The sequence below is a fragment of the Glandiceps talaboti genome, chromosome 19 (assembly GCF_964340395.1).
Source record: "Glandiceps talaboti chromosome 19, keGlaTala1.1, whole genome shotgun sequence".
NCBI lineage: Eukaryota > Metazoa > Hemichordata > Enteropneusta > Spengelidae > Glandiceps > Glandiceps talaboti.
In genome coordinates this window covers 8,843,496-8,915,584 of record NC_135567.1, presented here as the reverse complement: position 1 = coordinate 8,915,584, position 72,089 = coordinate 8,843,496, and the positions used below count along the sequence as shown (strand labels likewise).

Sequence of the window (72,089 nt, the reverse complement as noted above, 5' to 3'; positions counted from 1 at the left end):
CCTCCAGCGCCTAACGACAGGGTTATTATTTTTTACTCAAATTTTCATATAGATTAAACTCTTTATTTTAAGTAAAAAGGGTGAAAAAGGGGGTTGTCGAAGAGTGGCCCAGAAACCCTATGTTATATACTACTCCTGGTTACATTTCAAGTTGAAGTACATTGTCACCTGGGCTAATTAGAATAATTCTGTCTATTTTGCGCCACTGTCCATATCATTATCACTATGCCAAAATGCAATGACTGTGATAAAACCAAAGGTGTGAGTTTCACTCAAGGCGATCTGTATTTATGCAAAAAATGCAAACACGAATGTTTTCCACCAATTTCCCCGCCAATTTCAACTAAAAGACGACACCGATCACAGCTGCCTGAACCTGCACTTCAACCTGTTGCTTCAATTGAACAACGCCTAGCTGAAATTAGTTCCCAAGTAAACTTCATCCCAACACTCCTGCAAAATCTGAACGAGATAAAAGAATGGCAGAATACCACTATTACATCTCTTTAATTCTTCAATGCTCTCATCGAAGACTATAGAGGTAGAATAACTGATCTTGTAAAAGAAAACGAAGAAATGAATCGCTGGAAGTCTACGAAAATACAGACGACGTCGCGATCAAGGTTTTGCAGAAAATAAAACCAGGCATTACTGCAAACGACATCGAAGTTACACACAGGATTGGGCGGAAATTCACCATGGAGAGGAACAACTTAGACATAACGGAGCAAAGACAGGTACGGCGACCAAGACCAATCACGATCAAGTTCACCCATAGAAAAGATCGTGACTTTACCATGAAAAATAAGAAGAAATTCTCAAATACAACTACCAACACTTTTGGATACTCCAATAGAAACAAAATTTACATCAACGAAAATCTGACCGCTAAAACACGAAAGTTAATGAAGTTGGTGAATGACAAAAGAAAGTCTGAACACTAAATATTTATGGACACGTAACAAACAAATATATGTGAAGAAATCGGACCAATCTGTTGCTACTGCCATAACCAATGAACTTGAACTATGTAGAATTACATAGATCCAGCTACATTTTATTCCTGGTATGTATTTTCAATCCACCGCCACACCCTTGTTTCCACCTAACACTTCCACTTGAATGTAAATCTAAAAGTAGTCTATGGCTGTCAATGTAGAGAATTTTGAACAAACGTTTGATGTACAATGTAAATTGTGCAGCTTATTCCCTGAGCCAATTTAACAAAGCACTGTCTGGCAGTCATGACATGTTTGCAATTTCCCATATTAATGTTAGGTCGATAAACAAAAAATACCCACAAATTAGCCTTTTTTTATGAACATTGTTTACGTAAACAGTTTGACATAATTGCATTAACAGAAATATGGCAAATTCACAATAGTAAGTTGTACAATATGCCAAATTACTCTTCTGAAGTAAAATATAGAAGCCAAGGTAGAGGCGATGGAGCTGGTATTTATATTCACGAGTCTCTCTCCTATAACATTCTCCATAATATCAGTGTCTCGAGTGCAAAATCAATTTGACTAGAAGTTGAAGAGGGCAAGAAAGTGTTTTAATCGGTAACATCTATAGACCACCTGATAGTAATGTGTAGTAATGTGATTGATTTTATAGACAGTTTAGAAGAGGTCCGCTGTGCACATATGAAAGAAAATATAATGGCTGTTTTCTTGTCGGGGATTTTTGTTAAGATGTTACCAGAAATTCCAACTCATGTTACCATTTTGAACAATTAATTACCACACCAACACGAAAAACGAGTACTTCCCGTCCCGTTCTACTATTGATCACTTATATACAAACGTGTCAAATGGCCCAATCGATTCGAGTACAATTATAACTGATATCTCAGACCATTTTCCTATATTTGCATGTTTTCATTCAAGTCAGACACAACAGGCTGTCGATCATGCATATTTTAGGGACTTTTCTACATTCCATGCGCAGGCATTCAAAACCGATCTAAAAGCTGAAACATTGGCCCAGGTGTTAACGCGTGACGATTTCCAAGTAGCGCTACAAAATTTCACCCCAAAGTTTCTTGACATAATTTTTTTTTAAATTAGTAATTTTCTAGTTTAACGATTTTCAATAATTAAGCCATATCTTAAGAATACACACTTTAAATTTCATACAATTTGGTACATATACCATTGCACACATATACTGTAACATTACCAATGATTTAGACATGTTGCTGTCTTATCGCCAGAGATTGTAATGCAGATCCATGGAGACGCCAATACGAAAATGGACTACAATGAAACTTCACTAGGGACAATAACTTTGTTTATGCAGACATCATTCGTATTCCAACCAGCACCTACACATATCAGATCAAATATTGTGTCACAGATTACATATTATTCGTTTAGTTTCTGTTATATTCTAAAAGATGACAACATAACATTTTCATCCTAACGTTTGTTGTTGGCAATTTGTGCTGAATGAAACTAGATATGATATGACAAAGGGCATTGCAATTTTGTTATCATTGTTACCTTGTACCCATGGTGATTTTACTAGTATGGTTATTTAGGGTCTTAATATGTTTCATTTTTTGTGTTTTGTTTGCAGGATTGTCTGCATAATGGCTACAACTAAACTGAGTAACCTGGAACAAAACAAGAGGACATTTAATTTAGTTTTTATTTTTTTTCTTAATTTAATAGTAAACAATGTTTTATATTATCAATACAATAAATTAAATGCGGTCTATTGTGAAATTAGTGAAAACAAGTTATGATTGACAGAGCAAAGGTGATCGATAAAAGAATTATGATATCGCTACGCTAAAATGATGTAGGCTTAGTGTTTAGTTCATGGGACAAAACATGTGTACACACACTCCGACAATTTCAAATGCAAAGTAAACAACAACAGACGTTGTACATTGACATACCACATAATTTTTATAAGCACAATTGATAATTGAGTAAACTGATAAATAGATCACTGATGCTGTATACATTCTCACTTTATTGTGTATGTAATTATAGTCACTAAGTAATAAGAGTCACATACGATGTCCTATTTCACGAGTACTTTTAGTGGAACCTAGGCTTACACTCTACCTAGATAAAACAAATGTCCCATGATTTGAAATAAAATAAATACGTGTAACTGTGCAGGGAAAAACGCCATTTGTACATTTACACTTGCACGTACCTACACAATCTTCAAAAACTACAAATTCAAGTAACCAACTTTTCGATAAAAGGCATGACAAGCATGAGCGGTAATATCCATAACTTAACAAAGAACAGCATACTCTTTATTCTGCTCAGCAATCTCCTTATAAGCTGTTTTTTTTATAATTGTTTTTAAACTTTAGAAGGCATATTCTGCCGGATTGAAATCCGGAGAATATGTTGGAGTGAAAATATATTGAATACCCATGTGATATAAAAATTGTTCTAAGAGTTCTCCTTCCCAATATTGGTGCATTCGACAATTGTCCAACAACTACGACATCTCCAGCCATTAGTGAAGGCATTTCATCACCCATTACTGAATTTGCTGTTTCGTTGAAAAAGTTCAAATATGAATCTGTATCTGAGATACCATTTAAAGCATTTGTATGACAAACTCTGTGTTCACGTATGAATAAGTTTAGAGTTAAGTTCTGCCGTTTGACATATCTTTGAATTTTTTACAGCCGGAGAACTACTTGAATTATGTCCATATTTCTTGTTAAAAACACCGGGGGGAACTAAGGGATCTTTCAGTATTTACAAGGGGGAGGGCCGGAGGAATCGGGGGTGGGTCACATTTTACAAACCTGTTTGATTTGTGTGTTTTGAGATGTAAAAATGATATGAGCATTCAACATTTCTTTTTACGAGTACTTTACATGCCAAAATACAAAAATAAAAATAATTATATTGTACGAAAATTGTTTAATAAAACGATGCATTATGTTGAGTGTACCATCTCACCTTATCACTCACAATTTCCATGAATGCTGTTGTTAAAATATGATGGTGATGGTAGCAGTGAAGATGATGATGATGATGATGATGATGATGATGATGATGATGATGATGATGATGACGACGACGACGACGACGACGACGACGATGTTGATTTAGTTTTGAATGTCATGATTTAGTTTTGAATGTCATGGAGAACACGGACAGTGATACATGTACTGATTCAAGTAGTACCAATGAGTCAGATTAGAGTGGCACTGATAATGGCAGTACTGAAGGTGAAGGTGATGATCATAACATTGATATCAGGGAACTTTTGCAAGTGACCAGATCAGGCAGAGTATGCACAACATTTTCGAGCACGTTTTAGATACTAACTAGATTGTGTATGATTATAAGCGAAAGGTAATTAGCCAGTCTAGACCTTGTACTGTTTGTCACTTTATATGTACAACAATTGCTTTATAATACAGAGTCAAAATCATTTAATTTGTATGTATATGAAATATAATGGGAATATTGATTTACGTTCAGTATATGCAATTGTCATGGGGAGAGTCATGTTTTAGAAAATGGGACATATGGGAGGTTCACTTTTTACAAATGGAGAATGGGGGAGGGGTCATGTTTTACTAAACAGACCATGTGTGATTTCCTCCGGCCCTCCCCTCGTACTGAATGCTCCCTAATCCCGGATTCATCCATAAACTTGATCTATTTCATGGAGCGCATCTAAATAACCTTATGTATAAATTAAATTAGCATCAGAGAATCTTCCAGCTGTCAGTGACGTCATATTCCATGTCCATTTCACATCAAGTCTTTTTCTAATGATTCCCCGATGGTTGTGATTGACATGTCGACGGTTCGAAAACTAATACAATGTGAATTCCTGTTGGATCTCAAAATAAGAAATTGACAGAGACTCCGTCTTCGATATTTGGATATAATGGACTTCTTGTTCATCCAGTTTTCGAGGGGTCCATGAACTTGTTTTCTTCTTTGGTAACACAGTGGCGCTTTCACAGAATCTTATACATATATTTGCACAGGTAGCAGTTGATACTCTGAATTTCTTTCCTTGCTGTGATGGCAATACTGCCTTGTGGTAGTTGTCTAGTTTCTACATTTGCATCATATTCTTCGAGTTCTTGGATAATAAGTCTTCGTAAGTCGACATCCACCGGCTTACCATTATCGTATTCTCGTCCATTCTTATTGATCATAGTGTTATTTTGCATCTTAAAAGTAGACTTAGCATTACAGTGTACTCTTTCTGTAGTTATAGCTTGTACGGTTGTACACCGCACGTTCGAATGTTTAACTTTATACATAATCAATCAATCAATCAATCAGCAAAGTTTATATAGCGCCAAAATCCAAAAAAAAACATTGTTTTGCTCTATGACGCTGAATGGCTAAACCGCACTGTATGCTTTGGAGAATAAGTGCGTTTTCAGTTTTCTTTTGAAAGTTTCCAAGTTTGGAGATTCTCTGATGTCGAGTGGTAGTACGTTCCATAGTTTAGGCGCAGCATATGAAAATGCACGGCCACCATATGTGATGGTTTTGTAGGTTGTAGATGTTAAAGGTTGCTTGGTGGATGAACGGAGTGTACGAGTTGGAATATAGGGCTGGAGCAGATCACTGATGTACGCAGGAGTCTGGTTGAGAATAGCCTTGAAAGTTAACAGCAACATTTTGTAGTCAATCCTGAGACGAACTGGTAACCAATGGAGATGGGTGAGAACTGGAGTGATCGGTGCAAATTTCCTGGTGCGTGTGATTATTCTTGCTGCAGTATTTTGAGCTCGTTGTAACAGGCCTATTGTGTTGTCTGGGAGTCCATAGAGTAGTGAATTACAATAGTCAAGTTTGGCTGTCAAAGTTGCATGTATTAATGTTTGGAATGTTTCATTAGTGAGGTAGCGTCGTATAAATCCAATCCGGCAGAGATGGTTGTAGATTGATTTGCAAGTGTACGTAATGTGCTGACTGAACATGTGATTGTCATCAAAGATCATGCCGATATTGCGAGCAGATGAAACGGGTATAGTGGAAGAAGAACCAATGTTGACACTGTTGAGTGGAGCACATTTAGATGATCTGACTAGAGGATTTACCTGTAAGGTGACCGCCAGCATCGGATGTGAAACTGTCAACAGTAAGGCATAATATTGTAGGCGTGGTATGTGACCACTTGAACTTTGCCCCGACCAACACCATACACAGAACACACGTGTGGCCAATGACTGTTCATAATGGCATTGCCTAACCAATTAATATGTCCCCATCAGAGGCGATGGACATCAAAGTGCATTAAGGTTATCATAACAGGCAGCGATGGACTGTCATCAAATTAAGTTATAGAGACTTGTGTCTGATGAATTACAATTCATTTTGTAAGTACCTGGGTTGTGAAATACCACACATAGCACGCCTAAGTGTGATGCGAGTAAGCTACAAAGATGTTGAAGGGGCATTTACTGATCTTACCCCATAAAGTTACCCAGTGTCCTTTCATGGATAATATGCCGACAGTTAATGTTAGAATCGAAGAAGGAACTTCCCCTGCGTGCACTTCCCCAAAAAGAAGACGCGTGAATGAACCAGGTATTTTAGACAAAAACGCGAAAAGGGTGTTTGCTTATAACCCGGATGAAGACAAATTCGTGTACAAGAATCCCATTGAACTTGAACTCGAACAAAAACGTTCTGATGTGGCAAGGAAAGCGGAAGTAGTAGATTATATCAAATATAAATATGAAGAAATGATACAAATAGAAAACTATGCCGAAACTGTCACAAGCGAAGTGATCACCTTAAAGCCAAATGCCCTCATGATAACAACATTCTCGTGTGCGGCAAAATCAAACTCCATGCCGAAAGCAAGAAGGAGTTGGTGGGACTTGCTAACCTAAAGCAGACAGCTGAATGTGAATTGGAGAAAGTTAAAACATGATTAGAGATAAAACAAAGGGTTTAAAATTAATTGTCAAATAGCTTTGGGAGTAAAATCCATTCACATCTAGTGAATAGTGACCCAGAAAAATACATGGACAACAATAGAGTTCGTCAAGTGATCGTTAATGCTTACACAACAATTCTCCGTCGTTACGATAGTGGTAAAGTGCCAAGTGATCTAGACATGGGAAGTCGTAAATGGCAGTTCATAATAGCATCTATGACGACCAAATATGAAGCCAAACAAAGAACCACCAACACCATAAATCCTGTAAAAAGACAATTTGAACAGATAGGTATACATTTTCCCTCATCAGCGACCACGTCCATGATGTCAACTGCTGCTGCTCCAGTTATGAGTATTCGGATACATGTATGAATCTCCAAATATGCCACCTATACAAGACAATTACGAGAACCGGCAAAGCCACTTCATTAGTATGACACATTATGGTCAATTCTACTCGCCATATGTGTAATGTCCGCATTATCCTGCTGTATCATCGCCATGCACTGATAGGTTTTACCAACTGGACCCGTTCCAGGGTAATCACGGTCATCCAACGACGTCTAGTATATATACCAATTTCACTTCAATGTCGACTTCAAGTAGTGTTTCGTTTACACTACCCTTTCCTCCTGGTTCCCCGGCATTGAACCCAACGTTTCCTCCGATGTCAGAAAATCCATCAAGACACAATTGAAAATTACGCTGTATCCACTTGTCGGACATTCATCTGGATTAGTCATTCATTTGGTGTCTACTTCGTTCTGTGATTTGTAATTGACTTTTCCAGTATGTATACTAAAACACAGACAAGTTTGTCTGTTAATAAACATTGTTCTGTTCACTAGTATGGTTGTGTATTTCGCAGTTTACGTTTATACTTCGAATTTATTTTTTGATTTCGACGATTATATATACCATTTAGTTGGTGTGCTTATATACTAGTACTATTACGGTATTATTTATGGACTACGACGTACTACTGTGATCATCTTTGAGATTTCCTTTCTTTTTTGTTGTAGTAGTTGGCCTGTTTAATGCATGCGCTGTTCAGATACATCAGTAGCTTGTACGAAGAGCTAACCATGCATCTCAAGAGCACAATATTTTACAGGCTAAAATGTGTCAAACTATATATATAGTTCGGTTGTATACTACGCAGCTTGAGTTTCTAATTGAACTAAATTCAGCTCTCGCCATTCATTTTTGTACGTGTTAAACGTTCAGTTGGTTGGTTAATGATCACTGTTATATATTATGCAGTTTGCTTTCTACTGCATTCAGTGATCATTATTGAGTTTTCTAGCAACCTTACATGTTAAAGTTTATACCGTTCAGTTCTTTGGTTGTTTATTCGTTAATTTTCATTCAAACATAATTTCTTGGGTGACTTTGTTGAAACATGTACAGTTATGGAACTTCCAAAGAGTCAGCTCCACGTAATGGTTGGAGTATACACACGCTGCTAGTATTAATTAAACAAGTATAAAACACTTCATGGACTTCCGTGTGAAATGGAGCCGCGGATAAGTTGTAATAATCTAAAGGATTTTGGGATGTCTATTTTACCATTTATATAAAGTACAGATAGTTATAGAAACTATAGATATATAAACTATAGATAATTATAGAAACTATAGATAGTTATAGAAACTATAGATAATTATAGAAACTATAGATAGATATAGAAACTATAGATAGTTATAGAAACTATAGATAGATATAAAAACTATAGATAGTTATAGGAACTATAGATATATATATAAACTATAGAGTTATAGAAACTATAGATCTATATAAATTATAGATAGTTATAGGAACTATAGATAGATATATAAACTATAGAGTTATAGAAACTATAGATCTATATAAATTATAGATAGTTATAGAAACTATCGATAAAATATTCTATGATGATGACAAGAGTCCCATTAAAGTGTATGTAAATAGGTTTCCAAAGTTTCCGACTTTTTGCCTGCAAATAACGTAGTTTTCATAGGTGATTAAAGATTTGTATGACATTTTTGACAACAGTACGATATTAATAGTGAAAAATTGATTTTTTGGGGAAATCTGCGATGAGCATTTTGCTTCGGGAGTCTTCGGTAAATTGCGCCACTGCCGGAACACGATCGCGGCGTCCATTTTTTTTTCTTCCTTAAGAAAGAGATGTATTTAATGGGTGGAAGTCGAAATTTCGAAGATGTCTTTTGTAGGGTAATGGCAAGACTTGATGAGGTTTTGGTAAAAATCCTGTGAATATTAATGAACAATTTACGTAATTAATGGTTTTCGGGAATTAGGCTATATCTCAAGAATGTACTCTTTAAATTCATTATACCTGGGTACACACATTTGCGATACCTAAGCGCACCTGTCCTGAAAATATTACGAATATAGCTTTTAGTTTTATTAAGTCATTGGCATATTTTTGTACGCCACTGAAAAGGTGTAAATAGTTTCTCGTTAGGAAATATTGTCTAAAGTGGTGCGACAATGCGCTTATTTTCTGGTAATGATGATTTCACAAAATCCTTTAAAGATTGACAACCGATCAGACCTTCAATTACATAGACGTTCTCATGAAATAGATGAATGGCGGTTCAAACACAGTTAGCATACGTACACACACTGTGTAGTCAGGTAGTCAGTAAGTTGATATAACCCCACTAAATAGTACTACTGTTACGGTGTTATGATCTCAATGGGACAATTACTTTCGAAATTTCGACACAATTTTTTCATTCATCTGTTAATTTAAAATATCTACTTATTATTATGATAACTTACTGGTCAGTATTATTTAGTCTGTCGACAATAACATCGTCAATATATGACCATCTGCAGGAGGGGATTGTTGTTTGGCTGTAGTCGTGGTTGTGGTAGTGGTTCATACATATATGGTACAATACAAGCATCCCCCCCCACTACCACATCTCTAGTACTGCATGTATTATTGTCATTGTCAATTTCGACTTTCAAAAGGGTATCAACGGCTGAAACCAGTGATTGGCAGTGACCCAAATAAAAATGATGGTATGTTACAGGTTGTTGACTCGCGCCCTACAGCATGTGTGTTTGTAAGCAGGCTACAACCTCACACTTCAAGTCAGACAGTCGTGAATTTTATCAGATCTAAAACAAATATAGAGTCAAAATGGGAAAGACTAAAATCTAAGTATGAAAGTTATGCTTCGTTTGTTATTATATTGAAGTGCCACATGCTCAATTGCCAGAATTGATGAATGCCTCTGTATGGCCCGAGGGAGCATTGGTGAGAAGGTACTACCAATCTAAATCGAACTAGATGGCTCTACGTATAGCAACCTATAATTGTCGTGGTGTGAAGTCGGCAACCGAAGCAGTAAAGTGGTTGTGTAACGAGCATGACATTGTCCTATTACAGGAACATTGGCTGAGTAAAGGTGACCTTCCGTTGCTCTCAAATATTCACAATCAATTTTATGCAACCGGTACCACTTCCATGAATGATGATAGCGGCATTAGAGTTGGTAGACCCTACGGTGGTGTGGGTATTATATTATCTCTAACATCAACCATGAAGCCAAAGGTCTGTTACTGTGACGATGACCGAATTATTGGACTTCAACTACAATATAAAGACAGATCGCTTCTTATTATTTGTGTATATATGCCAACTGACTGTGACAATAACTACCATATATTCCTAAATTATCTTTCTAAAATAAATAATATCATACAGGACAGCAGAATTAATAGTGTGTTTGTCTTGGGTGACTGGAATACTGATCCGACTAAACCTTTCGGTAAAGAACAGAATTCATTTTGCTCAGAAAACAATTACAGTTTGTCAGATGGTGTCTTTGTTAACTCGACCATTTAACGATTTACATATGTAAGTGTTGCTCACCACACAACATGATGGTTGAATCACTGTGTGTTGACCCCGTCAGCCCATGCTAGTATTGAGTCGATTAAGGTCCTGTTTGATGTCATTGCATCCGATCACCTACCACTATCTATTAAACTTTCTACGAATGGTATCCCACCACTGGACATACTGCAGTGAGACTAACTTGTTTACTCATACTAATCCTCGAGTGCAATGGAGCCGTGTTAAAGACAATGACATCCATTTGTATAAAACTGTCTCGGACCACCTTCCTAAACAAATAAGAATACCAGTTGGAACACTGTTGTGTACTGCTAGGAGATGTAAATCAGAAGGAGAGTATTTCGACCTTTTACCAGGACATCATCCAAGCTCTATGTAAGTCATCGTTACAATGTTTTAACCAGATTTAAACTGAATGCCTCCCGTAAGGGAATCACTAATTATGCAAATAACTCATTAAACTAAAAAAACTATGGTAACAGGTTTTGTTTTGTTTTTTGGACAAGCGTGATTTCTTAGGTTAATGTATGTAAGAGTGTATGATACTGCTTAATTACTGAATATCGTTCATATTTGAAATACTCATTAAAGGAAAAAGTTATAGCAACAAACTTCAAAGGACAGGTGCGTATTACTATGGTTGATGTACGTATCATATTATACGAAATTTGAAGCTTGCCCTTTTAAGATACAACCTAGTTACCTAAAATCATTAATTATGCAATTTTTTCTTAAAGCTAAGCTATATAAAAGATTTTATAGGACACTACACATCCGCTTTGTTATGGTTAACGTGTATACTAAATTGTATTGAAATTGAAGTATGCAGTCTTAATATATAGCCTAATTACCGAAAGTCATTAATTATGCAAATTATTCATTAACACTGTAAGGTAGATCAACTAACTTTATAGGACATACACAATTTGTTATGGTTAATGTATGTACTGAATTGTATTGAAATTGAAGTATGCAGTCGTAAGATATAGCCTAATTACCAAGAATCATGAATTATGCAAATTGTTCATTAACACTGAAAGGTACATCAACAAGCTTTGCAGGACATATGTGATTGTTGTGGTTAACGTGTGTACTGAATTATATTGGAATTGAAGTATGTATTCTTAAGATATAGCGTAATTACCAAAAATCATTAATTATGCAAATAATTCATTAACACTGTACATCAACACACTTGATAGGATATATGTGTTTTCTTATGGTTAACGTAGGTACTAAATTATGTTGAATTTGAAGTATGTATTCTTAAGATACAGCCTAATTACCAAAAATAATTAATTGTGCAAATTATTCATTAACGCTGTAAGATACATCAACGAATTTTATAGGACAAATGTATGTTGTTATGTTTAACGAATATGCTAAATTACATTGAAATTGAAGGATGCAGTCTTAATATATTGCATAATTAGTTGATTTCATTAATATGCAAATTTCTGTAATTGAACATAAACAGATCTGGCTCAAGTTATTACCCAAAAGATTATATATCCCAAATTTCATTACAATTGAGCCAGCCAATTTTTAGAAAATGATGACACAGACAGACAGACAGACAGACAGACAGACAGACAGACAGACAGACAGACACACATTCCCCTTTTAAAACCTTCCATACCCTTACGGGAGGTAAAAATGGTAGCAGAAATGTTCATCCTATTCCGGGTTGGCATGAATACGTGAAAGAAGTCCACGATCAAGCAAGGGATGCCTTCAAACTTTGGAATTCATGTACAAACCTAGACTTGGGCCACTTTACAATATAATGAGCTCTGCACGTGCCAGGTTTAAAAACACGTTATGTGTATGTCAACGAAACGAGCATATATCACGAGCTGATGGCCTTGCAACTTCTTTGAGTCAAAATAACTGCAACAGCTGCTGGTAAAACGTTCGTCTCATAAGCAGTAAAACACCACTTCTCTCATCAACTATTGATGGTAGATCTGGTCAGGGCAATATTGCGGAGATGTGGAGTGATCACTACGCCACATTACTGAACTCTGTTACAAACAATTCAAATGAGGATTACGTTAAGTCTTGGCTGAACACACAAGACAATTTTGATGACTTTACTCAAATTAAAAGTATTGAAATTTTGACTGCAACTAACAGTCTTTCCACTGGAAAGGCTGCCGGTTCAGATACCCTTTCAAGTGAACACTTCAAACATGCGAGTATTCGTATTCATTTCTTATTAGCTTTGTCTTTTTCTGCTATGATTCACCATGCATTTCTATGATTGTGCCACTTGTCAAGGATAAAACAGGAGATATTGCCAGCAAAGGCAATTATAGACCGATTGCACTTTCAATGATGTCTTCAAAAATACTTGAACTTATAATTTTAAAACGTTGCAAAGCTATAATTCGGATTTAAGCAGAACCATTCTACAGACCTGTGCATTTATGTCATGAAAGAAGTTATTAACGATTATCAGTCATATAATAGTCCTATATATGTTTGTTTCCTTGATGCAACTAAAGCATTTGACAGTGTAAATCATTGAACACTTTTCAGAAAATTAATCGCCAGAGGTGTACCTAGTCACATTAACCGTTTACTTATGGTCTGGTACAGTACCCAGACCTTTTGTGTACGGTGGGATCAGGCAAGGTCATCTCTCTTTTCTGTCACAAATGGGGTTCGCCAGGGTAGTGTTTTATCACCTCTGCTCTTCAACGTGTACATGGATGGGTGCATGGGCTGAGTACTCGTTTGATGACGAATAAAAGGGGTTGTAATATAGGTGGAGTAACTATTAATCATCTAATGTTTGCTGATGACCTGGCATTAATGTGTCCTTCAGTAAGAGTTCTCTGTGAGCTTATTTCAATACGTGAAAGCTATGGCATAAATCATGACATAATGTATCACCCAAATAAATCAAAATGTATATACTTCATACCCTGCAAGAGTCCTCTTAAGATAGACTACTTACCTCGGGTGAGTTTAGACGGAAAAATACTTGAGGTGGCACATAGGCATTCTTACCTTGGCTATGCTATGTCAGATAATTGTTTTGATGATGAAGCAATTAAGAGTCAAATGAGGCACTTCTATATTCATGCTATATACACTTCTTCGAAAGTTTCCACTCTGTTCGACTCATGTGAAATTTTATTTGTTCAGAAGTTTCTGTACAAATATGTATTGTTTACAATTATGGTCTTTGTACAGTAACACAAGTTTAAACGATCTCAGAGTTGCTTATAACAATTCCTTCTGAATCATTATGGGCTATGCACGTGATTGCAGTGCAAGTGCTATGTTCGTGTCAAATATACTGTTCCAACTTTTGAAGCTCTTAGAAGAAAATTAATCTTCAGATTTTTTGACAGGGTGAAGAGTAGCTCGAACTTATTAATTTCGGCGGTATTCTCCTCCGACTGTTTTTTACGCTCGAAGATAAATTCAAGATATGAATTTAATGTATTTTTAAAATATCTTTTGTTTGTCTATTTTATAGAGTGCTTTTTTAAAGTTTGTCTTGTGTACTATGTAAATGTTGTGGTTTTTTATAGTATATGGGAGTGTATCCTGCAATAAAGTTATAATAACAATAATGATAGAACGTGATTCCACTAGAATCATATCGCTTGTTATGTAATCGAAGTTCGTCCCGGTTGTGACGTCATGAAATACATAAACAACTTCGGCAATTTCCGGAATTTTTCCAAAACAATCAATTTTTCGAAATTAATATCGTACTGTTGTCACACAAATCTGTAATCACCTATGAAAACTATGTCATTTCCAGGCAAAAAGTCAGAAACTTTTGAAACCTATTTACATACACTTTAAAGCATGCAATCCCAACTCAGGTACTCCTAACCTCTATTACAGTTTGTGGTTTAGTTGGCCAAATAAAATAAACAGTGTGTTTCCTATAATCCAACCGACCGTACTTTAAATCACTGACTCAACATTTTGTGTGTGTGCAAGAAGGTAAGATGATAACAATCTACTACTTCTATTTCCGTGCATGCCCCTATGACTTTGCCTCATCTGTCGTAACTTTTTAAAAATATAATATTCCAGAGAGAACCCAGATCTTGTTAGACTATAACAGTACAGTCTGCATAAGTGTTCGTACTTAACTTATAACTGTATGTCTTCATTTACACCCCTCAAACTCTCCTACCTTATTTTCCTAAGCCATGTTATTGGAAACAACATTTTTATTTCATTTTGCCTTATACATATAATTGTACCTGTACTAAGAACTCACATGCAGAAGAAGTTCAGAGCCATTTCTAGTGACCGCGAGATATCTGGTGTCCAGACGAGTCATCATACATTTCACTTACAGTGTTGCTGTTCCTTAATTTAAAAACACTAGTATTTTAAATAACGACTTACCTAGGGGGGGGGGGGGCGATTCACTTCCATTTTGGCAATTGCACTGCAGCTTCCTCCACTCTCACTATTAATATTGCTAGCAGGGGGTGGATTCACTGTGAGAATACTCATCTTCCTCCCTGCAAATAAATGGAATCAACTAATTCCCACCAGATGTTCAAAATTATAACTTGATGCCATAAGTCACATGATATTTTCATTAATATAATAATCTTACCCCGGTTACATAACTCTCAGTTATCTCGACGCTTGTCGTTGGGGCTCTCACTTTATAATGAAATGAACATGTTTATGTTAACATGTGTGGGACGATACAATGATAGAACTGTGTACTTGTTTCACAAACAATGAATACCATTTACCTCCACTAATACACACTGTACTAATCAATTTGACTGCAGTGTACTTACTTTGTAATGCATTTGTACAACGTGTTTTTTAATGACAATTTAAAAAAATTGTTACATGCAAGGTTTAACATTTGATCGATATATTATGTTATTATTTGTTCTCAACATATGACGTCGAAAGATGGAACAAACTCACCACAACTGTACAGTTTTGTAAGCTTGGAAATGATTAGAACATTTCCAAACAAAATGTATCTTCAGATTTTAACATAGACAAGGACTTTCTCTAGAGGTCGCCAGATTCACTGTTCTTTGACGATCTGGTATGGCCAAAACTACCTTTGGGATTAACAGTTTCGCCTTAAAGTAAGCTGTGCAGGACAAGAATAACACAACTTTTGTATAGCGTACATGTATAAATTACCTAACCCTTGTCCAAACTTCAGAGGGATGCAATTGTGGATAGATATTACTATGTTGTTGTGTTCGACGACCGTGGTTTGATATGTTTGTACCTATTTCACAGTACAATATTCAATCCCAAGGTGTCAATTTTGTATACTTGACAATATCGATGCCTGGAGTGGTTTAACATGATAACAAAAGGAATTCACTTCTTTCATGAAATTGCTAGAACTGTAAAATGTTGTTCACTCTCATTGTGCATGGGGAGAACAGTGGGATGTGCAACCATACATTCCCACTGCAAATATCACTTTACTTCAATGAAATGATGAATGAACGAATGAACAGCCATTCAACTGAGCAGGCTGACAGTTACAGACGGACGGACGGAAGGACAGACGGATAGATGGATAGATAGGTGAATGGATAGATGGAAGGATGGACGGAGTGACATGCATACATACATACATATATACATACATACATACATACATACATATAGACAGACAGATGGACAGACATACACATATATAGACAGACAGACTGACAGACTGACAGACAGACAGACAGACAGACATACATACATACATACATACATACATACATACATACATACATACATAAACACATACATACATGTACATACATACATACATACATACATACATACATACATACATACATACATACATACATACATACAGACAGACAGACAGACATACGGACAGACATACACACATATAGACAGACAGACAGACAGACAGACAGACAGACAGACAGACAGACAGACATACATACATAAACACATACATACATACATGTACATACATACATACATACATACATACATACATACATACATACATACATACATACATACATACATACATACAGACAGACAGACAGACAGACAGACAGACATACGGACAGACATACACACATATAGACAGACAGACAGACAGACAGACAGACAGACACACACACATAAACACACACATACATACATACACATACTGTCACAAACAGGGTGATTAAACATAATTAGATTAATAAACTCGACACAGCATGCTTGAGATACATAAACTGTTATTACATTGTATCATTCGATAACAACAGTTGTATGGCCAGTTTATGGAGCCATGAAGGGCGAATGGTTAGAATGCCATTTGTTTCTGAGTGGCTAAAGTCATTGGGCAAGATTTGAACCATCACTGTGCGTTAATCAACCCAGCTGGGGTCCTGGTAGGATAGAGGTTGCAATGTGAATGTTTTAATCATATGCGCTGCCAAATGCTGCAATGAATTGTATGCTCCCCAGGGAGTTGAGGGAAAATATAGGGCCACTGTTCCGCCATAGATCTGAGTCAGGGGAAATAATTGTAAAGCGCTTTGAGCACCTACACTGGATGTGAAAACGTTATATAAGAATAAACATTAGTATCATTTATGTAAGAGTTTACATTCACAAACAAAGTCCCAGTTCCCCTGACATTTCATGTACATACAAAAAGGCCATGACATTGTTCTTATCAAACCATGGTGTGTAATACAAATTTCTTCTGTTCTAACATGCTGAGCCAAGTGTTATTAATCCGACTGATTTGTTTACTTTCCCTGTTTGCAAAATGTGTGTTCGTCCATGGTCTTTTCTCTGCAGTTGTAATGAATTCTGACCAATCGAATAACAAAGGTGGTGTTCTCTTTCAAAGTGATGTATGTCGCTCATGGTCAAATCATGCCGCATATATAAATATTTCACAATCAACACCATCCAACAGTGTTAACTCGAACTGTGTTATTAATTTGCTTCATTGCTCACAGGTTCACAAGAACATCGTTCGATGGAGACATACTTCGAAGTATTCGCTGCATTGCAATGTGCGGCTTCCTTTCCTGAAGTTTTACCACCATTTTATTTTGAGAAACTATGTCAAATTATCCAGCCGCCGTCCCCAACTCGGGAACCTGCAATATGGCACATTGTTGGGTTACTGGCATATTACAAAGTTCAAACATTTATGTTTAAGTTAACATTGACTGTAGCTGTGAGCAGTATTAATATACGTTACGTGCAGTTTGGTTGGTTTAAGTGTAAATTCAGTATTGATGGAATTCATTGGATATACGGTTACAACAGTGAGGACGAACATATGGTAAGTGCAACATCCTCGATTTAGGCTTCACCCCATTAATTATTGATGTGGACCAGATGTAAACCGAATACATTTCATTCAGGGTAACTCATTTTATTTGTTATGTTTGTCAATACTCGACCAATCCAATGCTAGTAAGTACTCAATCCAGCAAAATAGTCTTAGGCAATCGTTACCTTAATCGTCTGAATTAAATCTCAAAGTCTCTAAATGGTAAGATAGCAATTCAACAATCTTCTATCTGGTCTCAAATCATCATTTATCTCTGAAATACGGACCGCTTATGGTACTTTTAATTAAATAAATGGGTCGTAGTTGCCGTCTGACTTTAATTGTCATTTCTAAGGCATCCGACCTATTAAAGATGTTACGATCCAGAAATGTCATATTTGGAAGTTTGGTATATTTTACCAAAATTAACATATAATTTACCCTTGGACTACTTGATTACACTAAGGAGCTAACAACAGTGTGGTTTACTAATAATAGTGCAGTTTCTACTATTGCACTTATCTCTTGTAAATAACAGATATCATGTGTTTTTATAACATAGATTAATACTTGTAAACAAGATAACTTGTTAATTATCGAATTCAGATTAATACATAATTTCCAGTAACGTGATCGACACTTCTCTTAGGCATGGACAATTTAAATATAACATAATCTTAAATCTCAGTCTTAAATATTCTGGCGGTAAGTTCACACTGTCTTCTAGAACAATGAATCTAGGTTAGAGATTATTTATTAATGGCAAATTATATTTGGAATAGTGACATTACCATAATTTCAAGGTGACAACTAGAACTTATATGTTAGGGATTACTCCTAGATTTTGATTTACAATGCAAGTGTTGCAAGTGTTGATGTGCTCTGTCTGTCTGTCTGTCTGTCTGTCTGTCTGTCTGTCTGTCTGTATGTCTGTCTGACTGACTGTCGGTTTGTCTGTCTGTCTGTCTGTCTGTCTGTCTGTCTGTCTGTCTGTCTGTCTTCCTCTCTCTCATGAGACAATGCCTGTGTTAATTTCTAACTTAACCAAATCCTAGCACCATATAAAGATAGTTAGAGTTGAGAATCATTTACGTCCAGCGTCTACTCTCAGATTTATTTTTTTTCCCACTGGAACTTTCTAAATTTCATGCCTGGAATAAGTATCAGACAAAATACTTCCACCAAGAGAAAGATCCTTTCAAAGTATAAAACTGTATCAACACTAGACGACTGACATGAACGATATCTTGATATTCATCTCTGTTACTGAAAGTTTTAAGTAGGCATCAGTATTTTATTAGTCATTATTTTAAGAGCACACAAGCGACCTATCGGTCAGAATAGCTCCGCTGTTTTTTTTTATTTCATTTTTTTTATTTTGGTGACATGTAGAAGTGGTTCAGTTCTTCAGCTCTTCACTATGCAGTTTTGGTTTAGCGATGCAATAAAGTGGTTAGTGGTTTCATGTGATGTCTCACTATAAAAACATTTTACACAGAAGTTGGTAATGTATTGTACTTTTATATCATAGTCACCATTTTATAACAAAAATCTACTGTTATGAAAAATTGCACTAAATCTCAGAAAAAAATGACTGGGAAATGCACACAAGAAAAAGAAAAAAAAAGAGGATTTTGAGGTTGGCTGTAAATAATTCCAGTGTCTTACGGCTTTAACCCTGGAAAATTTTAATGATGAATGAAATAAACTAGGGATCTACAATAATTTTGAGGCAATTTCAATTTCAATTTTCTAACAAATTTACCAAGTCAACAACATTCAACTTGTACTAGTTGTAATAGATATATATAGGGAAGAAATGTATTATTCGCCATCTTAGTTTCCGTAAGGCGACAATCCCAAGTACCCGAAAGAGAGTCATTCTCAGCCATTGACAGGGTTCGACACTGGAGTAAAAAAGTCATTATCCCACAGGACTAGTAAAATTGATAATGTAGTAGTCCTGCAAAAAAAAATGGTGGTCCTATCTTTAAGTGCTTTCGCTTGTTCACTTAGGCTCTTCATCTCTCTTAGTTTTTGCTCTACTTCTAATTCATTTTTCCAAACCCCATATTCATTTCAAATCCTGTGTTGTAATTGAACTGTCTATTTCTTTGTAGTTGTTTGTGCATCATCAACTCCTTACTGTAATTCTCTTTTTTTATGTTTTGAAGCTTCTTCTCTTTTTTTTTTTGCTTTCTGTGAGTAGTTCGTCTTAATTGGGGGGGGGGGGGAATAAGATATTATGTGGTCTTATTTCTAGCTTAAATACTACATAACATTTCTGGTACACATTGATCTAACTATTGCATTTTTAAAAGACAAAAAATTACCTTCCCATAGAACAAGTATTTATAGTGTTGTCCTTAGTGCATATTAAAATGTATTTACAACATAAAAATAAATAAATTTGAAGGTTACCAGCAGTTACAGCAAAATTTTGTTACTAATTACATGTAAAAGTCACTTTGTCTATTATTGTGTCTATGTACTTCCGGGTTGACATAAACGTTAAACGTGATACAGTCGGCCCTATAATTACTAAGAAATGACAAAACCGTTCGCAAAATAAAGTTAAGGATTTTAATTTTTCAAACTGAATATCAATATCCACTACACATTCAATAACTGGTTTCGTGTATTTAGAAATGTGCCCCAAAACATTAACACGGAACACGGAATCGTGTCAGTGTTACTAGCCAAGTTAGCAGTTTCATTGTAGGCTGTAATTTGTACCGGTAAAAAACGGATCATCACATCATGTAGGAAGTACAAAAACATAGAACACGTTGTTTTCTTGCTGAATAAACTCACTGAAATAATAACACGGTCAAATTGCGTCTTCGATTTTGACAGCCACCTTTCTTATGATTGAGCTTCACTTAGTTCTGTTGAACGTGGCCGGGCCCGGGTGAACGCTGACATCCAATTTGTACAGCGTGTTTACAAAGGGAGTTCGTCAATAACCTACCGAATAATTAACTCGGAAACGTAGTTTAAATACTAACTGATCTAAAAATTACTGTTTAGAAAGACTACGCATCCGTATATAAATACTAAATCATGCGACAAAGATTTCAACTTTACTAATTTACTTGTTACAGTGTAGAGGCCAGCCTTACCCTTATTATACACATATCATCGTACAACTAATTTTATTGGCTATAATATTAGCTACATTTGAAAGGTCTCACTTGATTGGCTCACCCTTCGCTATTCCTGATTTCAAGAGACACCCAACCAGAATAAAGTGCCACGTAGTACAGCAATGGCGCGAGGTCGCCTGTTGGGCGACTTTCCCACCGGGTGTTCTTTTCAAAAACTTCACAACACATGATAAGCTTTTATGACACGGAAACATAGAAAATCTACCCCGTTTCCAAACTAATCGCAATTTTATCGCGAATAGACAACCGTAGTTGGTCAAAATAGCAAATTAAAAATCAAATGAATTTTACTATGACCGTGAATTCATATAGCCGGTAGTTTGAATTCTGAGCACCCTAATATACATATCGAAAAGTCACTATCCCGTCGGACTACCTGCAATGGGCATTTTAGTAACCTTTACTGGTCCTTACAGAAAGTTACTAGACTCGGGATAGCGGACCAGCGTGTATGTCGAACCCTTGCCATACATTACAGCATAGACCCTCCTGGTTACAGCGGTAACACTCGTTCATGTTCGATTACCTTTCATAAAGAAAACACAACGAAATTGTTGAAGTGATCTTTTTTTAAATTTCTTTTCATCACAACAACAAAATCTGCATGATCAAAAGTGTTGTAAACTAAACCAGAAAGAATTATCGGACTGGCTAAACTTCATGATGAACTGGAGTAAGGTCCAAGTCCAAGTAAGCCCTGACAGTACATGAGAAAATCGTCTCAAACTAGCGATACAACTTTCAAAATATAACTTGACATGTCTTCATTTGTTATAGTTATACAATTCAAGACGGGTTTTCACTCGAAAACAACAATTCTGTGAATAATGACACTCTGAACGCAGCGATTTCTCGGACGATGTTACCACTGCACTGTAATGACTTGCTTCTGGGTTAGTCACTCATATGCATCTGGGTACTTGAGATTGTCGTGCATTACCACATCGGCAAGTTTGATGCTGTAATTTTGCCACCAATATTGATCGTACAGAAATAAAACTCCATAAATGAACCACAAAGTACTTTCTCTTTCAAAATGTGGTAATTTTAGAAAGAGTATTATCGTTTTTATTGACGACTGATTCTGTCAAAAATCGTCCCATACACTTCAGTTCTAGCATGCACGACTTCTCACTTGATCATGAGGTGCGTATACTGGAATGAACCATTCTGTAGGAGGGGTGGAGAATTTGGGATTGAAGTTTACAACCATGTTTCGAACAAATATTTTTCATTTGGGCACACAATGCGTAGTATTAAGACTACAGCACATATTACATTGCTTGTTTGACGTCAATAGTGTCTTTTGAAAAGTTGCAGTTTACCTAAAGTCTCGCGGACTGATTTCCAATATGGCGTCGGTCATAATGCTCATTAACATATTCATTTTTTTTTTAAATTACAAAAAAAAAATCATAAAAAATAGAAATGAAGACGGGCTGACTTGAAATTAACAAATCTAAGTAAGCTACCCCCTGCGCATCAACACACCAGATATCAAAGCAATCTGACAAGTAGTTTTCAAGGAGATGATGAAAATGTCATTTTATGAAAAAAAATCATAAAAAATTGAAAATGGCACAGATAAACTTGGCATGAACAAATCTGAATAGCCTCCCCCCAGGGAACATGCACACCAAATATCGAAAAATTCTGACTGTCACTTTCGTAGAAGATAATGAAAATATAAAAGTTTTACGGACACCTATGATTCACTCTACTCTCTATACTCTATATAGCCTATACCTAAAGCTACGCTTACAGCTTTCACTGACAGCGGTGCTAATAAAAAACAGGAGAATTCATAAATTGTGTTTTCATCGTCTAGAATCCATCCATCACCATAAGTATAAAATGATGGGATTTAGTTTATTGAAGGGAATGCAAAAATGGTTGGCAGTCTTATCGTTTGGCAGTGTTATTCCTGTCTGCTTCCACGTACTGTCTCTTGTTGAACTTGCCGCTGACAATTCTCTCGGTATGCTGTATGCCTTGGCCAATAAGGTCTTTCAGCTGACTCTCAAACTTCAGGATCTAAGCCACCTTATCAGTTAAAATATCTGAAATACGACAATGTTTTCTCATCAAGCAATGCGTACATCTGGTGAAATATTTCCTAACATCTTTATTCATGGCATCCCAGGAATACCGTTTTCGCATAACTGGGAGATTTTGCATTTTTCCTAAATGACCATTTACTATGGCATCATGCATTCTGGTTAACAAGAAAACTTGAATTCTTTTTGGTATGACTAGTTGTAGCATAGATTTGCATTCTTTCCATTTTGCCAGAGGTTGATAATAATGATACAAAACATTGTTTATAATAGTATTATCCTAACTAATACTTGCTGTACACCTCACATGCTGTTGATTGTTTGACAAACTTCCAGATTCAATATATGTAATTAATGGACTTAAATGACTATCTTGTTGTTGAAAACGTGAGATACACGCAGCCTGTTTGTCAATACGAAGATTATCATCTGATATTGTCGCTGAAACCATGTTTTTTGTGTACACACAGCCATCAGTGAACACACACAAGTTATGTACATAATGCAGGATGTATAGCTAACGAATACTATTAAACCACACTATTACACCTGACGATCCTTCGGGTGAAACGGTCCGTAGTGTAATTCCACTATGTAATATCAGACTCGTCTTCTTTCATTTTTATGTATGATAGCTCTCCAAGGTGATCGAGCACTCTACTTGGCGAAAGAAGAATGAAATTATATATATATATATATATATATATATATATATATATATATATATATATATATATATATATATATATATATATATATATATATATATTTCGTCTTCCATGTGACCCTCGAGTGATAAGTCATCCAATATGTCAGCGACCTTTGAATTGACATTGGCTTTGTCCGAAAAGTTTAAAGGGTGCACATTTTCTGTTGAGGTACAATTTGATATTGTGGTCACATTTGCGATTTGAAAGGTCGCCAGCATGCGATATTTCGGCATCAGGTCTGTGCATTTTGTAGTTGTATGCTTGCAAAGTCATAACCCATTATGCTAAATGTCCGTTGGGCATTTTTGTGTTAAACAAATAAGGCAAATTTGCGTGGTCTGTACAAATCTTAAAGGTAGTGTTCTTAAATATTTATCACATTGTTTAAGCTAATAATGACTGCAAGTGCCTCATGGTCTGTTACTGAATAGTTTGATTTCCTGGGACTTAAATAATAAATAATAATAATTTTAATCCGTACTGTAGGCCATGGGCCTTAAATGTACATAACTGAACATAGAATAATGATCATGGTTACACAAGTATGTTCAACATAGCTAAATTGACAAGTCAGCTTATGTAGAGAGATTTTCTTCCAAAAGCTGTTTACGTATTCTCATATGCATGTTTATGTTTCTATTTTTCCGGTAGTCGATTTTCATGTTGATAGTATATATTGCGTGATTTTTGGTCTTCTTCTTCTGTGTTTGTGACATTGAATTCAGCGTGAAACAAATCCTACAATTCATACAATGTAAACGCGAATAGAAGTGATTCAGATCTGAATTGAAAAGTTGATTGACCTTTTTGCATCTGAATTGAAAAGTTGAGTGACCTTTTTGCACTTGGTTATATTTAGATCTCTTATTGCTTAAATACAAACTAATGTAGACACTCTTGAACAAAACGAAGAGTAGTGCATCCTTACGAGAGGAATTCAGTTTGCATCTGGTTTTCTCTGGGTTCAACTAGTACTTTGGTAAACGACTAGTTTTGAACCAGGGAGCAACTTGATTCAATGTTGCACAAAGTCACAATATCCTAACTTGTTAGATGTATCCACAAATGTGCGTTTATGATAACATCTTCAATTTGGTCGTTAGACAATTCAAAGAAGACACAAATACCTCTCTCTCCTTTGAATTTTGCTTTGAAATATGGGTAGGATGGTAAGACGCATTTATTTGAAGTAGGCATATGCATTTTAGTAATATATTAAAACCACCTAGCCTCATCCATTTTCTTAAATAAATAAATAAATAAATAAATAAATAAATAAATAAATAAATAAATAAATAAATAAATAAATAAATAAATAAATAAATAAATAAATAAATAAATAGAATGTTTAATGGAGTTGAAAAAAATGCACTCGAACTTTATTCAGTGACACTCTACTGAGAAATCTAGGAGTCGAAATGCCTATATTATGTAAATAGGATATATTAGAAGAAACTCCTAAAATACCATCTGGAAACGAGCCTTTCAAAGATGCAGTAATAATGCATTCAGAGTGTGCTGGTATTTCAAAATTATCAGCTAATATTGAAAACCAGTATACGCAATTTCCAAGTCATATACTTAATGAATGCGTTGTGTCTAAGTAGGAATCCCAAGCCGATAATCATATGCCTTTTACAATTTGTCAATAATATGGACATGCATGCTAATTATACAAATACCACATGTATATAGGGCACATGTATCAAACCAACTAAAGATAAATTTACAGCTTCACTCAATCTAGCAAATTCGTATTTAACAGGATGTCTCATCTAGCAATTTAAATGTGGATTCATATTTAACAACTCCAATGAAATGAACGAGATACCAGCACCACTATCATTAAATATGTTTACATACTTATTAGAAAGTCTAAAATCAACAATTGCACGTTGACTAGTTCAATGTTACCAATCTTGGTAATTTTTTTGTTGTGAGTCACATATTTATTCCCAACAAAGTTCCATACTTTTTGGATCACATTGTTGACAAGAAAAGTGAAAGTGTAACATTGCAATGATATATGGCCTACATGACCGCAATTATAACATCCACGACTCGGGTTTTGGGTGTAGGACGGATTGGAATATCTGCATATCTGTTGACCAGTGTTAACTTGGCAGCCACCATCAACCTGTCACCTTTTAGAAGAGAACATATTAAATCGAGTATTAGTATTTATATTATCAGTATCAAAACGATTCTGTTTGCCCTGAATTCTTGTGGTCGTCTGGTATTAGTTGTTATTGCTTGACCAGGTGTAGTGAATAGCCGGGGATGGCATTGGTAGTTGTAGTATCCACAAATAAACATTCACCCACCAAGTGGTCCTAATGACTTACACATCCACATTCCTCCTCATCATCAATGTGTAACTGACCCTTATATCCATCTGTACATACATTTATAAAGTATTATTCTGTAGAAAACATTCAAATACCAAACACTGTCTCCTGTGACTATCTCTATCAACTCACTCACACGAATATATATACACATATCCATCTAAATGACTTTACAGTAGTGATATGTTGCATCATCTCTGTCATAGCATCGACTTTGGATGTGATATTGTTGTGTAGAGACTAGGTATGTGGAACTATGGTGCTAAATGTATCTTTCAGGGACGTGAATGTCTTGCCTCCATTTTCATCTCCACTGTGTGCATATCTCCAGCCTTTTTATTTCTTATAACGCCCTCCACTTCAGCTGTGCGACCATAAGCTACGGCCTGCGGCCTGGTGGAAATCCTCAGGATCATTAATGATGGCAATGTTCTGTATCTCTGGGCCCTAGCCCTGTAAGAATGGGCTAAATAGTTCATCATCAATAAATTATGCCTAGAGCGTATGTCTCTTGGTTTCGACAGACCTTGCCGATTCTGTCTAAGTTCGTCATATACACGCCATTTTCAAATCTCTGTAAAAAAATGAATACATCATGCCCGATTGTAAACGTGATCTTGAGGTAAAACAATGTGTAACTTCTTGGGCTACATTATTCTAGTCTCTAAACGAGTCATACCATTCCAAGTTTGTCCAGGTTGATTAGCGTTATCATTCTGTAGTCCAGGTTGAATAGCATTACCTTTATGTTTGCTGTTGGGGTAGTGCCTGTGGCTGTGGTAGCGGCAGTGCTAATTGAATGTCTGCTTCTGCCATCTTTGGTTACTTCTTTGCCAGCAAAATCCGTCGAAAGCGTAAAATCATATGTTCACAAGCCCAGTGTTACGTTTATAGTGTTTATAGTCTTGATTCTGAACGCAGGCTCTCTGATAAATATCCAAGAGTTGCAGTAGCTTGTCCGGTCCAGATAACATGTAGTATGTTTCGTCTATATTACATTTCATGGGTTGAGAGTCCAGGAAACTGTCAATGCGGTTCTTAAAAGTGTTCACTGATGTAGCATTGATAGCCCTCTCAGGTAGGTTGTTCCATATGTTCTCTGAGTGAAAAAGTTCTTCCTAACTTCAAGTCAGGCATTTCATTTACACTTTTAATGAATGTACTCTGGTTTGGTGAAGTTTACTAATTTTGAACAAGCCTTCTGTAACTCTTCTGTCATAGACCCCTGTCATAATTTAGAACATTTCAATTAGGTCAACTCGTAGTCTTCGAAATTTTAAAGTTGGCAAGTCTAGTATCCTCAGTCTATCATAATATGAAAGGTTCTTTAAACCAGGAAGCATTTTGGTGACACGTCTTTGCACATTTTCTATGCTAGCAATATCCCTTTTCTTGTATGGACTCCATATACTGCTACTGTTTTCCAAGATTGGGCGAACTAGTGCTTTAAACAAAAGTTTGAATGTAGGTATATCTAGGAATTTGAATGAACGTCTAATGAGACCAACTGTTTTGTTTGCTTTGTTAACTTAGTTCTGAATATGTAAATCAAAATTGAGTTGACTGTCAACTATCACACCAATATCTCTCTCTTTCGTTATTGTCTCGAAGACCACTTTGGAACCATCTTGTAGTTGCATAGTGTATGAGTTTGTGTAAACAACTTTGTGTCTATTGTGAATTGAAAGGACGTTACACTTGTCAGGGTGAAATTTTGGTAGTCAGTCACTGCTCCATTTAAATAGCTGATCTAAGTCATGCTGTATGATATGCGAGTATGAAGTGTTGCTAATCCCATTGTAAATTTTGTGTCGTCCGCAAATAAATAGCAATCCGAAGATACAGAGTCAGGTAGGTCGTTGATAAAATGACAAACATAATTGCTCCTAGAACTGATCCTTGGACCTTGCGGGATACCGCTAGTTACACTGTGCCACTGTGGGGATGCTTAATGTTATGTTTTGCGGTTTGGTGCCTAAATAGTATATTTGTCATAAATCAACAGAACGTAAAACGATTCTTCACTGTAAGTATCTGTCTAGGGTACCAGGATCTAACGAGCTTTTCTCAGTTAGGGTTTAGCCACACAAGTATCGTCACTCACAATTACGCTCTCGCGCTCTGGCAGAGAGAGACTTTTGACAAGAACAGTTGCACTGGTAATCAAAATCTAAGAAGTAAGAGTAAACTTTATTTCTCTATGTCCATAACACATAACTTCTAGTTGACACACTGTTGTTTAATCAAAACACTTGACATTTGTTATTAACAGAGATGAGTGCAAGTTGTTGTTGCTGTTGTTATTAAGTAGTCCAAAGGTAAATCATTTGTTAATTTTGAAAAATATGCCAAAATTACAAATATGACATTTCTGGATGTAGCAATACTTTGTGGATACAAAAACGCCTAAACAATATTTTAATGACTTTATCTACACGTATGCAATTTCAAGACTATTCAATATTTGATGTAATTAATTATGCATTTTGCTATTTTAAATGTATACCTACTTCAATATAGTATATAGGAAATGCACGCTTTGCCATTAATGTATGCCATTGTCGATGTATGTACTCCATTATATAACATCTGAATATCACAAACTTCAATATTAATACAAGTAAAGAAATTCATTTGCTGACAACTTTACACATGTACCTTATAAGATGGTAACCTAACTCCAAGGAATAACGATATTTTCTTTCAGATAGTCATAAACAATCAGTGTGCAACAAATAAATACAGTGTGCAAGCAAACAATATGGAAGTGAGTTCAAAAAGGCCAAATAAAAAAAGTTGGTTCCGATTACCCGACTCCATCTAGTTTTTATGCTGTCTCACAACTTTTGTTTACGAATTCAAGAAAAATAAGAATAAAACCGAAAAGATTGTGTGAAGTCTCGCAAGTAATAGTGGGTGAGAAAACCGACAACTTAAAAGACTATTATTCTAACCTGTAATGGCTGTATATCTGATAGGAAGTATAAACAACAAAGAAATCATTTCGAAAATAATGGAAAACCCGAAATAGACACTCTCATATGAAAGAAATATATAATAAAATGAAATAAAAATACTACCAACCCCATTTATTTTGAAATTGAATGTAATCGGAACCACACAATATTTGTGTACGCCTAAACAAGTAAACGATTTAGTGCGAATCTTACAACTAGTCTTGTCTGCTAAGATGCGTCGTGCAATGGTATATCACAAACAACAATATAGGTGTAAAACAGTTTGGCGTTCCTTGGCAACCCAGCGAAACTTTAATGACGTAAAATACTAAAACTACTCCCCAGAACCAAGATATTATGAATTCAACTGTATTTCCCAGAGTGGCGTTGGTATAGGTTTGCACTATAATCTGTAATTTGCATATTGAGTGATTGAGGGGATGTTAGACTTTATATAAGCATGCAGGCTACACATTTCATAAAAAGCAGTATACATTAATTATAATGAAATGCATATCTCCTCTGTATAAAGATTCGGTATTATCGCGTATTTTGCATTAACTTTATTTCATCTAGCAAATGAAATAATTAGTAGTTTATATTACTGGTTGGCGTATCTCCCTGTATGTCTGTTATTGTTATTCAATATGTCTGTCTCTCTGTCTATGTCCATGTATGTATGTCTGTCTGTCTGTCTGTCTGTCTGTCTGTCTGTCTGTCTGTCTGTCTGTCTGTCTGTCTGTATGTATGTATGTATGTATGTATGTATGTCTGTATGTCTGTATGTATGTCTGTCTGTATGTATGTATGTATGTATGTATGTATGTATGTATGTATGTATGTATGTATGTATGAGGCTCATGTAATACTAAATTGTCCACAATCAGATCATATAAGACAAGCCAACCCAGGTGTCAGCTTTGTTTCATTAAAAGACTTTTTTTGTAAAACGGATATTGTTACCATGGTCAAAATCTCATCAGACATTCTTAAAATCTACGACCATAGATAATCTTAAACTGCTTATGATAGCTTGTCCCCCATCCATATATGAAAATGTCCATATGCACTGTCGTAAATCCGAAGTGTTTAAATTTTCAGTGTTGTTTGACTCCAGGTCTGAACTGTTACATGTAATATAATTACGTGCCATCTGCCTTTGGTTGACCCTCTGTACTTATCGACTTTTACTTTAGTGTGTTAAACTTATGTTATCGGTACCATTGCCTTGGGTTTTGTGTATCTACATCTAAAAAGTACAGTGAATAAAATAACTAACTAACTAACTAACTAACTAACTAACTATGTATGTATGTATGTATGTATGTATGTATGTATGTATGTGTGTGTGTCTGTCTGTCTGTCTATGTCTCTCCCTGTCTGTCTGTCTGTCTATATATCTGTCTGTCTGTTTGCCTGACTGACTGACTGTCTGTCTGTCTGTCTGTCTGTCTCTATCTCTCTTTGTCTGTCTGTCTGTCTGTCTGTCTGTCTCTCTCTTTCTCTGTCTCTGTCTGTTTATCTGTCTCTCTCTCTCTCTTTCTGTGTGTCTGTCTGTCTGTCTGTCTGTCTGTCTGTCTGTATGTCTCTCTCTCTCTCTCTCTCTCTCTCTCTCTCTCTCTCTCTCTCTCTCTCTCTCTCTCTCTCTCTCTCTCAGGTATATTTTCGGGGATGGCATACAATATATCCACCTGTCAACGCCTCATATGTACATATTGAAATGCACCTTGAAAATCCAGATGAAGAAGACATTATGGCATTCCAAGTATCTGAGGTTGTAGAAAACATTGAAGGTAACATTATATTAAACTTGTAGGCAAACTTATACATGTTATATGTACGGTGTACAATCTCCACGCTGAGGGCGCTATCTATGATACCATCGTGAGGCAGCCGATCACAAATGAATCTACCCAGCTGTGCGAGCTTAGGGGCTTTGACCTAGTTATGACATTAAATGTATGGACTTATCTAAGTACAGGAGCGTGGCTCATGATTTGGTTTAATTGAAAACAAGGTGACCCCCCCCCCCTTTATTCACTTTGTAAAAATGATGACCCCCCCCCCCCCTTCTTTGAGTCCCAAATTAAGGTCAACCCCCCACCCCTCTATATATATATATTCAATAACCTCTATAATGCTAAAACTCTATAATATAATGTCCAATATCACATGATGATGACAAAGTACTAACTATTGTCTTATCAGTTTTTGGTAATTGTGAGTTTTAATTGTCATTCACAAATTTCAGTTACAGCATTGGTGGTTATTTTTACAAGCTCCTCCTTAAGTGATTAAACAGTTTTTACGGCCGGTAGGGGGGGGGGGCAAGTCAGAGGCCTCACGATGGTATCATAGATAGCGCCCTCAGCGTGGAGATTGTACACCGTACATAGAACATGCATGCATAGTCAATGTACTGCAGTGCATCCTTGGGTAAAACCACCAAATAAACATTGCATAGTATATAGGATGCACATGCGTAGTAGTCATTGAGCTGCTATGTTGCCCCTTGCAGGTGTTGTTTGAGCTATTCAAAAAAATGCACATGTAAACAATAAATCATAAACAAATAGTTATAAATATACATCCAACTATAACATAAACTCTTTTGATTCATCCAATACATATGGTATGGTGTCACAGCACTGCACCATGGCCACCTTTAAGCAACAGTTATTTGCTAGAAATGACTTCTCACTATTGCACGCCATGAGTTGCATTGTGTCATCTTGTGGTAGAAAAACTTGAATGTGTAGCTCTACATGTAACATATAAGAAATGAAATACCTTAAGGTTTACTGGCTCAAAAATCCATTGACCTGAACTGTGGAATTGTGCACAAACATAAACAATTTAGGACACTTTGATATAATATATGGCAAAAACTGTGACTGAAAGTGCCTGACCCAGCCTGTGTCTAGATATTGGATTATTCAATGTCCATATATATAGTTAGTCTAGTTCCTGTATATTTTTGTTCATCTAATGTATGATAAATACAATCATCTCCATTAGAAGTGAGATCAATAGTTCAATGTAGGGTAAAAACTAAATTGTTTTAGTGTAGGGTGGGGTGAGAGGAGGTATTTTATAATGAAATCTGTTTTGTACCCCAATACAAACATTTCGAAAAATGTCAGTTTGAAAAATGGGAAAAACATTTGTTATGCATGGCACTAAATACATTTATTGTACCAATAAAATAGCTATTTTTTCCTCACTACATACTGGCTTTGTATGCATAGCACTACATAATGCTACATACTGAGTTGAAATTGATTGTGCCGTGTGCAACAATTTTACCAATTAAGTTAGAAGGGGGTGGGGAGGGGCTTCTAAGGCCTCGCTAAAATATTTTTTTTACCTACTGATCTCACCCCTAATGTGTTGATTTATCATACATGTACAAACTATTGAACTGTTACTTTGCATAGCTATAGTACGAACTACATGTCTTATCAAAAATTACTTTTCTGTGTTTGTGTTTCACGTCTTCTCTGATACCTGTGACCATTACCAAGTTTAATACATGTTACCAGGCTACATGTGAAACCCCCTTTTGTCTTGCTATTGTTTTACACCATAAACTACCAAGAAAGAAATATATTTCAAGGTGAACACAATATTAATCGGATTCTCGGAGAATATATAATATGTTAATGACTAATAAACAACAGTTATAAATACTGTCTTGTTTGATGACGATCGAGCAAAGGGCTACTTACTGTAGCCAAGACTTGTATAGTACTGACACGGTGCAAAGTTATGAGGAAAATTAGATTTTACATCTTCCCTGGCATATCTAGTATGGTATCCACATTGAGTGACTGTATACTGCAAGTAAAATTTTATCAGCAAATAATAATATTACATTTCCTTGGTATTAACATGTATTCATTTTTAAGGCTATCGTGTTGTCAGCAATCTAGTTTAGAAACTGCTGTAATAGAGAAAATATTTTTATGACATTTTTTAATTAAGCAATAACCCCCGCCGAAGGCGGGTATACACGAGATTTTGGTACAATTCGCGACATATAGCACGAGCCGAATGGCGAGTGCTATATGGAGCGAATTGTACCAAATTCGAGTGTATACCCGCCTTCGGCGGGAGTTATTGCTATTATATTATATCAAAATATGTGTCTTTTCTTCTAAATGTGATTCTGTGGTTATTTATATGCCTGAAAAGGCGTATTCGCACGTACAGAGAGAGGTCGTAGGTAATATATCGTCGGGAACGAGCATATTTTGATGAGTGGATACGTTCATGTAGCCCCCCCCCCCCCCCACACACACACACACGTACACACACACTGCATGAACACAACCATACACTGCATTGCAATGCATTGCATTGCATTGATAAATTATAATGCATAACGAAAACGTGTTGAAAACTAGCAATAAAGAAAACGGGGCAAGAGGTCAAAGAAAGTAACAATTTTGTTTGGATATTTACATAAGAACAATACAATATTGTACACTGCTAAAATTAGATGTCTCGGCGTTGAACCAGTTGAATCGGAGAAAGCGCGAGACAGTAAATCACAGACGCGACGTTACACAGTCTACTTTAATTCAATGGTTACCAAATTGAACATCGACCGAACCTGAAAATGTACAGTTTTGAAATAATCCTGACGCACCTTGACTGATGGTTAAAAGTTAAATTGGTGTCGCTTGATTCAACGCGTAACGAGAGTAGGACGCTCAGACGGCTCGTTGCATGGGAGAACTTGTACCTTATCAGCCATGGCCAGTGATGTTGAATGAAGCCACTGATCGATCCTTTCTTTCGATCGCAAGGTCATCAGTGGAATTATTTGGACTACTGTAACCCAAACTATTGTACAGGATAGCTGACGCACCTTTACTCTGAGGAAGTGTTACCTTATTGGTATAAGAACTAACACATTCAGCTAATATTAATAGTTCGCTCAATCTAAGAGATATCCTAGAACTTTTGGTTACTAAACCATGAATATTTTGTATGTCCTTGAACAGACAATCGTACTTCACATAGGGTTCCTATCTGAAAGTTGACAATGCTATACATTGCGTTGTTTATACATTTAGTATTCATTTGAATTGATAGAATAAACATGTGATTGTTATGTAATACTATTGAAGATACAAATCAAACCCATGTTTTCGTCAAAAGCAAACTTGTTATTCATAATATTATATATCGTAGCAATGCATGATGTATCATACTGTTTCTGATCTGATGGTTTATCTTGGTCACCTAGTGGAATTTATTGTAAAACAAAAGGTATTGCTATGAAATCTGAAAATCAATGAAAACAATGAACATATCAATGAAATAAATATGTTTTATTATCGTGCTGTGCAGCGCCTTGAGAGGTCCTTTTGCATGATGTCATTTTACATGGACGGCGTTTTCTTATAATAAAAATGTTGAATTTATTAAAATAATTATTATCTGCAAATGGCCAGTATGCCTGCAATGTTATACATTCTCTCAAGTGAAATCTTGATTCATTTGGTTATAAAACTGACTGATCTTAGCGAAATTGAAAAAAATCTAAAATTAGTTTTCTAGTTCTAGTTTTATAGAAGATATAGGTCAATTTCATAGTTGTAATCGAAGATTATAAGCAGTAGGCGGAGTTGTATGTTAATTTGGATCAAACATGCATTGTACAGTCTGCATTTATCCTTACCGACTGTAACTGTCGATAATCTGGATAGTACACTTTGACTGGTTTCAACAAAATGTTGTTGCACAATACAATGTCTACAGTAGTTATCTAGTCGTGGGTATAGTGGTTGAATAAGCGGATCATTGACGGATTTAAGTCAAAGTAGAGCACTTTCTTGGTTTCCAGTGTGTGTGTTTGTTTGTTTGTTTGTTTGTTTGTTTGTTTGTTTGTTTGTTTTTTTTTTTGTTTTTTTTTGTTTTTTGTTTGTTTGCCTTTTTTTAAAATCGATAAATTCTTGAGCCAAAGGCTCTTCAAACACAATGTCGAGTAAGGAAAATTTACAATATTTACATTAACATATACAGAAAACATAAATAATGACAAATTAAGAAGTTGTTATTCTATTGGGCATCGTCACGGCATGATTAGTTAACACCATAATATCCAAAGTTTAGTGACATTCTATGGATTGTGTCCTTCATTTGAATCATTTTATTCCTCTGTGGGATTACTAGGTATCCAAGTGTCTGACTTCTATTCGACGTACCGATCTGTAAGTACACTTAGAGGAATGACTGGGTATGCCCATACCAAGGAGAGTTGTTTATATTGGTGCCTCAAATGGTACAAAGATGATTGCAAATGCCTACTTTATGAACGGTATGTGTGTTACGTCTTGACACCATGTCCTTGGATTCTCAACCTACAATATTACAATACAATATTCAGGGAATACTTAATACGGCTGACAGACGGTAAGTACGTACTTTCATTTGATTTCATTGGTTTAGATATTACAGGCTTAGTCATAGCATCACCTACGTGCAATTCGTATGCAGAAGCCAATTTAAATTGTCTAAATAATTTAGCTTGATAACACTAGCTGGTTGACTTCTTTACAGCTCTCCCTACATTTTTTGCAGGCTTAGCGTTAATCATGACACCATCACCTACAAGTATTATCTCTTCACAGTATGCAAAATCAACTAGACTAAATAGTACCAGGCTAGCTGGTAGACTCCTACGCATTCCCTATAGCTTTGCTAAAGTATCCATGTTAATAATTTTTATTTGACCTAACAGTTAGTCATACCTCCCTAGTATGGTGTTCCTTTAACAGTTTCACATGGTAAACTATTACACTTCATGATCGTCAAGATAATATGTTGAGTTATTTGTTTCATTGAACGACGAGTCATGATCATACTAGAAAGTTTGGCAAGTTCAAAAAAGTTTTTAAAAAAAATACAATAAGTAAAGCAAATGAGGGAAGTAGGAGTAAATATTTAGGTAGCGATGATGATGATGATGATTATGATGATGGTGGTGGTGGTGTGGTGGTGGTGGTGGTGGTGGTGGTTATGATGATGATATATGTAGTATTCTTTGTTGCAGATGTTATAAACTGTCAAGACATCTCACGAGTGTGCATCAGTGGAATGTTATGCAGAAACTATACATCTGGTATCATTTCGACAAGGGACTACCCAATACCTTACCCGGAAATGATGCGTTGTTCATGGCAATTACTTGCTGATGCACATTCATACATTAATGTTACCTTTCAAGAGTTCGATGTAGGGAGAGCTATTCCTAACTGTATAACCGAGAATATAGAGGTTTACAGTGGTAACACCGTTAGTCATGGACTAAGAAGACGATATTGCAATCACAGGCCTCCACCAGCGACCATATTATCTGATTTTAATGAAATGTTCATCAGCTTTGCATCAAATGATATCAATGACTACAGTCAGGGGTTTATTGCAATTTACAATTATCATCAGGCAAAGCGAAACACAAATGAATATTTTATGAGTAAGTAATAATACGACGCCAGTAACCAAGGCTTAAGAGCGCTAACTAAAAAAATGTTACTGTATTTTTGTAAAGCATTAAAATATTTTACATTGACCAAATAATCAATTATATATACATGTATGTGTGTGTGTTTCTGTGTCTATGTCTGTGCCTGTGTGTTTGTTCTAATACCAAATCTTTCATACACGAACAAAGTGATATATTTTCTTGAAACCACATCTATAGTAACGTTCTCGGTTTAATAGATTTTACATGTTTACCAACGTGGATGTTGCACATAGGCCATTGCTATCGTTTGTTCATTGGACCATATCTGCTTACATGGATGGAAAGTGAGACAAAGTGCAAAGAAAACAACGGATCTCTCACAAGTATTTCTTCAGAATCTGAAGCCCAGTTCCTGCACGAACTAACATTAGACTATCTCACGAGTTGGATTTATATTGGTGAGTGTTTTACGTTTAGTAATTGGGAAAATGTGCACTTTGAAATGTCTACATCGTGTTGCAGGTTCATTTATACTTTATTGCAACAACACAGTGTATATGTTAGCATATGCTACACTTGAATATATCAAGATTGAATGAATGCAGTTTCTTGCTACATTATGTCTAATGCATGTGCCTGCATATAGTTCTAGTTTACCCTATTTACCCTATATGTAGCAAGTAATTCTCGTCTTGCTCAATTAAAGAGTCACATGAATTGCTTTTTTGTTTCTGTGTCTGGAACAGTAAACTGCAACGCACTGTATCATACTTATCTGCGAATTATTTTCCACATAGGTTTAACAGATGAGGATAAAGAAGGGCAATACACTTGGACAGATGGGAAACCCTTTTTGTATTCTGACTGGAGTACAACAGGGTAAGATAGGATTAAATAGTTTTATTTCATATTACTATGATGTAACATGGTATATGTTAATTTTCTCTGACTTTGATTTGTGCATAAGCCTTTCTTCCTGATTCCTCAGTAAAATCCGGTGTTTTAGTTTTGATAATATATTATAAAATTATTATTAACTAGTTATCTTTCTCCACTTTGAATAGCCACCAAAAAATGATTGTCAGAAAAATCAGTCGAAAAAGCAAAATAGTGTGGTGTTATTAGATTGTATTCTTCACTGGCATTACCTCTTCTCAAGAACTAACAACCAATTCCCCATTGTCGCCCACAAATTTAACACTTTTGGAGGACTTTTCGGAAATTTTTTCTCCATTGCAAACAGGTATTGCAATATTAATATCAAATCAATGACACATGCCTGTACTTTGTTCGTTTACAGTTAAAACATATGTACGTCTCTCTGTATTTGACATTTTTAAAGTTGAAGGGCTACAGTGTCTGGGGTTGAATGAAGATGATGTAGTTCATAATAATAAATTATATAATATAATAAATAAATAATCTCCTGGTATTTCTCATTCGTGCTACGTCATCTCGGACTCATGATTCCTCTATGCCTATCGGCTCGGAGGGATACGGCCGACATGGGGGGAATCATTTGTCCTCGATGACATACCACTCATTCGGAATACCGGGAGATTATATATAAGTATTTAATGAGTATGTTTTAGTTAGATATATAATATATACAGTATAGGTATGAATCCAAAAGAAAAGACAAAAAGAATGTTGTAAATTACATGAACGTATGTTCGAAATGTATTCCGAAAGAACATTTACTTGGCAAAGTACCTCATAATGCGATGATTCGGAATTGAAACATGGTAGTGTGTGTGTGTGTGTGTGTGTGCAGAATTATACCAGTTGATAAAGTTCCCCTTAATTTAGATCACAGCCAGATGGGAGTATTCATCAAGATTGTACTGCCCTGTACATTGAAAATTTGCATTCACATAACCACTGGTATGACATATTATGTGATGCAAACCTGTCCTCTCTGTTTATTTGCAAACAAGAAGCAATTAGTAGATTTAACATCAGTAAGTATTAAAACCAATTCAAATGTATTTAAAAATACATAGCAGTGATCAGAGACAGGTAATTGTTTCAGTGAAGAATGTTCACGTATTTAGTTTTTGAACAGAAGCGTACATGTATCCTTAAATACACAACTCCCACGTCAAGAGCCTAATATACATAGCTACAAGGTAACTGGTATTATCACACGACTTCAACCAGTGCTACACTAGTTTCACATAGAACAGGACAGGTGTAAATATGTATCCTTTATTCCATGGTTATTCATAGGATAATAAGAATTAGCGTAAAAATAAAAGATACTTTGATCACCTTTTATACATCCTGCATCTACGACAACTGCCAATTTAATTAAATTAAACTCAATTATGTATTTGCTCATCAAATATTTAATTGCTTTCTTGTTTTGGGAAAATTTATTGCATTTTAATTTCATTTTGTTTTTGTTTGAACTCTTTACCAACGTAACTTTTGTTCGGATAAAATTAGATGCATTTATCTTTTGTTATTTATAGGATAATAAGAATAAGATGATCAGACTTTGATAACGATTTTACATCCTGCATCTCAGACAACTACCAATTTCATTAATTGAACTCAATTATGTATTTGCTCATCAAATATTGGATTGCTTTCTTGTTTGGGGGAAATTTATTGCATTTTAATGTTTTTGTATGAACTCTTTACCAACGTAACTTTTGCAATTCACTTTAGTTTGGATAACATTAGATGAATTAATCTTTTCTACAGTGCATTGAAGTAAAAACGATTATTGTTGACCATGCACTTACCAAATATCTAAATGCAATTTAACAGGTTCGGATACAGGAGATTCGCCATACCTAAACACCTCAACAAGAATATTATCACAAGGTAGTTCATATTCTTTACCGTACGTTGTTATGTGTGGTGTCATCTTGAAAAAATGTCAACATCAATAAAATTCAATCTAGCTGTATTACATAATGGCCATGCTGCCAAGCTTGAATTTCCACTTGCCTTTCTTAATGTTTTCATACAGCGTTACTGTGGCACAGCTGTAAAGATTAATAAAGAACGTTAATTCTGACCTCATATATCAAGTTTTTTGTAATGTCCAAATTGTTTAAAAGACAATCTATCTTGTTCTTATAACTTTAACAATACTGTAACATCTGCTGCATTAATTATATGCTTAAAATCAGGTGCTATGAAGCAAAATAATTTTACTGTTCAGATAATATAAAAGGCATAAGCTTATATCATTACTTATAATGTAAATTGGTCCTTTATTCAAACATAATGTGTTCATTATTATATATTGTGTGGTATTCATCTGAAAGATAACATCACATGTCCTGAGTATATGTTCCAATGTGCGAGCAGGGAATGTATTCACCAAAGTGATATATGTGATGGCACGTCAACTTGTTATGATAGTAGTATACCGCCAGTGTGTGGTAAGTATAAATCTGCTAAGCGCTGAAATGACTACAGTAATTGTATAACCTGTGAATACAAACACAATACCATGAGAATGAGAAAATTCACAAGAACAAACAAACAATTGTGAACAATTTAATAACTTAACTGTAGTTTGTGGTCATTTTGAATAGTTAATGGAAATTTTTCTTGGGATCATTGTAATATGTTGATTCTAAAATTATATGGTTTTACCTGCTCAAACTTAGGAGGTTTGGTCTCAAGTAATCCAGTAATGTGATACTTACGTTTTCTGAATTCATAAAAAAATTGTTATCTAGATATCATGTTTGTTGTGTACATGATATACATGTATATAAAAAGAAGACTGTGTGTCTATATACTTATATCTTATGAAATATTTGTTTAACATTTGATAGGGTTTTGAAATTAAAAACCATGTAATTTTTTGAAGTTCACCAATAAGAACTGAAAAAAAAGAGAAAAATCCAACAAGTTTATTGTAGTAATGACCATTTTCATAATTTTTATTATGATATACATAGACCCTCATATTCCCAGGGTGTGACGTCAAAGTATAGTAATATGAAACCCATTCATTTCATATTACTATACTTTGACGCCACACTATAGTAATATGGTCGGAACTACTTTGAATTGTCTGTAACATCATCAACCTAGACAGGAACGATGTTGATGTTGTTGTTGTTGTTGTTTTTGTTGTTGTTGTTGTTGTTGTTGTTGTTGTTGTTTTGTTTTTTTTGTTGTTTTTTTTGTTGTTGTTGTTGTTGTTGTTGTTGTTGTTTGAAAATATGGTTTCCTTGATATTCATGGATTGCCGAATATCGACCATCATTATCAGTGTAAACAGTGAACAAAAACACCTCTTTTGGACACATCTATCGCCTTTCTTACAGCCCAGTAACGACTAACGTATGTAGACATGCCAACATCAACATCGTAAAAAACTGCTGTTGTAATAGTTGCGCATCACAGTGAAATCTTTGTCCGTTAAATTGAACTATTGATATAATTTTTGAACGTCTTTTGATAATGTGTTTTTGAAATTTTTAACCTGCCAGTATTGATGTTTTTAGTGTATGACTCTGAGCCGAGTTTTATGCATAACTGGTGTAGGTACCCGTTCGTTAGTCAGCCTCTTGATATGTCTTTTTTTGCGTTGAATATGTCCATATTTTATCAAAGAATTAATCACTGCTCTTGACAAACATCCCGTCGTTGGCAAAATGTTCCCTACCTAAAAGTCTGTGGTGTATTTTTACTGATCTCAACATATAAGTTCCTAGTAGTAGTAGTAGTAGCGATTGCAACTGTCGCAATGACGTCTACATTCTGAAAACTAAATGAACAGCTGAGCGCTGTAGCCCCATCACTTAGTAAAATTTTCGTTTAAATTGTCGCCATAATAGAATAAAATATTGTGTCTATGTATATAATAAATAAATAATCTCCCGATATTTCTCATTCGTGCTACGTCATCTCGGACTCATGATTCCTCTATGCCTATCGGCTCGGAGGGATACGGCCGACATGAGGGGAATCATTTGTCCTCGATGACATAGCACTCATTCGGAATACCGGGAGATTATATATAAGTATTTAATGAGGTCACCTGTGCAATATTTGCATATTTTGGGGATCATTGTTACATGGCAAAACATAAATTATACTAGCTTGGTCAGTTTGGACATTAGGTGTTTTGTAACTTAGTTCAATCATTTATATAACGCCATGCCAGGGGCCCAGGGTTGGAAGGGTGAAGACAAATCTGAAATTGTGTTATCTCACCGATTATCCCCACTTGTAGGTAATTCTTCTGCTGATTGGTTTATGTGCTATGGTAGTGGACGCATACCATTTACTAAGTTCTGTGATTTTCACAAAGACTGCCTTGATGGATCTGATGAGAATGACTGTGGTTAGTTTTATACACACTTTTGAAATCAACATTTATATAACAATATGTAATTTACCATGCTGTTGAAAATACAGGGTTATTCTTTAATATCGTTATTGTTGTTTTTGTTGTTGTTTTTGTTGATGTTAATATATACCATGTAAACATCAGTTGAAATAGTTCATATCATAAAAGAAAGTAATTTTGAATGCACGGACATAAACTAGTAATCATGAAATCATACCTTTAAACGTCTAGATGCCTCTGGATGCAATGGAACCAATCAGTTTTCTTGTTCTAGTGGGGAATGCATTGATGCAAATAAACATTGTGATTTAACCATTGACTGTTTAGATGGGACTGATGAAGCCAATTGTACCGATATCGGTAAGAAAATGTGTTCATGTGTGTGTGACTGTCTGTCTGTCTGTCTGTATGTATGTATGTCTGTGTTATGATTTATGCAAAAACAGGCTTGCTCAATTTAAACGAAACATATTGGAAGTATTTTGGGGGGAGGGAAATGTTTTGAACTGATTCGGTTTTTGGTAAATATAACATGCAATCAATATATAGTTAGCATTTTATGATTGTTGGTAATTATGCAATATTTTTCAGTGCAAGGCTAAAATGTAATATAATGCAGGACATACATGATAAAATGTGCATGTGTCATTTGCATAATTAATGATTTCCAGTAATTAGGATATATACTAAAATGGCACAATTAAAATGAAAACAATTTGGTACATACTTCAAACAAAGGAAATGACATATGTCCTAATAAGATTGAAAGTGGATTTAATAATTAACACTTTAGCTATTGAGCATGTACATGTGGTACTTTAGTACCACTGAACTATAGTAACAGTAAATGTTTAAATCACGCTGTTCTGTTTGATAAATTAGTCATTCCAAATAAACTGTACATTTTCTCCTCAATTGTATCTTTATCTAGATATTTGCAATGCTATTGAGTGTCTTGATGGCACATGCCTAGCACCAACTCTGAGATGCGATGGAATTACAGATTGTGTGTTTTGTGATTATGGAGAGTCTGAAGACGAAGTTTTTTGTGGTATGATCTTAATGCTACTGTTGTCATGGAATAAGTTTATGGTTCAATTAATAATATTGCCTTTTTTAAATGGTCTTTTCCTTAATTTACATATTTTTTATTAATCTCAATGCATTGTAACTTAATGTAAAGAGTAGAATGGCACATATATTCTTCAAAACAACCTGTTTGTCTTCCAGATAACGACAAGCCTTGCCAAGTAACCGAAAGACAATGTCAGAGTGGTCTTTGTATTGCTTCAAAGGATTGGTGTTTGTATGATTTGGATCAGTTTGGCTATAGAGTTGGATGTCGAGATGGTTCACATTTACGTGATTGTGGTGTGTTGAAACATTTGTTTGATTTCTTTATATGTTTACTTGTTTTTCAAACGTCTTATATTTGTATTCAATATCGAACGCAACACTTGCATATAGCTACATTTGTGCTATTGATAAGGATTCAAACGTGGACACATGTCGAGAATCGCACAGAAATAGACTTGACAAAATATCATTATTGTAAAACTCTGCACACTGTGACAATGGTGACTACCTATATTTCCAATAAAGGTAATTCTATTGCTACTCCATTGTTTATTGTTAATTTATTGACAATGAGTTGCTATCAGCACTGGATGTACACACAAGGTGTTGATTGCTCTGCCACACCTATATCCCTTCTGTAACCACTCGCCGTCTAGCTTAAGAAGGAAGAAGGAAGATCATACAAAAAGCTTGAAATAAACATTGGGAATAAATTATGGTAAATGTCTCTATTCACTGTGTAAACTTTACTGAACATAAAATCGCGTAAGGCATAACAACATGTGAATGTTGGCATATATTCCTCATGTACCTTGTGGTAAAATGGTCGATAAACCTGATCAGTATATACCATATGACAGTTATAAGTTGAAATAAAATTCGGCGTTAAGGTATGTTTTGCATAACATAATGGAAAATTGTATTATCATTACTAGATGATTTATCATGCCCAGACTATACATACAAATGCCCTGGAAGTTATTGTATCCCACTGCACAGAGTATGCAATGGTATGGCAGACTGTCCAGATAGGGAAGACGAGGACCCACGAACTTGTAGTGAGATTGCTTTACGTAGTACTCGTCGTTGTTGTTGTTGTTGTTGTTGTTGTTGTTGTTGTCGTCGTCGTCGTCATCGTTGTCGTTGTTGTTGTTGTTGTTGTTGTTGTTGTTGTTGTTGTTGTTGTTGCTGCTGTTGTTTGGCATTAAAGAATGTAAACATGTATCTAAATGATCAATGATCCAATTTGTCTTGGGTTCATTTGAGAATGGTGATGCAACTTTCCTAGAGCATCTGATTGTTTTTATGCCTAAATATTGACGTTTGGGTCAACCTTGGTCAATATGCAAATTATATATTTTTTGGCAAGTAGATAATTGATATTCCAAAAATGAGCTCGTTGATCTAAAATAATTATTCTTAGAATGTTTTTCTTCCTGAGAAAATATTACATTACAAAGATTGAAAATAAAGTTCCAGATCTGCCAAACGAATGAACAATCGTAAAATATATTCCCGATGGTTTCCGTTTCATGATCACAAATTGTGCATCACTCAGTATCTGAGAGTTGCAGAACATAACAGAAATATGTTTGTGCAGATTATATGTTCAAACACCTTGTCCTGAGAAGATTGAATACTACATCATGTGTAACTTTCTTGATCAAAACCAAATACTCTGAGAAATTCTCTTTCTAGATATTGAATATGGCAAACCTCTTGTTCTATTTTCAACTTCCGTTTCTAGATATATATTGTCTACATTTCCTTGCAAATGTTATTACAAATAATGTCACTGTTTAGAAATGGAGCATACGGCTCAGAAGTAAACAGTTTTTTTTCTTTTCTATAATCATGGCAAAATTTAGAAAATCAACCTTAAATTCGTACTTTCTACAGAAGTTTATCAAAGAAAATATATTGCCATTCTCATCTATAAGGTCACAGTTTTGGTTGACACTTTGATTTGACCATGATCTGTAATATACAATGCCATAGTTTACTTGGATTAAACCATATAACTAAATAATCAACAGCATTACTTGTAGAATAAGAGACCTCAGAGCAATCTTCAAAAAGCTCATTCCCCAAAAATGTACTTTATATCTGCGAGTGATTAACACTTTGATATGTTCACTACCTGTTTAGCTCCAAAATTAGTTTCCAATGCTATAGTACCAGAAAGGACATGTTTAGATTGACTTGTGTTCTTAAGATTAAATATCCAAGATTTCTCCAACGAATGCTTTGAAATGTTGACAGGTGCAGCATGTTCTGTAAGGCTGAGGCAGAGTCAATGTCTATTGATTTGATTATAACACCATTCCAAGTTAACTTACACGTTCAAATTAGTTATCTGTCACAGTGAGAACATAGTAACAAAAAAAACTAATACCACCTTGCTCATTACTCTTTGGCTGACACTGTATCTATGTTCATACTAAAATCGTATACATATACTGATCAATATATTTGCAAAATGAAAGCATGAACAGAATATACATTTTGTAAATTGTAAATCATCAAATAAATCTTGGATATATTTGAAGTATTTTAATAATTTCCGGTCCGTCAAATATTTACATTTAACGTTTATGAAGAATAGACGTTGACAGTTTTTTTCCGGTAACAGGGCTTCTTTCTCACTGATGTGTGACAGAATGACACAAACATACCCAAGATACCATAATCACTAATACTGTATCAACCAATTTGTATAATCACACTACAATTTTATTTTAAAACTTCTTAATTATGTTTCCTATTTTCATGTTGATTTTAGCTGATTTCAAATGCCCTATTGGGTCATACAAGTGCAGAGATAGCACAAGTTGCGTTAGCCTGCAGTATGTATGTGATGGTATTCGCCATTGTGTCCATGGCGATGATGAACTCTACTGTGGTAAGTACTCTTTTTTATTAGTTTCATGCCTTTTTAATGTTAAAATCAACAGCAGGATAGAAACGAAATTAGCAATATGTAAACATTACATTGTGTCTATGGTAGGCAGGAATTGCCTAGATTGTTATATTTAGGTCAAAGGGTCAATGTCAAAGGTTAAGATCACGTAATATAAATCGCATCTGATAATATTATGGTAAATCATTTCAAGCGGCGGAACCCTAATGTATTATCAGTAGTTTTGTTATCGCTAACAATGCAAGAACTTCTATAGATGCAAACAATTAAATAATACCCAACCAAGTAAGTAGACAACACGGTTTTTCTAATTCTCAAAAAGTGAAAATATGAAATCAATCATAGTAGCTACATCCCAGCCTTACTAGTTCAGTGCGTTTCATGAACTGTTTAAGACAACAATAAAATTTTCTTCTCTCTTCAATATAGTGTTATTTATGACAGAAACTGAAAGAATGTGTGATATTCAATTCTAAGATACTGTCTATGTTACATGTAATCGTGTATTGAGATAAGGAGTGACAGTAAACTGTGATTTACGTTGCTTCATAACTGTACAGATTTGCGAGAATTCCTGTTTTGAACATTATATTTTCTCTCACATTTTATATACATAGTCATTCATATTCCCAGGGTTTGACATCCAAGTAGCTTAATATGAAATTCATACTTTTAATGTTACTGTAAATCTGACGTCATGGTCGGAACTCAATTTTAATTGTTTAATATAAATATCAAACTGACTCTATGATGTTATTATTAAAGGTATGTATCATGATTTGTAATGACTAAAAATTTGATTTTACAAATAATAAGATACCTTTTAAATCTATGTTTTCATTTTGATTCATTGCATGTGTGTCCGGCACACAACATGCAAACAACAACATGGGTTCGACACTAAATAAGGTACATAAAAGTTAAAACTTGAAAACACTGTCGCTCATTTAGCCTCCATGAAATAGACTTGTTTTGGTTACATCAAATAATTAAAGATAAATAAAGTTTTCGACACTTTAAGTCTTAGGTCAGTATTTTTAGTGTATGGCCTTAGTTATATGCATAGCTAGTACGTCCATTTATTATTCAGTTTCCATTTTTTCAACGAAAGTGTCTATAATTTGAAATAGTCACTGCCTTTGAATAATGTCTCCTCATTGACGAATTCTTCTCTATATAGAAATTTATGGTGTGATTCTACTGATCTAAACGTGTAAGGCAGTAGTTCATAGGCATAGTGAGGGCGCTAGTCATCAAGTACATCTGAATCTTGAATGAACAGTCGAGGGCTATAACATTTTAACTTCATAAAATTAATACACTCTCTCCCCAAATTAAAAATACAATACCTTAAAACTGAATTCCAAATAGCAAACTGAATGGGGTTGTGTATATAATTAGTAAATACCCTCATTGTTTAAATGTCACTCATAACACTATGTCAGATTACTGATTCCCTACTCCAATGTCTATATTCCTCTTTACATATCGACTTGGAAAATGCGGCCAAAACATGATAGGGAATTTGCAATCAAGACTGAGCATGCTCAGACGCAAAGGATTGTGGGATTATGAGGTTATCGTACTACCTAATCTGGAGCTACCGATAACATAAACCTCCCACAATGATCAGGGCGACTATGAATTGATCATTTGTGGTTACAAACTATATAACAATATCATTCATAATACTAATTGATTAGCATTTATTATCACATTTCCCATGGTGCAACATTCAACATGGCGGGTATGTAAGTTCCATATCGGGAGATGATATATAAATATTGGTAACATTTCAATTCAATTTCAAAAGACGTGGTTTGCCCAGATGGTTGTTCGTGCAGGAACCTTGAAGCCAAATGTCTCAATACGTCATTGAATGACTTGCATGACTTGAGTCCTGAAGTGAGAAGTCTGTAAGTGTAAATAATATCGACAACTCTGAAATTGCTGTTTTCATATAATGTTATATGTTTCTCAATTGTCCATGTATACATTAAACTAGTCAAGTGGTGTATGTGTTTAAAATTTTCTTTTACTTTTTATTTCTTTTACGTTTCTAATTGTTGTAGTTCAGATGAAAAGCCCTGGAATAATACGTTTGCTACACGTACGGCACTTAAGCTTGCCTAATTCAACGGAAACCTTAAAGATATATTTAAACAATAATGTATGCCCTCACAGCCCATAATGGACGAAAGCAAACTTTGAACGACATAATGGACTGAGAGGGCGAACATTATTGTTATTATTTTATAGTTTTGCCAATTCCAGTGAATTTGTAGACGGAGAAAGGCAAAACAACATAAAATATACACTGCGCTGAACATCGTCTGCCATGTTCGGCCCGAAAGCTGAATACTAATCATAGCGACACACGTACGTACATGGACACACACATATACACTTTAATGAACTGCTGTGAACACAAATTTGTTTCCTGCGTTGTATTTTTTAACAGTGGAAATGACAGTCATAAGTAACAACATACATTTCGAAAAAATACCTATTCGTATGAAGAAAGAGAACAAATAAGCTTGTATTGTTATTCTCGTTCCGGGGCCGTGATGCCCAATAACGGAGTACATTATCAGTAATAATGTACAGCGATGATGTCACAAAATTCACTGGAATTGGTTAGGCTATAATATAATATGTGATAATGTGTATGCATTATGTGCATAATAAAGTAAATTTTGGAAATTGTTGTTGAGGTTTGTGTCACCAAAATAGTTATATTTTATTAACTGGCAATATTCTAAACTCTTGATATGTTCTATTTTCAGGACCTTTAACAGCGGGTATTTTGTGAGAGATGCCTTTAATTTCACGCTCAACTATCTTACATATTTGGGTTATCTGTAAGTAGTTTGTAACTTGAAGATCACCAAGGTGACACATATGAGGGTTATATAAAACGAGAGAGAGAGAGAGAAAGAGAGAGGGAGAGAGAGAGAGAGAGAGAGCGAAAGAGAGAGAGAAAAAGTGCGAGATAGATAGATAGATAGATAGATAGATAGATAGATAGATAGATAGATAGATAGATAGATAGATAGATAGATAGATAGATAGATAGATAGTTAGATAGATAGACAGATAGATACATATATACATATATATATATATATATATATATATATATATATACGTCACCCCATGTCTCTGCATACATACATACATACATACATACATACATACACACACGCACGCACGCACGCACGCACGCACGCACGCACGCACACACACACACACACACACACACACACACATACATACATACATACATACATACATACATACATACATACATACATACACACAATACAATGCAATGCAATGTAGTACTGTAAATAACTAAAATGTTCATATTCATATTACTTCTTTATTTTGACGGCAGTGACATGTCGGATAATTCAATACAGAACTTGCCAGTTAATCTATTCAATGGCCTTAGAAATCTACTGTATTTGTAAGTATAGATGTACATACCATTATTATATTCTATATGGTTGGTTATACATTAGGGATGAAAAGTGAATGTGTGTGTTTGTGTCTGTGTCTGTGCATGTCTGTGTCTGTGCGTTTTCTCTAAATCTACTGGCTCAACACAAACAAAATCAGGTGCATATATTATATTATATTTTTATATATTAACGATCAATTTGCATAGTGAATAGTTTTCGGTAATAAGGCAATAACTTAAGAAGAATACACTCTTCAAATTGTATATAAGTTGGTACATACATTAAACATTACACATCATAAAAAACTGGAAGCTTTTAGTTTTAATCAGTCATTTGCATAATTAATGATTTCTTCTAATTAAACTAAGTGAAGAGTGCAAGCTTCAAGTACAATATAATTGTTTACATATATATCTAAGATTTCCAGTTGGGCTATATCTTAGGAATACATACCTCAATATAATTTGCCAAATATGTCTTGAAAGTCTTGAAAATCTGAGGCGTGTAGCTTTCGGTTTTAATAATTTATTTGCATACTTAACGATTTTTCAGTAATTAGGCTATATCTTAGAAATGCCCTTCAAATTCAAGTCAATGTTTACATGAATCAAACATAACTAATTCCATATATTATGTTGTATTCCAATAAAAAAAATAAATGTGTATAGGAACAAAAAAAATTAAAGACTGCCCATATGGAATGCATTTAGTTTAAATCTGGTATCTGATGGTATGCTGTAATGTTATTTTATTTCTGATGGTTTGACATTTGGATTTTATTTCTCTTATTTCAAGAATCCTGTCAGAAAACAGACTGAATAAACTGATTCGTGAGAGCTTCTCTGGATTGAAAAGATTACATCTCCTGTGAGTACATTTTGTGTTTAAAAGCTGGATTACAAAGAAAATGAAATTATGAATTAATAATTTGTTATGTCTAATAGTATTCAAATGTTAAATACAACACCTTAAGATCTTGGATAATGTATCATCTAATCACATGTTGCAATTAAAAAAAAAGAAGAAGCTTTTATATCACTGTAACTTTATCCAATTTTAATAGTGTCCAAATTATTCATCACCTTCGTAGATCAAATGACCTAGGTTAAAATGCATAAGCGGTTCATACATTTTAGCATTGAGCTTTCCATCTATCTTGTGACGGTACGAACGTCATCAGAATGGAATTCCTATAGTTACAGCTGTCAATTAAAAGCAAAAAAAAAAAACATTTTAAAAAAGTAATGGCGTCTTTCCGGTAACCCTGCCAACCCTAGTTTAAGCCAAAGAACTCTAAGCATGTTTGTATATTCAAAAAGGTAAAAAAAAATTAAAATTTACATATATTAACTTTCTTGCAAAATTATCTTCGTTCATTTATTTTTTTGAAATAAACTCATTTCAGGGAAATTGGGAGTTTCAAAACTGTAAGTGTAATTTATTTAGTACAATCTGCACATTGTACTAGTCAACTTTACGTGTAAGTGTCCTCTTTTACTTCTTGTACATCTCATCAAAAGTGTCACAAGCGTACTTTGACCAACGGGTATCTTGTCTTATTTCACACCCCAAAATAGAACAAACTTATATTAAAAATCCGACCTACCTACTATTTTTTCTGAAGAAAACATTTTTTTTAAACCGTGCCTAAGTAATGATTATCACACTGTTCTACCACCTGGTGGTCAGTTGTAACTATGAAATTGTCATGCAGATAACATAACAGACAGTGCTGGAAAAATTGAACTGCCTGTGCCTTATAACCCGTGTAAGTCATATATGAGAACTGTTAGGATTTTAATAATGTATCTACGATGTCACTCTTGCATCATGCATCATGGGGTCATGTCATTGGTACATATATGCTTATCCTGAAACTGCAAATTTCGCAAAACAATACTGTGCTTTCAAGTACAAATAACGATCGCACCATCATCTACATATCATTTGTGTATAGATATGCAATACAGTTTTCAGGATTGCACTGTATTGCAAATAAGACTAGTATGCACGCGCACTAATGTTAGTAATCTCTGGTTCATACGGAATATTATATTGAAATATGATTTCTTTTTGCAGTGATCTCCGAAACAATCCAATTGTTTATTTCGAGAGAGACCTGTTTTCAGATTTAACAAGTCTACAGCTACTGTAAGTTGTTTGATTCCTAGTATTTAACTCCTGTGTCGCTATAGGCAAGAACTTAATTAATGATGTTATGTTAATATCAAATGAAAAGAACGAGTGTATATATACTGTTTTCACACACCATTTTAGCAGAGAATTTGAATTTATTGATTCTAACCCTAATTCTAGTTCATCACACCTCTCACATTGATCCCTATCATAAATTTTATACATTTTTTTTGCAATGTTTGAAAGCCGAGGACTGCCCAGAAAACGAACCTTTAATAGGAAAGACTACTAGTATTTTCTGCTTCTGCTTTTAAATTATCATAGCTAATTAAATAAAATTCTTTCACTGACCTCAAGAAATACAGCTAAATTTGTTTCTAGATACATTCATTAAAAACTATCAAAAGGTACTGTTCTGATATCAGCCCCCACTCCCTTGTCTGGGTTCAAGAAGGTCAGTAAAATTAACTGTTTACACACGCATTTACATATCTAAAGGTACCTTCATCATGAACATGGAGTTGATATAGCGCAAATGACATCATTCTCACTAAACTGAAAATATTTCAAATATTCTTTTACAAAGACTCTGAATGATTTTCTTGATTTTAGCTGAAAATGGTTTGGAGTTTTCTTGAATGAAGTAGCCACAAACGTTTAAACAGTTTATTTCCTGGGCGCACTTCTCGTTAAAACATTGTTAGGACCCCTTCGTCCTAGGTGGACGAATAAACTATTTGTTTAATCAATTGATCAAACCAGGGAAAAACACAACTTTTAGAGTGTTGGTGTGAGGCTATAAATCCTAAAGGTTAGTTTTGTTATTCAAGGTATTCCGATGTGTATGCCCTTTGCTGTATTGCTGGTACTCCAGAAGAAGTGATTGTAGAATGCTTGCCTGAAGCCAACGTATTTCGTTCTTGTAATGATTTACTACCAAATACTGCTGTACGTGTCCTCGCTTGGATAATTGGTATATTGTCATTTTTGCTAAACCTATATTGTTTAGCATGGCGACTGCAGAAGGAACATCGATCTGAGCTCAAATCAGTTGATAACATCATGATTCTAATTATTACAATAGCTGATCTTCTAAAGGGTGTATATTTGATTATCATTGGCAGTGTTGACGGATTCTACAGAGACGACTATATAATTAATGATATAATATGGCGTAGTAGTATTTTATGCAAATTTGTTGGAATTCTAGCCAGTATGGCAGTTCAGATATCACTCTATGTATTGACTGTCATGACTGTGATACGGTGCATAGTTCTTTCTAATCCGTTGAAGATGATCCGTGTGAGTCGCAAGCGAGCGGGTTCAATTGTAGCCGTCGGCATAACCATTCATTTGCTATTTGCCATTCTACCCGTCTGTCCCATCAACTATTTCGGAGAACACTTTTATGGCGATAATTCTGTCTGCTTGCCATTCCACCTTCGACATGACCGACCTCCTGGCTGGGAGTACTCATTTGTGATGTTTACCATGCTCGAAGTACTATACCTTATTACAATATCAACATGCTACATTATCATACTGGTTAAAAAGAATAAGAGTAGTAAAAAGGCTAGTGACAACCGACGGTGTCGTGTTCAAAAGAAGATGATAATCATGGTGATGTGTATAATTGGTGCAGATATTCTAGTTTGGTTACCAATTGTCTTTGTTACCTTCGTGGGTATTGCCGGAGTGAAATTGTCAGGCATCGTGTATGCATGGATAGCAGTTACTGTTCTACCACTAAGTTCATTGGCTCATCCTTTTCTGTTTTACTTTACAACCGATAAATATAAATTTATAAACATCAGGAGAATACTGAAGAAGACAAAGGCCAAGTTAAGAAAGAAAGCAGAAGGAGGTATGGAAACTTTATTACAAAGAATGTTTTGTCAGAACTACTACATGTGTACGTCAAATTAATGAAGTCTCGATATGAACCCAAAGTAATGATCAAGAGCTAGAAATGTGTCTTTTTCTTCATATCGCAATTTTCTTTTATGAGCTGAACTGATAGAATACATGCTAATATTTCATTCGTTTCACCTCTTGAGCACCAACACGCGATTTATTTGTACACAACACGGATATATAGTTAGGGTTTCAAGAGGTCGAGGCTTTTCGTAACATGTGTGTCTCTTCCATTCTCTTTCATTTTAATACGCTGCCTCGTACGTTGCTTGTGAAACAATTGAGTTGACCTATTTAAAAAATTGCACATGCTACCACAAAAAAGGCTTTCCAGATACCACGAAAAGCTTGTCAGTCGCATTTGTTTATCGGTGCCTAATTATTTTATATTAAACACAAATTGATGAGTTAATATTTTATTAAAACATAACTTCAAGACACTCTAGAATAGTATGAGGCCTCACAAATTGCTTTGTATGAACGAAATTCGTTTCAAATGACAACTCAATAAGGTCTTAGAGGGGAATTTAAGGGGAACTCCACTCCAGGAAATACCGGTATCTTTTCATAAACGTTGGGATGTGGAATAATTTCACGATTTCGCATCACATACATTTCTTACTACTGGCAAACAGCAAATGTTTACTCCATTCAACTTTATTGTTCTTGTAGCGTTAATGCTGTTGCATCACGGGATTTAGCAAACTTGGATATATTTGAGCTAAACCCCGAATATTCAAAAATCCTAAGCGCTTATAACCAGCAGATAAATAATCATAAATATGTATTGCTTGTCTCATATATTTGCATGATTTTAATGCGCCAACCCTGAAATTAGTACATTAGCGAATAAGAATTTCAATTTTATGTTTCTTGGCAATCAATCCATTCCCTGGAATTTTCTTAACCAATACCATTGTATGTTCAAAAGGATTACGGAAGAAATTCAAACGACAGCAGATGTACATGACGAAAACATCTAGATTTTGTTGGACACCAGTATTTCAAAATGGTGATGAAATATCCATGATTAAACTAAGTGTGTTCAACAAATGGGATACAATTCTGAAAGAAGAGAGTCAAAGAATAACCGACGATCTACATACAGCTCTAAAATTACTTCATGATGCCGAATGTTATCACGAAAACATAACAAACGAGGATGTCATGATTGATACAACTGACGTATGTTTTGTTTGTCATTTTTGTTACATTTGATTTTGTATCCGAAATATTTTGTAATTTGATTTCTGATGTAGATGACGATGTTGATGATGTTTTGTTGTTTTTATTTCGTTGTTGTTGTTTTTTGTTGTTGCAGCTGCTGCTGTAGAGATACTGTTTTTGTTCAGATGTTTCGTCTAAACACGCTTGTAAAGTCATCGACTTTTATTGATGATCATGATAAATTACTCGAGTCAGTATTTTCTTCATAAGACAAAAATTTCATAAGCATTCAAGTTTATGTGTCGCGAATTAACACAATGAGTGATTGAACAAAACGTAAATTCTCTTCCGTTCGAGTACTTACACTTTAGAAGTTCCTAAGGTTTAGTTGACCTATATGTACAAAAACAATATTTTAAACTGTTTTCCTTTTATGATTACTGATATATTCGTAACACTTTTATTCAAGAATTGTTTTTTGCTACTGCCTGCTAATATAATAGTGGACAACACGGGGTCTATTAGATTAGATATGGGTATGACAGTACATTTATGTTTACACTAACATGTTTAGGAGGAAATCCTTATTCATTAATTAAGATATTATTGGCAAATTTGCATTTTATTAGGACACATGCTCTGGAGCATTCTTGATGTGTGAAAATCCAAAGAAAAAACCAGAGAAGACAGATTCAAGTGAACCAAACAGTAAGGAATCAAAAGCCAGTAAAGGGAAAGATGCAGGTATAAAGAAAACACAAAACCTACAAAACAAGAACTCGGAGGCGATTGACAAAAAAGAATCTGAAGATGCGGAAAATGATAAACCAGGAGTCATCCAAGAGAGCAGTTCTAACATGGAAATGTCTGAAAACCTGCAAAATTCACAATCAGGGGCCATCGAAGGAAATGATACGTACACTGATGATTTAGGTAACTTAGAAAGCAAGGAACCTGATGTAAACCAAGAGAAAGACACAGACATGAAGCAATATGAACACCTAGAAAGTAAGGAATCTGAAGCCAACCGTGAGAAAGACACAGGCACCGAGCAATGTGAAAAAGTAGAAAGAAAGGAGTCTGAAGACCACTTATGGAAAGATACAGGCATAAATGAAAGTGAAGAATTGGAAAGTAAGGAATCTGAGGCCAACCAAGTGAAAGATACAGCCAGAAAGCAATGTGAACAACTGGAAGGCAAGGAACCTGAAGCCAACCGAGGGAAAGATACAGGCAGTAAGCAGTGGAAACAACTGGAAGGCAAGGAACCTGAAGACAACCGAGGGAAAGATACAGGCAGTAAGCAGTGGAAACAACTGGAAGGCAAGGAACCTGAAGACAACCGAGGGAAAGATACAGGCAGTAAGCAGTGGAAACAACTGGAAGGCAAGGAACCTGAAGACAACCGAGGGAAAGATACAGGCAGTAAGCAGTGGAAACAACTGGAAGGCAAGGAACCTGAAGACAACCGAGGGAAAGATACAGGCAGTAAGCAGTGGAAACAACTGGAAGGCAAGGAACCTGAAGCCAACCGAGGGAAAGATACAGGCAGTAAGCAGTGGAAACAACTGGAAGGCAAGGAACCTGAAGACAACCGAGGGAAAGATACAGGCAGAAAGAAACAACTGGATGGCAAGGAACCTGAAGCCAACCGAGGGAAAGATACAGGCAGTAAGCAGTGGAAACAACTGGAAGGCAAGGAACCTGAAGCCAACCGAGGGAAAGATACAGGCAGTAAGCAGTGGAAACAACTGGAAGGCAAGGAACCTGAAGCCAACCGAGGGAAAGATACAGGCAGTAAGCAATGGAAACAATTGGAAGGCAAGAAACCTGGAGCCAACCAAGGGAAAGATACTGGCGGGAATCAGTGTTAACAACGAGAAAATGAAGAATCTGGTGACAAACAAGAAGAAAATACATATGGGCAGCAGTCTGATAACTAATAGAATAAATAACATTTGCCCAGGAAAAGATATATATATATAAATAAATATGGAAAACGTGGAGAAAGTGAATATTTGGCAATGCCAGTAAATTGTACAGTCTGAACTAGGTGTAAGTCTAACTAAGGCTAACCAAGAGAAACATTTCTTTAAAAATATATGGTTGTCGATCATTATCAGTAACTGTATTTGTGTTGGTTTCAATAAGCATATTATTGAATTAGTTTCAAGGTAAATTTTCATTTTTGATGATCAAATTACTGGAATTTACTATTGCAATAGACATTCTGGATCTGTATAACTTACTTCTCAAATGTCATGTACGGTTGGGTATGGTATAGTATTTTACACAGTACTGATGTATTCGACATAATGAATTTGCATGCATTTATTTAGTGGTGGTTGGATATTTAGAGTAGCCGTTTAGACAAGTCAAAATAAGGGTTGACTTTGAAGCAATTGTAATATATATTCTTGTTAGTGCACCTCTCTCAACATTTAATACTAAACAAGATATCAAAATGTAAGCGGTGTAATATGTGTAAAGATGCGTTTTTTGAAAATTTGGCTAATAAGGATATTTATGAACTATTATATGTGCATACACGAATGCAAGTAACATTTCTGTGGATAGCGCTGATGACGACAAATCACTCTAGCACCGTTTTGAGGTCGTGAAACTATCTCCTTTCTTTGTTAGTGTAAAGTGTAAATATACGAGTATTTAGTATGTGTGTAAATTTATGCAATAACTATAGTCTATATAAGGTATGTAATGCTTCATTATGCTAGCAACATGATATTGAAATTATTAATAGGAATGACATAATACAATATACACTGTACAATTACTAGTGTTAATACACCTAGTTACAAGTTATATATCCTCTTTGCGCCCAAGTCATCATACAACACCCAAGGTTCCCAGAACAAGACTCAAATCGTATGGAGATCGATCTGTGGAACCAACTGTGCCGAGTATGGAGTCTTTCAAATTAAGACTAAATACATACCTTTTTGAGAGAGCTTAGCTATAGCAATATCTATTGTAAAGCGCCATGGTCCATCATTGGTGGATACTAGGCGTTATATAAATCTCTTTATTCATATTATTGATAAGTGTGTTGTAATATGGAGAAAATAAAATAAATTGAATCATCAGAAACCATTATTATACAAAGTGAAAGTGACCTATGCGTCGTTAAGTAATTAGTTTAATTATTTCCATAATATATACAAGCAAGGCATGCATTTGATTTAGTCTGGACCATGCAAATAATATGTCTTTAGATAGGTATCAAATAAAGAAACCCACATGAGCTCTCATTTAAAATCATCAAACTAATTTGATAAGGCACATCTCTCCTGTTGATACTATCAAAAAACATATAAACCTTACATTTAAAAGGGGAAGTGCCACTCTAGTAAATGTAGATATTGTCATACACTTGAGTTCTGGAGAGTCATATCTTGATTGCACATTGCATTAATATTGGTTGGTAAGATATATCATTATTGAATCTCTCTTTCCTCTATATTGTTCTTTCAGTGATAAACTATTACCTGTTAGGTCTTTACACATGATTATTCAGAACATGTTAGTGATGTCATCAAACGTGTCACCTGACTAGATAACGTCATAGAAATCATAAATGCAGTGAAGGACAGAACGTTATAGAAAGTTTTCGCCACACAAACTCGGTCGTTAAAAGTGAAAGTATTCATAAGATGCACATAATGCCTTACTTCGTTCACATACGTAGTCATGAATATGATAGAAAATGAAAAATGCTTTTAAAATGTAATTCCGTGTTGTCATTGTAAAACATACGTATTTAATGACCTATAAGAAACAAGAACATAATCATCACACATTTAAAATAACTGAACATAAATTAGAAAATTGACTGTGAAAAACTTAAGTACTTTATTAGAACCATTTACCACGGTGAACTTTCATTCAAAAGTTGAATAAATCGAGCATAGTAGCAAGTAACACCATAAGTGAAGATTTGACGATAATAAACAGCGTCTTGAAAAATGGTCTAAACAAGTCTAAACTAATAAACAATTATAAACCTGAAAATATCAGATAATACTAGATGATTACACGACTGCATATAATTCTTTTTCATTTTTTACTTTTCTATTTTATTACATGGAAAAATACAGAATACAGACAAAAGAGAAAACGAAGAAAAAAGACTCTTAGAGAAAAGAACACAACAAAACACATGAAATATTGAAGGACAGTGAACTTGCTGTCAGTATGCAAATATGAAAAGGCAATTCACCATAGTCGGTTATATAATCACATGACTTGGAATAAACCACCACAAGTGTCATCAAAATTTTCTTTTGTGTATATGTCTTTCAGTCTGAAACTTATTCTTAAGGGTTGTAATAACATGAAGATGAAAAAGGTCTTGCTTTTGTAGTTTTTGTGTGTAAATAAATCGCTTTGCCTGAATTATGCAGCATCTAAGAATGTGTTTGATTTCTTTTTCATTTGTAATTTCGAACACGATGTCCCTGGACACACCTGTTATTAAACATAGCCATTGTGTCATGCCTTACTAGAACCTGTCAGTGGACTTACAATCGCAAGAATAGTGCAACAAAGTGTCTTTCTCCTCACAATAGCTACAACTATCTGAATTAAGCAAATTCCACTGGGAAAGCGTAGGGTTACATGAAAATATCATGTGCACAATTTGAAATTGCAAGATAATTAATTTTGTTTCGCTCACGCACGTAACTGGAATCTTATAGTCATTTTTCCAGTCACCGTGAATCAGTGGGAAAACACTCCGCCATTTTGTTTGATTAAATACTTCATGGGGTGTCGCATACTTAGAAATACAGTGTACAATTTCCCAGGTTTTGTCTAAGAATCTGTGTTGTCTTTCTGCGTATTTGCATTGTTTACAATGGTTGCCTTCCAGTGATGTGGTATTGCAGATTTCACTCATACATATTGCAGGAAGTTATGTGTTATCCCATTGTATTTGCGAACAATGGAATCATACTTTAGGAAAGTATCGGAATTGTCAAATACATCCTCTAGTTCTTTACACCAGCTTGATACAAGTCATTGTAAAATAATGAACTTTTACCTTTGGTAACAATAGAAAGATTAAACCAAACAGATTTTTTGTTTGTGATTCAGTATGATTTAACCGGTTAATATTTGTTTGTAGAACACTGGCAATTCTTTCCTAATGTATGATTTGTCACAATTAGAAGAGACAAAGTCATTAAATGAAATTTTACTAAAGAAACTCAAAGAGTAAGACTTCCATCTACCAGCTGGCTATAGAAGAAGCCTTTTCACCCAGACTGTCTTTATTGCCTTTTCCGTGGCGTTCAAAATCAATCATATTTAGGCCGTCATCTTCAAGTGAACTTGAAATGGTACACTTTTTAATCTTACCACACCAGAGAAAATTGTAGATGGCTGTATTCGTTTGATGACACGGTCAGTAACGGGTAAAACTGAGGCTACATTAGAGAGCTGTGTTATGGCAAGCGTTTTAATGATAGTAACTTTACCAATTAATGAAAGATTGCGCTGTGACCAAAAGTTCAGCACTGCTTAAGTCTATTGTCAAAATAACACTTACATCAATTTCTGATCAGAAGTGAACCAGATTCCGAACGAGGAAACAGGTTCGTTTGATCATTTTAAACGAAACGGTTTTTATTCTGAAGGAATACATGAGGTTTTCCCAACAGTGATTCCGTTTTGCTACAGTTAGGTTTGAGGGCAGCATACCAATCAAATAAAATAAGTACAATAAGTGAATTTTGAATACTAATAGAGTCTCTCATAAAAAGGGTAGTGTCGTCTGAGAGTTGTTAGGTGGTTACCTCCACATCCGGTTGATTAATGCCTTCAATTGCAGTTACATATCTTGATCGAAAGCATTTCTACAGCAATTACAAATAGAAGTTCAGAAACGAGACAGCCTTGCCTAACGCCTGTACTAACAGCAAATAAAACAATGCCTTGTTTCTGCTCAAAATACTTGTCATTAAAGGTAAAATAATTACATCTAAGAACAAGTTCAGCCGATCTCAGAAGTATGTGGTGTTACATTGCATCATGGGAATAAACAGAACTGTTTATGGAATAGTTGAACTGTGAAATTATTCAACCATTGCACAGACACTTCTGCTGACACCCATGAGGTACAGATGCCCACATGACTGACAACTTTAATTGTATGTGTCTCTGAAATGGCGCTTAATCTAGATGTAATTTAAGCATGGAACGATTATCCAGAACGTGAAGTATGTGAAAATATGTCGATTTCCTAGAGTGGATCTATTAATTCCAAGGGGTTCCAGTGTTTCGAGACAGAAAACGATTTCCTCTTTCTCCAACCTCAATTGATTCTCATCACCAGAAACCTTACAAATTCCTGAAATAGACATATCTGATACACTGTGATCGTTGGTAGTAAAATGCATAGATACGGGATAGTTACGATACTTTTGTCTGGTCAGGTGGAGATGTTCCACGAAACGATCACCAAGACGACGTACAGTCAAACTTTTATTTACAAACCACGTTTCTGGCATGTAATGCAATACACTACAACAGTACTAATACAAGTAAATCTACTCTTAACAGGCACACTGTTCTATACATACATACATACATACATACATACATACATACATACATACATACATACATGCATGAATACACACATAAACACATAAACACATATACACACATACACACATACATACATACTTACATACATAATAACATACATACATACATACATACATACATACATACATACATACATACATACATACATACACACACACATACATACATACATACATACATACATACATACATACATACATACATACATACATACATACATACATACATACAATTTATTGTCTGTGCATGGCATTCATATACATTATGGTTGGTTAATACTTTATCACGTTTCTATATTAAATATTACTATTGATTAAAATAATATCTCAATCTCAGGATGTTACAAATTTATGAGTGTGTATATATACGTTAGCAGCGTATGTGGTAGTGTAATTTCTAACCAAAGAGTGGTTTTTAAAATGACTGTTCTTTTAAAATCCTTGGGAAAAATATTTGCATTTATGGTTGGCTTATCCATTGGACCTGTGGTAGAGATCATGGTGAGTAAAGTTTTTACAACACAATTTCGATTTCAGTGTCAACTATATTTCCTGTATATGTCATCTAGGCAAGATTGATTTGAACTAGACAGTCCTAACAATAACATAAACAATGAGTGTGAACCCAGTGATATGAACTAGACAATCCTAACAGTCAATAATATAAACCCTGACTGAGAAACCTAGAGATGACGAGCAACCATCTAATAGAAAGTGATCTTGTACGAGTGATCAATAAATAGATATAGGGTATTGATGTCATTAGCCGAATTGTGTTTGTACTAGAGGCAGGTTACATTGTTCATATTGTATTTTCGTGAGCACTCTGTCGTGTCGCTGAGCTATTTTTGTCATGTAAGTATTGATGATGTTGATACAAGTGTTATGAAGTCAGTGAGACTATGCTGAAGTTGTGTATCAGTCACTCCATGCTTTATGAATGGACAATTTGTCATCGAAAAGCTAAACAAAGGGGATGAGTGTATGAATTTCTCCCTGGCAAGAATATGACAACGTCGACTACTGTGTCGGTGTATAGGATAAATGTAAACCCCTACAGATGTTACCGTGTGCATAGGAGGTTTACATTTATACGTATAAAATTACTGAGTTGTTTGTTTGTTTGTTTGTTTGTGTGTATGTATGTTTGTTTGTTTGTTTGTTTGTTTGTTTGTTTGTTTGTTTGTTTGTTTGTCTGTCTGTCTGTCTGTTTGTTTGTTTGTTTGTTTGTTTGTTTGTTTGTTTGTTTGTTTGTTTGTTTGTTTGTTTGTTTGTTTGTTTGTTTGTTTGTTTGTTTGTTTGTTTGTTTGTTTGTTTGTTTGTTAGTTAGTTAGTTAGTTAGTTAGTTAGTTTGTTTGTTTGTTTGTTTGTTTTATTTATTTGTTTGTTTATTTACGTGCCCTATGTGGGCTTACCCAGTGAACATTTAGTTCAATACAAATACATGTACCGTATAAATTAAAGAGTTACCACATCCAGCCCACTGGGCTTACAAGACACAAAAGAGAACAGAGAACTGAGTAAAATTCCATTGCGCTATCACCTATTCATTAACGATACGAGATGACAACTGTAATGTCAAAGAAAGCATTGACATTAACATTATACTTGAATGTTTTAAAAGACTTTGTATCTAAGTATTTTCACATCGGTGGTAAAAAAAAAAACCTTGCAAACTCAGCTTGGACCACTTTAATTTCAAACAAACAACTTTCCATAGTATTTAAGTTAATAAAGTCATGAATATAAGTTTTGTTGTATACAGTCACTTTACTTTATATTCACAATTTATACTGGGATAATACATTGCTGTATGTACCAGGTATTACCCAATCAAATCTGTTTTGAAATTAGGTTTATCAGACAGTGTTAGTATATTTTGTCGTTAAATTGTCACTCCTACGAAATATGTGTCGAACAAAATGGTAAGGCAATTAGGACTAATAAATTATATACTTCTATTTTGAATTCATGATGGGCGAACGGTTAGAGGAGCCTTCTTTAATCTGCAGGCTGCTAGTATTCATCCCATCGTTGCCATTTGTTTCTGAATGGCTAAAGTGTTTGGGTAAGATTTGAACCGCGATTGTGCCTCAGTCCACCCAGCTATACATGTATGATTGAGGACCTGGTAGAATAGAGGTTGCAATGTGAATGCTTTAATCCAATGGTCTTATAGAGGCTGTCGTAGACTGTATGCTCCCCAGGGAGTTGAAAAGTATAAAGGGCCGTTGTGCCACTATAGATCCGTGCTTTGGGGTAATCAATGTAAAGTACTTGGAGCACAGATTGAGAAAGCTCTATATAAAAATCAACGGTATTTTTATTTGAAATGTCTGTTTGCCATGTGACACAGGTTTCAATAATTGTTATGCAATTCTAATTTCTACCTCAATTACATTGTATTAACACCACACGACAAGCTGCTGTAGGGATTTCTCTTGTCAGTAACCATTGTAATACGATTTTAATTAGTTATTCCCAATTTTAATAAAAAATGCTAATTATCAACAGAAAAACCTACGTAATGAGTACTCAGACAAGGGTCATTTTTTTAAAAATCGGTTGATGAGACTGACGAGGTGATTTGCTGGTGTATTTTACACCCTGAAAGTGAACATTGCTTATTATCTTATACAGCGAAATGAATGATCTAGCACAGGAGCAATGTAGATCTCTGGAGCAGTATCAACCCTATTATAATATAATACATTCTGAGGAAATGATTTTATTAGAATAATTGTGCATGCCATGCCTACAAATGTGAAATACTTTGTACAATGTCTTCCAGAGTTGATGATATAGTCAGTGCTTGAACTGAACACACTCTTAAAAGGTTGAGAGAGGTCACTTTAAGAGGACACAGTATGTTGTGCAATCTGGTACATTACAGGAGCCTTCAGTAATTATAAGGGGAGAGACCCGGGGGAATTTGGGGTGGGGTGGGGGTTGGGGTTTCACTTTGACAAGGTTCTCGGAGGATGGCCATAATTTAAAAAGTAGGTCGTTTAGGCGAAGATCACAAATTACTTTGACTCATTATATTGTGTACATTTTGTTTTTTGATGACAAAACGTCCAAGTTGTAGCTAGTACAAGTTTATGAAGCATTTTCGTGACTTCTTCACGTATTGTAGATATACAAACAGTCAATTGAAGAAACAGTATCATACAAGACAGGACTCCAAAATATATATGACGTAACAAAGATGGAAGAATGTACTAGCCAATCAACTCATCCAGTCCATCAAATGAAAAGAAAGCCAGAAAAGGAGACAACATTTGACAAGAGTCTTTTCCCGTACATTGAATATAATCATTTTGGGATGGAATGGATTGGAATCGTGGATGAATTAGAATGGTCCTACAGTAATTTTGTCAGAGATGAAAGAAGTCCATTATCAACATGTTTTGACGTCAGCTATGGATCAACTGGTACAACATCGGCAAAGAAATCAAAGTAAGTATATATTTCATCTTACACTACTGTTAAATCTATGAATGGCACATATATATATTGAGTAGCTATTGGTTGAAGGATATTCCGCATATTAATGATATGCTAATATATATGTAAATGAGCAAAGAACAATAAAAGTAAAGGAAATTGTTTTATTTTATTTTATTTTATGATCTAGATAGACAGAGATAAATTCCAGTAAGGGAGAAATCCCATTTTCTTAAAATATGATATCACATTTGACAACGTAAATACTTAGTGTCAGGTCAGCCAAAACCAGGGGAGGTTCCACAATAGATTACAAACTACAGATATGCAGCAGTACCCCCATTCACATGCCCACCCACTATAAACAACAACAAAAACATCAAAACAGAACTTATCCATCATCTTGTGTAAGGGAAGAAAAACGAGGTTTGTAACGCCTAATAAAAAAAATTGTGTCGTTCCGATTACGCTTCACACTAATACATATGTGAGTCTAGTTCAGGTAGTTATGTTTTCCATTATTTTCAATATGGTCTCTGTGTTATTGGTTTCTTCTCATCAGATGTACAACCATTATAGATTGGAAGAACAGTTTTATATTGTCATTTTAAGTTGATGTTAGTTTCTACATATACTTTTTCTTGCAAGACTTTACAATTTTTGCAATTTCACAATTTTTTTCCTCAAATTCATTTAGTGTTGGCAGTGAAAAATTAGGTAGGGGCGGGTAACCGGAACTAAATTTTTTTTCCGGCCTCAGCTGATAAATGGGTATATCTGATTGTCTGGCCTAAGCTGATAATGGGTATATCTGATTGTCCGACCTAAGCTGATAATGGGTATATGCGATTGTCCGACCTAAGCTGATAATGGGTATATCAGATTGTCCGGCCTAAGCTGATAATGGGTATATCTGATTGTCCGGCCTAAGCTGATAATGGATATATCTGATTGTCTGGCCTAAGCTGATAATGGATATATCTGATTGTCTGGCCTAAGCTGATAATGGGTATATCTGATTGTCCGGCCTAAGCTGATAAATGGGTATATCTGATTGTCCGGCCTAAGCTGATAATGGGTATATCTGATTGTCTGGCCTAAGCTGATAATGGGTATATCTGATTGTCTGGCCTAAGCTGATAAATGGGTATATCTGATTGTCCGGCCTAAGCTGATAATGGATATATATGATTGTCCGGCCTAAACTGATAAATGGGTATATCTGATTGTCCGGCCTAAGCTAATAATGGGTATATCTGATTGTCCGGAGAAAGCTGATAATGGGTATATCTGATTGTCCGGCCTAAGCTGATAATGGGTATATCTGATTGTCCGGCTTAAGCTGATAATGGGTATATCTGATTTAGTGTAAAGTGTGTCTCTTCTAAAATCCTATTTGCTAATTGTTGTGATTTCAAAATATATATGTAAATTACAATATACTCTTAAGGATAGTTGCTATAGCTGATTAGGTTTTGGTAAAGATTTCATGATTATTAATCAGCTATTTACATAATTCATGGTTTTCAGTAATAAGGCTATGCCTTAAGAAGGCACGCGTACACTTCAAAATGAATACAATTTGGTACATACATTGATGATAACAAAGTGCATGTGTCGTATACAGTTTAATATAGCTTGTTCGTTTAAGGACTCATTTGCATAATTAATGATTTTTCAGTAATTAAGCTATATCTTACGAATGCATACTTCAAATTGAACATAATTTGGTACACATTTCAAACAAAACAATGCAAGCTTTAGTTTGTACATAATTTGGTACATACATTCATGATACCAGGGTACACATGCCCCATCAATCTTATTGATGTAATGCTTAGTTTTAATGAGTCATTTGCATAATTAATGATTTCCAGTAATTAGGCTATATCCTAAGAATGACCCATTTATATAATTCATGATTCAGTAATTAGACTAAATCTTACATTTGGAATGCGCGTTTCAAATTCAATATAAGTTACTACATACATCAACCATAACGAAGTGCGCAGCTTCTAAAAAACTTGTGTGATGTAGCTTTTAGTTTTAATGAGTCATTTGCAGAATTAGGCTATATCTTAGGAATGCATTTGTCTTCATACTTTAAACATAACTTATGTCGTATGTTCTGTTGCATTTCTACAATTATTCTGTGTAGGAATGAAAATCTAAAGACTCTGCCCTTGAGTTTATAGCTGGTATAAGCTTGTGTCTTATTAGTGTCCATATTATGTTTAGTGGAATTTGTAACAAAAACCTTGTGCCAGACGTGTCGCCTAATTGAAACTCTATAGTCACTTCGTTTTGGTAGTAATATAGAGTTTAACAGTTTAACAGATTTTAACAAAATGTTTTTTTCGTCACAATTTTATTCTCAGAGTTTATCTATTTGAGAGTAGAAACGTGTTCAGCAAGGGAGAATATATTCATGTTGTGATTGAAGCATTTGATGAGTACGGTAATCGACGGTGGAAAGGAGGAGACTTTTTCCAAGGAGTGATGTACGATGAAGTACAAGACAAGCGAACACCTGGTACGATTTTTGACTATGGAAATGGTACGTACAGTGTGTACTTCTACGCTGCTTGGGCAGGAAAGGAAACTGTCTCCATCAAAATATGGTACACTCGGGAAACAATTATTTACAGTGACATCTTACGTTCACAGAATTATGACCGAAGTGGATGGATTGGTGCTTTCAGAATAAGTAAAATGAAAGAGGAGGAAATACAATGTTCAACAGAAATTGAAGGCATTTGGGAAAATAAATGCGAGTTTACCAATACTGTATCCTTGGGGAAAGTAGTAATGATATGTGACAAGCCGTCGAAGTTGTCGTGTGATGATTTATGGAAAACGAGCCACAACAAAACGACTACAAAGCACACATCCAATGAAGCTGTGTCTTATTTCAAACAAATGTAAGTAAACTTATAGATAGATAGATAGATAGATAGATAGATAGATAGATAGATAGATAGATAGATAGACAGATAGATAGATAGACAGACAGACAGACAGACAGACAGACAGACAGACAGACAGACAGACAGACAGACAGATAGATAGATAGATAGATAGATACTGATCGATAGACAGATATATGAGTGAGTGAGTGAGTGAGTGAGTGAGTGAGTGAGTGAGTGAGTGGGTGGGTGGGTGGGTGGGTGGGTGGGTGGGTGGGTGGGTGGGTGGGTGGGTGGGTGGGTGAGTGAGTGAGTGAGTGAGTGAGTGAGTGAGTGAGTAAAACAATATGTAAATAAATTATAAATAAATAAATAAAAACTCTCACTGTTCTTAAATCTAAATTTTCCTATAGAAACAAAGAACAAAATGTTGAGGTTGGTGAAAGTAATTTAAAGGTTACAATTATTGGTAAGTATACATTCTACTTAGATTGTCGACGTCCTTGTGCTGTGACTGTGCCACCTCTCCTCTACCACGAGAGTGAGATTCCAAATGCCCTCAAATTAGCAAAAGTCAAACCAATATATAAAAAGGGTTCAGAACATCACACTCGGACAATTACAGGCCAATATGTATTCTTCCCCTTTTGAATAAAATTTAGTAAAAATTAATTAATCATGATCAAATTATGTATGAGCATCAACATGGCTTCCGAAAAATGTACAGCACAAAATTGTCTGTCATTAATTTAGTGAAATAACTCCTGAAGCAATTGGACGAAGGTATGATTATTCTTGGCATTTTTTCCTTCCGTAAGGAAGGATATATATTAGGGGGTGAAAAGTCTGTCTGTCTGTGTGTGTGTGTGTGTGTGTGTGTGTGTGTGTGTGTGTGTCTGTCTGTCTGTCTGTCTGTCTGTCTGTCTGTGTGCATGTGTGTGTGTTTGTGTCTGTTTGTGTCTCTGTGTGTCTGTATCACCATTTTCTAAAAAAACGGAAATTTGGTACACATGTTCCGTAGGGTAATAGCAAGAACTGATCAGGTTTTGGTAAACATCCCATGAATATTAATGAACAATTTACGTAATTAATGGTTTTCGGTAATTAGGCTATATCTCAAGAATGCACTCTTCAGATTCATTATAACATGGTACATACATTTGCGACACCAAAGCACATCTGTCCTGAAAATACTATCGATTTAGCTTTTAGTTTTGATAAGTTATTGGCATATTTTCGGTAATTAGACCTGTTGGCCACAAAAAAGAAAGTTGTTGTTTACGGCCAGGAAACGTTCTCTAAATTGGTATGAGAACTCATACCTTTTTAATTGTTCATGATTAGTTCTACAGTTGTCTTCCCAGAAATAGCAATTAATGTAGGGAAAGTTATTTTGTGTTTCCCTTGGATCTGCAGTCTGCATTGACTGGACAAACATGAGAAAAAAAATCGAAGCGGTATTTAAGTGATGCACATCGACCGGAAACAATTCTTTTATTTCTTGGCCTTAAAAATTCCTTCCATGAGATCTTTGCTACAATGTTCTATAAAAGCTTCACATTATTACATGTGTGGTTGGCCGTAAGATCGCATCTGCAGGCAATCATGCTAGAGAATTTTCCTACATAACTTCATACGATCTCTTCACTATTTCAAAATTGAAAATCTTGTTTTTACTTCGTTCGATGTTCCCATGTCCGAGCAGCCTAGGAAGTTGCCTGTGAAAAATTGTGCCAATGCCGGTGAGTTCTATAAATATCGGCATTCAGCAGGTGACATTCTAAATGTTCTGGTATATAAATGGCTAAATTTCCAATTTACCGGCATTTTACCAGCAATTTTGAAGGTCGAACCTGCAAGTAATTTATACGTTGCAGTGTTGACGAAATATTCTAACTGAAATACAATGACTCCAAAGTATCTAAACATATGACAGACAGCGTTATTGATGTTAGTTTTGACACTTCCATTAGATAACAATGGACGACCATTCACATGAACAGTGTACACAAATTTGATAGGTTTGTTGTTGTTTTTGACTATGTCAGCAAGCGTTTGGTTTCAACACAATTTAGAGAAATTAAATTGAGAGAGGGTCACTTTTTAGCACAACGGACTGGGGGGGGGGGGGGTATATTTTGGCTGAGATCGGGCTTGAGTTCCCCCTGCCCTCCCCTCGTAATTACTGATCATGGCTCCCTAAACCATCTAAATCATATACTGAACTAGATTGTTACAATGAGACAAGACACATTTGATAGGCATTATAGTGTATCATCTTCTAGTTTTGGGGTGGTGGTGGTGGGTGGGGGGGGGGTTGAACCGTACGCGTTTTGGCTTAGTTGACACGCGACAAAAATTACGATTATACTTTTAATGGAATCTGTTTTGTACCCCTAAATACAAATATTTCTAACAAATGTCAAATCGAAGGAATGAAAATTAAAGACTTTTTTGCTTAATGATAAATACATGGCACTAAAATACATGGAGAGAATGATGGCTTTGTTTTACTACTTTATACTGAGTGAAACAGATTTTGCTGTCTGAAACAATGATTATGTTTGGCCAATTTAGTTTGAAGTGTGTGTGTGTGGGGGGGGGGTCTGTCGCTTAATAAAAAATGTAGTTTTTTTATCCCACATTAAACTGTTGATCTTGTTTCTTAAGAAATGTTATCAACTGTGTCTTCTGTGTACCGTATAATACCTCGTTAGCGCCCTCACTCGATTTAGGTCCGAGCACTGTGTATGGAACACTGTTGTGTCCATCACATTTTGGCTGCCTGCTTAATTTGCATTATTCTTAAATCTTCCAGACAAGAACATTAAGCTGGATCTTCCACCATGTGGTCCAGATTTACCCATCCCACTGTCCAATGGATATTGGATTGACAATATTACCTTTGTACCTATGATGTGTAGAAGTCAACAGTGGTCCCAGAATGACATTGAAAAGTGTCTCTATGGCAAGACTTTACATTTCAGCGGTGGCTCAACCATTGGTCAGCTGCGAGGTAGCCTTGAAGAACACAAAACGACTAATTGTACTATACGTTTGAATTTTGTTGCTATGAGATTCGGTGTCCCACAAGTTCACTCAGGCATGGTTTTTGAGGCCGATCTACTTGATAGCATCCCTCAAAATGAGTGCATATCTGGAGAATATGTTCTAGTGATGAATTTCTATGTTCACTTTTCGCAATGGCCAACCAGATCATACCTAGAAAGATTGTATTCTGCGAGGTTGGCTATGCAAAGATTTTTAAAACGATGCCCACAATCTATATTAATTATTAAATTATCACATCCTTTGGATAGTCACCCCAATGCTGCAGACTATACTACATTTGCTAATCATATATACTACGATATGAGTAAAATGATTCGACGGGTTCTTGGCGGGATAGGTATTCGGTTTCTTGATATTTGGGATCTTGCAGCATCCAGTAAAGAACGCAATAAGACCCATATGAATTGGGCTGTAATAAAGCAGGAATTATTTCTCTTGTTATCGTATATCTGTCCACATATGGTGAAATAATAATTTCATGTATCATGGTGAAATAATCGTGTCTGGGGAAATAACAGTTCAGTTTCATACATAGTGAAATAATCGTTTTAAAAAGGGTGAAATACTAGTTTCATATATGGTGAAATATTAATTTCATATGTGGTGAAATAATCGTTTAAAAAAGATGAAATACTAGTTCCATATATGGTGAAATATTAATTTCATATGTGGTGAAATAATCGTTTTAAAAAGGGTGAAATACTAGTTCCATATATGGTGAAATATTAATTTCATATGTGGTGAAATAATCGTTTAAAATATGGTGAAATACTAGTTTCATATATGGTGAAATATTAATTTCATATGTGGTGAAATAATCGTTTAAAATATGGTGAAATACTAGTTTCATATATGGTGAAATATTAATTTCATATATGGTGAAATAATGGTTTAATATATGGTGAAATACTCGTATCATGTATGGTGAAATAGTAGTGTCATATATGGTGAAATAGTAGTTTAATATATGGTGAAATACTCGTATCATGTATGGTGAAATAGTAGTGTCATATATGGTGAAATAGTAGTTTCATATAAGGTGAAATAGTAGTTTCATGTATGGTGAAGTACTAGTTTTTATACATGATGAACAAATCGTTTTCCACATGGTGGAATATCCTTTTGACAAAGTGAAATTATCATGGTATATCTGTTTTACATGGAGGGGGGGGGGGAATAACCTTTTCATGGTATTTGTTTTACATGGGGGGGGGGGGTTTAACTTTTTCATGGTATATCTGTTTTACATG

General features: G+C 35.1%; 1 protein-coding gene across 1 annotated transcript; it reads left to right on the top strand.

Moving 5' to 3' along the window:
- The first annotated feature begins 64,622 nt into the window (after window positions 1–64,622).
- On the top strand, window positions 64,623–71,310 carry LOC144450396 (NXPE family member 4-like). Its single transcript, XM_078140996.1, has 4 exons — window positions 64,623–64,873; window positions 67,240–67,782; window positions 68,181–68,236; window positions 70,586–71,310. The coding sequence occupies exons 1-4, from the start codon at window positions 64,623–64,625 to the stop codon at window positions 71,308–71,310; spliced, it is 1,575 nt and encodes a 524-aa protein (XP_077997122.1).
- The last annotated feature ends 779 nt before the right edge of the window (window positions 71,311–72,089 follow it).

Coding starts and splice junctions, on each gene's coding strand:
- LOC144450396 (XM_078140996.1), top strand. CDS start 64,623: ATGGAAGAATGTACTAGCCAATCAACTCATCCAGTCCATCAAATGAAA. Junction 64,874..67,239: donor ACATCGGCAAAGAAATCAAA/GTAAGTATATAT, acceptor TTTTATTCTCAG/AGTTTATCTATTTGAGAGTA. Junction 67,783..68,180: donor GTGTCTTATTTCAAACAAAT/GTAAGTAAACTT, acceptor ATTTTCCTATAG/AAACAAAGAACAAAATGTTG.